Below are 72,089 nucleotides of genomic sequence, written 5' to 3' on the forward strand. Positions count from 1 at the left end.
ATATTTAAGGCCAGTTTATTGTTAATGACCCATTCCAACACTGACTGTAACTCCATGATAAGAGTCTCAGTGAGCTTATGTGTAGAGTGAGTAACCGTCAGCATACAAAGTAATTTTACATTTGCGTAAGACAAGTGGCAAATAATTTGTAAAAATAGAGTTACAGCCTAAGGGAACTGCCCTGAGGGATACCGCACTGTACATATCTGATGTTAGAGAAGATTCCATTGAAGAACACTCTCTGAGTTCTATTGCATAAGTAATTCTTCAACCATGTGATGGCAGGTGATGTAAAGCCATAGCAATAACATCAAAGGCTGCACTGAAATCTGACAATGCAGCTCCAACTATCATCTTATTATCCATTTATTTCAGCCAATCATCAGTCATCTGAGTCAGTGCAGTACAAGTAAAGTGCCCTTCCGTATATGCATGCTGAAAGTCAGTTAACTTGTTCTTTAAAAAATTCTCTATCAGTTTACTTAGAAAAGTAAGATTAACAGCAGTAGCAGCTGCGTATGTGGTGAGTGTGAAAGTATGTGTGTGAGTGTCATCAGTTTGCATGCGCGTGCATATTGTGTGTGTGTGTGTGTGTGTGTGTGTGTGTGTGTGTGTGTGTGTGTGTGTGTGTGTGTGTGTGTGTGTGTGTGTGTGTGTGTGTGTGTGTGTGTGAGAGAGAGAGAGAGAGAGAGAGTTAGTTCAAAAAAGGGTCAATGGAGGTAGTTCGGGTGGCCATTTGATTAGCTATTTAGCTGCCTAGTTTAGCAGTCATATGGCTTGGGGGTAGGAGCTGTTCAGGGTCCTGTTGGATCCATACTTGGTGCACTGGTACCGCTTGCCATGCGGTAGCAGAGAGAACAGTCTATGGATCTTAATTTGATCACTCTTTTTTGTGAGGAAATGCACATTTGTAGTGTATTTGAGTTTTGAAAAGGATCTAAAGTTGGTCATTTCCACTTTGAAATGTCAGACTTTATTTGCCTAATGAAAAATGCATCAAACGTTACAAAAATATCCATGAACTATAATCTACATAATAATGGCCATTTCCTGTTGCTGCATGATTATTTTCCTGCTGTAGCAATCTGGCTACAGTATAACTCGAAAGAATGGCAATGTAGACATGCATTCACTCTAGCCTTTTGGGGGATCCTAGCAACCCTTACGGCACCTCACCCCACCTCATGACACTTGCTTATAAATATTTGTATATATATTCAGTGGGGAGAACAAGTATTTGATACACTGCCGATTTTGCAGGTTTTCCTTACTTACAAAGCATGTAGAGGTCTGTAATTTTTTATCATAGGTACACTTCAACTGTGAGAGACAGAATCTAAAACAAAAATCCAGAAAATCACATTATATGATTTTGAAGTAATTAGCTTTCATTTTATTGCATGACATAAGTATTTGATCACCTACGAACCAGTAAGAATTCTGGCTCTCACAGACCTGTTAGTTTTTCTTTAAGAAGCCCTCCTGTTCTCCACTCATTACCTGTATTAACTGCACCTGTTTGAACTCATTACCTGTATAAAAGACACCTGTCCACACACTCAATCAAACAGACTCCAACCTCTCCACAATGGCCAAGACCAGAGAGCTGTGTAAGGACATCAGGGATAAAATTGTAGACCTGCACAAGGGTGGGATGGGCTACAGGACAATAGGCAAGCAGCTTGGTGAGAAGGCAACAACTGTTGGCTCAATTATTAGAAAATGGAAGAAGTTCAAGATGACTGTCAATCACCCTCGGTCTGGGGCTCCATGCAAGATCTCACCTCGTAGGGCATCAATGATCATGAGGAAGGTGAGGGATCAGCCCAGAACTACATGGCAGGACCTGGTCAATGACCTGAATAGAGCTGGGACCACAGTCTCAAAGAAAACCATTAGTAACACATAACGCCATCATGGATTAAAATCCTGCAGTGCACGCAAGGTCCCTCTGCTCAAGCCGGCGCATGTCCAGGCCCATCTGAAGTTTACCAATGACCATCTGGATGATCCAGAGGAGGAATGGGAGAAGTTCATGTGGTCTGATGAGACAAAAAATAGAGCTTTTTGGTCTACACTCCACTCGCCGTGTTTGGAGGAAGAAGAAGGATCAGTACAACCCCAAGAACACCATCCCAACCGTGAAGCATGGAGGTGGAAACATCATTCTTTGGGGATGCTTTTATGCAAAGGGGACAGGACGACTGCACCGTATTGAGGGGAGGATGGATGGGGCCATGTATCGCGAGATCTTGGCCAACAACCTCCTTCCCTCAGTAAGAGTATTGGAGATGGGTCATGGCTGGGTCTTCCAGCATGACAACGACCCGAAACACACAGCCAGGGCAACTAAGGAGTGGCTCCGTAAGAATCATTTCAAGGTCCTGGAGTGGCCTAGCCAGTCTCCAGACCTCAACCCAATAGAAAATCTTTGGAGGGAGCTGAAAGTCCGTATTGCCCAGCGACAGCCCCGAAACCTGAAGGATCTGGAGAAGGTCTGTATGGAGGAGTCGGCCAAAATCCCTGCTGCAGTGTGTGCAAACCTGGTCAAGAACTACAGGAAACGTATGATCTCTGTAATTGCAAAGAAAGGTTTCTGTACCAAATATTAAGTTCTGCTTTTCTGATGTATCAAATACTTATGTCATGTAATAAAATGCAAATTAATTACTTAAAAATCATACAATGTGATTTTCTGCATTTTTGTTTTAGAGTCCGTCTCTCACAGTTGAAGTGTACCTATGATAAAAATTACAGACATCTACATGCTTTGTAAGTAGGAAAACCTGCAAAATCGGCAGTGTATCAAATACTTGTTCTCCCCACTGTATATGGACACCATTTGGAGGTGGACATCAGTGGACACCATTTGGAAGTTCTGGTTTCTCACTTTGGCTCTGAGTCCTGTACTGATGTTTTTGTGAACAGGCCCACTGAGATTCTGAACCCTAGCCTACATCAGAGATTAATTGCTGAAATTCTGACTAAGATTCTGGTGTAGTTATTTAGGCACTAAACCTGCCATCACTGACCACTGGTCAGTGATGTTTTATTGTTTTCTCATTTCTCAGACTGGGTGTGGCAAACTAACAAAGAGGGAAAGTTATTTGGTTCAATGCTATTCAGTAATGTAATGTAAACAAATTGGACAAATGGTAGCTGCTGATGTCAGTCTTTCTCACACATATGCGCGTATGCACCTCTGAAGAGAATCTGCACGTTGCTGTTTTCACATGACATCTCCCAGAGGTGAGATGGCAGTTTGTGTATGAAACCACCTGGACATCACCTTGATGGTCTTTATTTTAAGTCTCAAGATTTGGTCAGGAAATTGAAACAGTCAGACACACACAAACACACAAGGTGTGACCCCACCTACTGCATTCCACTGATACACACCACCCGTCCCTCTCCCTCCAGTACAGCTGCTCATCAAAATAATGTTCTCTTCTCCCTATTCTCCCAAATTTGAGACTGTTTTTGTGTTCATTTCTCTCTCTGTCCCTCCCTCCCTCTCTCAGTCTCTCTCACCATGTGGCTTGATTATATAGGTCGCAGTTGTAAATGAGAACTTGTTCTCAACGAGCCTACCTGGTTAAATAAATGTGAAATAAAAAATAAAAAAATCACTGGTCAGTTCTCACGATAGTGTGATTGAGCATAGACTGAATGACTGTATTGAAGTTGAGATGGCTCTTTCCAGTGCTCATGAACTCTGGTGTGAAAGAATTTCCCTGCTGAATATAGCTGCTTGCTTAACACTGATGATGCCAGCTGGACCATCTCTCTCTCCTGTGCAGTCACAGCAGGCAGGTCTTTTAGTATAGAACCCCAATGGAAATGTATTACTATTAATAAAAACAAATGTCTCTGGTTCTCTGGAATGACAACAATAGTGAATTCCCAGACACTGTTGTCACTGGATACGAGTGGCTCTTAAGTGGTTTCTTACGAAACAAAATCATAGGGCAAGCTGTCACAACCTGATCTGTTTCACCTGTCTTGTGCTTGTCTTCACCCCCCACCAGGTGTCTCCCATTTTCCCCCATTATCTCCTGTGGACTTATACCTGCGTTTTCTGTTAGTATGTTGCCAGTTCGTCTTGTCAAGTTTCCCGTATTGCTAGTTTCTGTTTCTAGTCCCCCCGGTTCTGACCATTCTGCCTGCCGTTCTGTCCCTGATTGATGCTGCCTTGGATTACTGACCTCTACCTGCCCTTGACCTGCCATTTGACTGCCCCCTGTTTTGTAATAAACATCTGAGATTTTTTATGATGGAAGTAATTACAACAAATGTGCAATTGAGAGCATTTAGGGTAAATATGAGCACATTAAAGGCATTCACTCCAATGCAGTATGGTCTGCAGATTTGTTTGAGTTATACAAACCATTGACAGTTGAGTTTACTAATTATTAAAATTGCTTCTTTCTACTAGGTGGAATTAGACTGGAGTGGCACTACAATAAACAGTGCAGTCCTCTGGCTGCTAAGCCGGCACCATCCACCCCTAAACAAACAACCTGGCCCACCTCAGTAATAGCTGAAGTGTGCCATGAGCTTAGTAAGCAGCTTCAGTAGACTCAGTAGGCCTTTTTACCCCACAGAAACAGACAGGAAGTGACAGTAGGGGTGACGCAGGTGGAAAAATAGAACATGGTCAAATCCTAGACCCATCCCTTGCTGCTATCCCTTGGCAGGCTGTTCTTATATTGCTGACCTACCCCGTCCAAAATATAACTTTTTTGAGATAAGGCATTAAAGGAAGCCAAATAATATTAATCATGAGGTAGTTCTGACTAATTAAACAAACACCACCTTCAATCTCCCAAATCCTACCGCAATGGCATTCCTGGCCCATAACTGTCCCTCTCCTAGCCGGATTTTAACTCCCTATCCTTGAACCATCTACTGCTTACTATCTCTAACTTACCATCTCTAGCAACCCCCATAAACAATACATCTCTGTCTCTATCCCACTTCCTTCAGTCCAGACACTCTAAAGGACAGGTCGCTATGGAGAGGGGCCAAATTAGATGAATCAGGGCACTGGACCAGACAATATGGATCCACACCCAGCATTCCTCACATATTGGCTGACCCTCCAGGAGTGAGGCTCGCCACAGCCTTTTCCAGCTTTCTCAGAGGCATTCCACCTGGAGCCATGTGAGCGAGTGATTGAGAGCAAGTGAATAATAGTGACTGATGACACTGTTCTACCTAACATTATAAAAGTGACCAAAAAAGGACAAAACATAATGGTCGTCATGCCAGTCTGCTGGTAGTTCATCCAACAAACAGTAAACTGTGTTACTAGGGCTTGTATAATTCAGTTCAGCGTGTAATGAGAGCAGTCATTACAGAGTAGCTGCTTCTTCTCTTCAGACAATCAGCCATGACCATTGTGGTCTAATTTAGTCTCAATTATAGCTTTAGGTCTGAGGTCTCAAAAACAAAATTCTCTTCAGTTTGGAATCCCATGTTGCCTTTCAAGAGAAAGTAACCGCCATTAAATAATTTAGGTAAATGGAAAATCATATTCACTTGTGTCACTGAAGATCCAGGTAGAAACGTTTTCACAAGACTTTCAACTGTATAGGTTGAAACAACTGTTTCAGGTTCAGGCTGCTCCTGTGAACTCCTACAGAAGGGAAAGCAGCATATTGCTGCTTGTCTCGCTCCTAGCTGCTTGAAAGGGCCCTGAAACAACTTAATTCAGGTCTGATGAAGATCACATTCTGAAGGACAATGAGAGCACTGATCTTGGTCCAGCTGAAAAGAGAAGATTGTTTCTCTGACCCACAGACTGCGAAACACTTCAACTTAATTTAATAATTGTAGGCAAAACGGAAGACATGACACTTTCTATAGCCTATCCTTATCCAGGACACACATACTAACCCCATCTGACATACACACAGTCTAGAATAGGCTACCTCAAACATTCCTCTTATTCTCGATCACCCTTTTTCTTAACATATAAGAGATATTTTATGGGACGAGACCTTAATATCACTTATGAAATGATTATCACTGTAAACCATGCCATTATTGCTCTCCGCTCACTGAGATGAGTCAAACAACTGCTTGTTATTTGTTGTTTATGCTGTAAGGGGCTCCCAGCAGCAAGAGACACATATCTGGTCTCCACAGGTCTAAGCTACGGCCTACTGGACAATTGAACTCCCGTAGTCTAAATTGTAAACACATTTAAACATGGCTCTGTATTTAGGGGCCAGTCGCTGACCTGTCTGCCTGTGCTCCATGTGTCGTACAGCCTCAGTGACGGGAGAGTGCATCTCTGCTTGATTTTCTGGAGGTGTCGACGCAGCCAGGCCTTTCCTGGAGGTGCTGAGTGAAGGCTCTTAATAAGACATCACAAAACTCCAGTGGTGGTAGAAGTTGCGCTTAGGTACAGACCTAATATCAGTTTACGATCCCCAATTCCTAACTTTACTGTTGAGGGGGATGCAAAACTGACCTTAGATCAGTGTCTTGTGGAAGCTCCTTTCTTGAGGGAAACTGGAAGTACTTATGTAGGGCTCCTGAAACGAAACATTTTAATGAGATCAGTTAATGGACAACCTTGCTTTGTAATTACTGGCAGATTTTTTTCTCTCCAGCAGTTTTCTATTTGTATCTCTGCTGGACTCCCCACCTTCCCTAGCCAACTGAATTGATTAAAGGACAGTGGTTACAGTCACTCCCTCTGTACTGGGATAGCTACACATCAAATCAAATAAATGCAAATCGTTTGGGTGGCCGTTTTGATTAATTGTTCAGCCTTCTCATGACTTGGGGGTAGAAGCTGTTAAGGAGCATTTTGGACCTAGGCTTGGTGCTCCGGTACACTTGCTGTGGTAGAGAGCAGTCTATTGACTTGGGTGACAGTCTATTGACTTGGCTATTTTTTTGCCTTCCTCTGACACCGCTTCGTGTAGAGGTCCTGGATGGCAGGAAGCTTGGCCCCAGTGATGTACTGGGCTGTACGCACTACCATCTGTAGTGCCTTAAGGTTGGATGCCGGAGCAGTTGCCACACTAGGCAGTGATGCCTGTACAGGGAGTACAGGAGGGGACTGAGCACACACCCCTAAGAGAACCCCGTGTTGAGGATAAGTGTGGCAGATGTGTTGTTGCCTACCCTTGCAACCTAGGAGCGGTCTGTTAGACAGAACAGGATCCAGTTGCAGAGGGAGGTATTTAGTCCCAGGGTCTTTAGCTTAGTGATGAGCTTTGTGGGCACTATGGTGTTGAACACAGAGCTGTAGTCAATGAACAGCATTCACACATAGGTGTTCCTTTTGTCCAAGTGGGAAAGGGCAGAGTGGAGTGCAATGTGAGATTGCGTCATCTGTGGATCTGTTGGGGAAGTATGTGAATTGGAGTGGGTCAAGGGTTTCCAGAATGATGGTGTTGATGTGAGCCATGACCAGCCTTTCAAAGCACTTCATGGCTACCGAGGTGAATGCTGTGGGGTGGTAGTCATTTAGGCAGGTTACCTTTGCGTTCTTGGGCACAGGGACTATGGTGGTCTGCTTGAAACATAGGTATTACAGACTCGGTCAGGGATAGGTTGAAAATGTCAGTGAAGGCAATTAACAGTTGGTACACATACTGGTAATCCGTCTGAACCCGCGGCCTTGTGAATGTTGACCTGTTTAAAGGTCTTGCTGGCTACGGAGAGCATATGGTGACACAGTTGTCTGGAACAGCTGGTGCTCTTGTGCATGCTTCAGTGTTGCTTGCCACGAAGCAAGCATAAATTATATTTAGCCCGTCTGGTAGAATTGTGTCACTGGGCAGCTTGCAGCTAGGTTTCCCTTTGTAGTCTGTAATAGTTTGCAAGCCCTGCCACATCCTACAAGCTTCAGGGCCTGTGTAGTAGGATTAAATCTGTCCTGTATTGATGCTTTGCCTGTTTGATGGTTAATCTGAGGCCATAGCTGCATTTCTTATAAACGTCCGGATTAGTGTCTCACTCCTTGAAAGCGGCGGCTCTAGCCTTTATCTCGGTGCAGATGTTGTCTGTAATCCATGGCTTCTGGTTTGGATATGTACGTATGGTCACTGTGGGGATGATGTCATCGATGCACTTATTGATAAAGCCGGTGACTGAGGTGGTATAGTCCTCAATGCCATCGGATGAGTAACGGGAACATATTCCAGTCGGTGCTAACAAAACTGTCCTGTAGCATAGCATCCGTGTCATCTGACCACTTCCGTATTGAGTGAGTCACTGATACTTTCTGCTTTATTTTTTGCTTGTAAGCAGGAATCAGGAGGATAATATTATGGTCAGATTTGCCAAATGCAGGGTGAGCTTGTACAGGTCTCTGTGTTAAGTAAAGGTAGTCTAGAGGTTTTTTTTCCCTCTGGTTGGACATGTGACATGCTGGTAGAAATGAGGTCAAACGGATTTAAGTTTGCCTGCATTTTCGTCAACATCCGCTGAATTGCAGAGCGCCAAATTCAAATTAAATTACTACAAATATTTAATTTTCATGAAATCACAAGTGCAATATAGCAAAACACAGCTTAGCTTGTTGTTAATCCACCTGGCATGTCAGATTTCAAAAAAGCTTTAAAGAAAAAGCTATCCAAGCGTTTATGTTAGGACATCTCTCTCAGCAGACAAAACATTACAAACAGCTAGCAGCAAAGTAGATTGGTCACAAAAGTCAGAAAAGCAATAAAATGAATTGCATACATTTGATGATCTTCGGATGTTTGCACTCACGAGACTCCCAGTTACACAATAAATGTTCCTTTTGTTCCATAAAGATTATTTTTATATCCAAAATACCTCCATTTGGTTGGCGTGTTTTGTTCAGAAATCCACAGGCTCGAGCGGTCACGACAGGGCAAACGAAAATTCCAAATAGTATCCGTAAAGTTCGTTGAAACATATCAAACGTTTTTTATAATCAATCCTCAGGTTGTTTTTACAATAAATAATCGATAATATTTCAACCGGACCGTAGCTTTTTCAATAGGAGAGATAGAGAAATGTCTTCTCCAAGCTCATTTTTCAGAATAAAAGGCTGAAACTATGTCTAAAGACTGTTCACACCATGTGGAAGCCATCTGGTTGATATCGCTTTTAATGGAGGGAAGGCATGCAATGGAACAGGGAGCTTTCAAAATAAGAGGCTTTTCGCCTGCAATATCAGTTCTGTTATACTCACAGACAATATTATGACAGTTTTGGAAACTTGAGTGTTTTCTACTGCTTTTCATGAGGTACTCTACCTCAGTCGAGCAATACCTCGAGACTTACTTAATATTAGACATCGCTCATCAGCTGTTGACAAATAGACACACACCACCACCCCTCGTCTAACCGGAGGAAGCTGTTCTGTCTTGTCGATGCACGGGAAAACCCTGTCTGTTATCCACGTTGTTTTTCAGCCACGACTCGGTGAAACATAAGATATTTAAAAAAAATCCCCCCGTTGGTACAATAGTCTCAAACGGAGCTCATACAGTTTATTCTCTAGTGATTGCACATTGGTCAATAGAACAGATGGTAGAGGCGGGTTACCCACTCGCCGACCAATAATCACAAGGCATCCCATGCATCTCCATCTTTTCTTCATGCGAATGGCAGGGATTTGGGCCTGGTCCGGGAGCAACATGATATATTCTTCTCATCTGAATCATTAAATAAAACATCTTTGTCCAGTTCGAGTTGAGTAATCGCTGTTATGATATCCAGCAGCTATTTTCGCTCATGAGAGAGGGTAGCAGAAGCATTATGTACAAAATAAGTTACAAACAATGCGAGAACACACAAGATAACACAATTGTTTAAGAGCACATAAAATGGCAGCCATCCCCTCCTGGCGCCATTCTCAGTTGTTCATTAACCTGGTGACTAATATGGACACCGTTTGTATTTCTAGCATATAAAACACTTCCACCTGACAGTGACAGAGATGACGCATCAAACATAAAATGACTCTGCTAGTGTTATTTAGAGCATTATTGAACCCTCCCTCTTAGAATTAGAATGCAACTGTTCTCATAGCATCAGACATGTTAAAGACAGTCACTTTAGTCAGAGCCCTGTAACTGTACTGATTGATGAGCACAGTGAGCCAGACCTCAGTGCTACAATAACAGTGGGAACCCAATCCATAGTGAGTAAGTGTTCAACGGCCAAAGTCATGATGTGATAAATGGGCTTTCTAATGTTCAAACCTTGGTACAACTCAAAAAATAGGCAGCCACATGTTAACTGGGCAGAGCCGAGAGAGGTGCACAACCAGCTGTCGCATCATCTTCCGTCTGAGTTGTGGAAACATGGAACCAAACAGAAACAGATTACCATTTAAAATGTGTGATATAAAGGTTATAACTAAAATATAAGTCAATGGCCCCAAAGCCATGCTACTGGGGAACAAGATATAAATCCTCTTAGACGTTAAGTTCCCTAGATAGAGTAATCGCTGTTATGACAGCAGACAAGTAATTCTCTTCCTCACCACTCTAATAATGGAGGATTATTCTTCTTGGATACTCTTTTCTGCTTCTTAATGGTTACAGACCTTTTTCTCTTTTTTAATTATTAGTACAAGTTACATTTAGAACAGCAGAGAACTGGATCGACTGACATTTTGGTGTATAAAGTGCTCCGTGAATGCCGCAGGCTCCTGTGCCTTATTAAAACCCAATCCGTCCTGCTCTCCCTTTTCACTCTCTTAACTGAACTGAAGTGTCGGGTTTCACACCCCACATTTGCAAAGGGAGTGATGTGTCACATTTCCTGGACTATCTAGACAAGTTAATCAGTTTGCTTTTCCTCTGAGTGAGTCCAGCCTGTGAGATGGCATACAGTATGAACGGTGTCAGTCTAGCGAGTCCAGTTTCATCTTGCTGTGATATTCTCAGCCGGATTTAGAGCTCTCAACATGAAAAAGTACTAAATTATTTCATATAATTGAACCCATACGACTTTCTCTTGGTCACAGACTGACCAAATCCATTCGTGCTTAAAGGTGAAGTTGTAACGAGTCTGCACATATTTGAATACTGTCTCTAAATTATTTGTCAGCAGTTATATGAAATAGTGCCAATATTGTACTGTCACTAAGTATGATACTATTTTACAGTTATAAGAAATGTGAAATCTTAAGTAATTTACAATTGGATTATATATTTAGAAAGCATTTCAGTCATTTCAAGCCCTATTGCCCCACTTTTGAATAATTGGAAAACATTCATATGGTTTTTCATATTTTCATAATGTTTGTACTATGTATTTGAGCTTGTGTCCTCAAAAGTGAGTACACCTCAGCATTTCTTTATTACCAGAAAGGTGAGTTCCACACCTTTCTAAAACAATGCAACATTACCAATTATTGTTTATGGCTGACTCATGAAAAATAATTACGTTTGGGAATGTCTATTTAGGCGGAGATCAAAATGTTACCCTATGATTCATTTGAATGGAAACCAAGCAAAGATATTTGTAAGTTAGAAAACAAATACATTTAATAACACTTTTACACTGTTCAAACACTTTAACTCACAGATACTTAGCTTGGGTTCATTTGAGGGTAAGAGGTCCTATAAGAGGTAGTGCTGATTTAAAATGATAAACAAATGGTTTTGTTTTTCGAGAAGAGAACCTGCAGCAATCATTTTTGTTTTTTGCGGTCAGATAAATGTCTGATGGTCATTTAACATTCTGATATAATGGAGAACAGGCGTCTCATTCAGGTAGCCTAGTGGTTAGAGCGTTGGACTAGTAACCGTAAAGGTTGCAAGATCAAATCCTCAAGCTGACAAGGTAAAAAGCTGTTGTTCTGCCCCTGAACAACGCAGTTAACCCACTGTTCCTAGGCCGTCATTGAAAATAAGAATTTGTTTTTAACTGACTTGCCTAGTTAAATAAAGGTAATACAGAAATAAAAAATCAGGTCAAATACTCACATGGTGGTGTTTATGGGGGCAACAGTACCTTTATCTGCAGCAAAACATAAGTTTCAAAATGTGTAGAATTGCAGGAAATTGGCTTTAATGTGTAGAATACACAGTAGGGTGCAATGGTATAAAGTACTATTTCAGTAGTTTTTGGGGTATCTGCACTTTATTATTTATATATTTGTCAACTTTTACTTTTACTCCACTACATTCCTTAAGAAAATAATGTACTTTTTACTCCATGCATTTCCCCTGACTTCCAAATGTACAAGTTACATTTAGAATTTTTAGCCGGACAGAACATTTTTCCAATTCACCCACTTATCAAGAGAACATCCCTCGTCATCCCTACTGCCTCTGATCTCGCGGACTCACTAAACACAAGTGATTCATTTGTAAACTATGTCTGAGTGTTGGAGTGTGGCCCTAGCTATCCGTAAAATAATAAAACAAGAAATTGTGCTGTTCGGTTTGCTTAATATAAGGAATGTGAAATGATTCATACTTTTTAAGCATATTGTTTTGGATTTTATATATATATATATATATATATAATATATAATCATATATATAATGTATATATTGTTTACTTTTGATACTTAAGTATATTTAAAACCAAATACTTTTAGACATTTACTCAAGCAGTATTTTACTGGGTGACTTTCACTTTTATTTTGACAACTGGGTACTTTTTCCATCACTGGCAGTGTGTAATTGATATTCAGACTAGTTGGCCAAATGTTTACTTTTACACAGTAGACATGCATTTACATTTCATGGAAACTTCCAAACCTAATAGATTTTAAAAGCTTCTGTGCACACACAGTAAAGACAGCCAAAATCTATAGAATAAACCATCAACATAGAAATAATCTGCAGGTACTGTTTGAGCTGGATTGCTTAAAATAAATGTTTAACATGGTAACCAAATTACAAATGAAAGACTAATGAGTTTGTAAAAAAGGAAAAATTAAAACCACAGTTGTCATCAAGAAGAGATGGGTTTACTTCTGAGGTTACTTCCTGTACTTAAGGGGGCAGGAGGGCCAAATGAATACTGAGCTTCAGCTCCACCTCCCTGGGAACTTATAGAGAACACTTACGCACACAGCCCACAATGAACCCCTCAACAAGATGAAGACCACAGAAAAGAACAGCTCTAATCAGTCCAGTCATTGATTGCCACTGGCGCTGCCCCAAATCACAGGCTATTCAGCCCCATCGTCCCTGTCGGCAGAGCAAACAGAGCCTAAATAAAACGGTGTTTGTCTTGTTTTGATGTGCCGTCCCTCTCTCTCTGCACACATGCAGCTCTCTGAGTGGAGTCATTCATTAGAGACCCTGAGCTCTGCACCAACAACATTCAGTTTACTGACTCCTAGACCTCACATTAACAAGCCCAGCAGGCGGTGAGGGTCTTGGGGCCTACAGGTTTTCCTCTAATCCCTTCTCTCTCTCTGCTTTCTCTTGGAAAATCCAACCATCTTTTAAAAAAAAAAAAATATTTCACCTTTATTTAACCAGGTAAGCTAGTTGAGAACAAGTTCTCATTTGCAACTGCAACCTGACCAAGATAAAACATAACAGTTTGACACATACAACAACACAGAGTTACACATGGAATGAACCAAACATACAGTAGAAAAAAAGAAAACAAAGTCTATATACAGTGAGTGCAAATAAAGTCAAATAAGGGAGTTAAGGCAATAAATAGGCCATGGTGGCGAAGTAATTACAATATGGCAATTAAACACTAGAATGGTAGATGTGCAAAAGATGGATGTGCATGTAGAGATACTGTGGTGCAAAAGGAGCTAAATAAATAAATACAGTATGGGAATGAGGTAGATAGATAGGCTGTATACAGATGGGCTATGAACAGGTGCAGTGATCTGTGAGCTGCTCTGACAGCTGGTTCTTAAAGCTAGTGAGGGAGATGGGAATCTCCAGCTTCAGTGATTTTTGCAGTTCGTTCCAGTCGGTGGCAGCAGAGAACTGGAAGGAAAGGCGACCAAAGGAGGAATTGGATTTGGGGGTGACCAGTGAGATATACCTGCTGGAGCGTGTGCTACGAGTGGGTGTTGCTATGGTGACCAGCGAGCTGAGATAGGGCGGGGCTTTACCTAGCAGAGACTTGTAGATAACCTGTAGCCAGTGGGTTTGGCGACGAGTATGAAGCGAGGGCCATCCAACGAGAGCGTATAGGTCGCAGTGGTGGGTAGTATATGGGGCTTTGGTGACAAAACGGATGGCACTGTGATAGACTACATCCAGTTTGCTGAGTAAAGTGTTGGAGGCTATTTTATAGATGACATCGCCAAAGTCAAGGATCGGTAGGATAGTCAGTTTTACGAGGGTATGTTTGGTAGCATGAGTGAAGGAAGCTTGACAGGCGCATGCACAGTGAACCGTTTCTTAACTGACCCCTCTACACACATTGCTCCGACTGGGAGGAAGGTGGTGACATCGGTGTGTGTGTGTGTGTGTGTGTGTGTGTGTGTGTGTGTGTGTGTGTGTGTGTGTGTGTGTGTGTGTGTGTGTTGTATGGGGTGCACAGGAGGAATGGGATGTTGGATCAGGGGGGATGCTGCTCCAAATCAGAGGGATGTTCCGGACTGCCTGAAATTAGAGTCCTCTGCTCCAGAACAGGGCCGAATACATTTTTGCTAACTTCCACAGCTCTCTCTAAATGTGTTCAAAGAGCCTGACATGTCCTGAAAGTCATTCCATATGAAATAAATTACTGGTTCACCGTACCCCTTTAGGTTTAAACAAACAAATATACAATAACTTTGTAATATTTGAAACAGCTATTTTGGTATAAATCTGCTATAATTTGACCAGACAGACCCATTTATAATGATGACCTATAGGATCTGGTGGAAACTCTGCTACTTTGCTGAGCCATGGGAATAAAACAGATCTTTCAAAGCTTTCACTGAAGTGATCAATGTTCTAAGACTCCTACACCATACAGTAAGGCAGTGAAATTCAGGTTATTCTAGTCACGTAATCATTCTTCGCTCTGGCATCAACTCCATGGTTTGGTTGGTATCCATAGCAAAAACTTTGCTAGACCACGGGATGAGAACCAAGCCTGCTTCGCACCCTGTTTGCTGAGTTGTTGACAGACTTCCTAGGTGGCTTCTCCTTAGTGGAAAATATGTGAGCCCAACAGCCAAATAGAGTCTGCAAATGTAAACTGCTGTTCATGGAGAGGGATCCTCAGTACCTCTGCTGCAACGGTAGGTGTTCAGCGCTTGTTTCTCCCTGCAATTCATGTCATATATCGGCTAGTGAGGACACACATACACCTGGTTAGAAAGCAAGGACAATAACTGGCAGACACTTCTCCCCTTGAGGATCAAAAGTTGTGCACCCCTGATGATTATCTACTCTATCTGCACTTGACGACTGTGGGGGCCAGTTTGAGCCTGAAACTTTACATCTCATCACATTGAGTGAGAAAACTGTTATAACATGACATTGACCTAATGCTGAAGTTCCAGTCGAGTTGGTCTGGACTGCTGCGGACGAGGGGCTGAAGAGTGCGTGGTGTCAAGGCCACGAATGAGGGGTGTTAATCCAAATTAGGCCAAATTAATCCTAGGGAATGATCCGAGTGCACACTGATAGCATGCCAGCCACATTTTTGGGATAATTGGTCAGGGGCCAGGATGTATAGGCACGCACAACCCTTGTATTCTGCGTAACCAGTATTGATATGGGGAGACAGGCAAAAGGGGCAGGCTTTACCCACGTGCTGGGCTGGGGTCAAGAGGGCATTTAATGACAACTATGACAGAATCTCTGGCAGAGAAGCAAGCAAGAAGAAAGGGAATGATATTTGTTTAAGCAGATCTTGGTTGAATCAACGTTGTTTCTACGTTATTTCAATGAAATGACGTTGAACCAACGCAGAATAGACGTTGAATTGATGTCTGTGCCCAGTGGGTAGTGTCAACATGTGTTTTTGCCAAGTATATTCTATATATATTCTATATATATTCTATATTATCTATATTCAGAATGTTTTTGTGCTGGTCGAGGGCAGTCAGGTCGCGAGTGAACCAAGGGCTATATCTGTTCTTAGTTCTACATTTTTTGAAAGGGGCATGCTTATTTAAGATGGTAAGGAAAATACTTTTAAAGAACAATGAGGCATCCTCTACTGACGGGATGAGGTCAATATCCTTCCAGGATACCCAGGCCAGGTCGATTAGAAAGGCCTGCTCGCAGAAGTGTTTTAGGGAGCGTTTTACAGTGATGAGGGGTGGTCGTTTGACCGCGGACCAATAACGGATGCAGGAAATGAGGCAGTGATCGCTGAGATCCTGATTGAAAACAGCAGAGGTGTATTTGCATTATGCATGTAATGCTTTTATTATAAAGGTGCATTGTTATGATGAAAATCATTTCCACCAAACTTGAAACTCACGCACTGCTTATGTATGCCAGTTAGGCTCTACACCTCTTGTAAAGCGGATTAATATGCTTAATTTATTAGTTATTTGGCAACTTGAGTTGTGATACTAACCTCATCAAAACATAGAGACATACAGTATGGGCTAGGCTACATTAGGTGTACGACTATGATTTGAAAAAGTCATTCAATAAAAGGCAAAAGGTTTCTTGTCATAAACTTGGCAACTTTCACACGTCGGAGGGGCTGTTGTCCGGACCTCTGGCAGTCTCTATGGGGGTACCACAGGGTTCAATTCTCGGCAAACTCTTTTCTCTGTATATATCAACGATGTCGCTCTTGCTGCGGGTGATTCCCTGATCCACCTCTACGCAGACGACAGCATTCTGTATACTTCTGACCCTTCTCTGGACACTGTGTTAACTAACCTCCAAACGAGCTTCAATGCCATACAACACTCCTTCCGTTGCCTCCAACTGCTCTTAAATGCAAGTAAAACTAAATGCATGCTCTTCAACCAATCGATGCCCACATCCGCCCACCCGACTAGCATCACTACTCTGGATGGTTCTGACTTAGAATATGTGGACAACTACAAATACCTAGGGGTCTGGTTAGACTGCAAACTCTCCTTCCAGACTCATATTAAGCATCTCCAATCCAAAATTAAATCTAGAATCACCTTCCTATTTCGCAACAAAGCCTCCTTCACTCGCTGCCAAACATACCCTCGTAAAACTGACTATCCTACCGATCCTCGACTTCGGCGATTTCATTTACAAAATAGCCTCCAACACTCTACTTAGCAAACTGGATGCAGTCTATCACATTGCCATCCATTTTGTCAAAAATGCCCCATATACCATCCACCACTGCGACCTGTATGCTCTCGACAGCCGGCCCCTTGCTACATATTCGTCGCCAAACCCACTGGCTCCAGGTCATCTATAAGTCTTTGCTAGGTAAAGCTCCGCCTTATCTCAGCTCACTGGTCACTATAGCAACACCCACCCGTAGCACGCGCTCCAGCAGTTATATCTCACTGGTCATCCCCAAAGCCAACACTTCCTTTGGCCACCATTCCTTCCAGTTCTCTGCTGCCAATGACTGGAACGAATTGCAAAAATTGCAGAAGTTGGAGACATATTTTCCTCACTAACTTTAAAAGCATCAGCTATCTGAGCAGCTTACCGATCTCTGCAGCTCTACACAGCCCATTGTAAATAGCCCATCCCACTACCTACCTCGTCCCCATATTGTTTTTATTTACTCTTTTTTTTGCTTTTTTCCACACCAGTATTTCTACTTGCACATCATCATCTGCTGTAACGCTTGTCGTCTGTTGAAAGAGAGGAGGACCAATGCGCAACGTGGTAAGTATCCATTATTTTAATAAGACAACTGAACACTGAACAAAACAACAAAAATGACAAACGAACAGTCCTGTAAGGTGACGAAAAACACTAAACAGAAAATAATCAACCACAAAACACAGGTGGGAAAAGGCTACCTAAGTTTGATTCTCAATCAGAGACAACGATCGACAGCTGCCTCTGATTGAGAACCATACCAGGCCAAACACAGAAATACAACAAAGAAAAAAGAACATAGACTACCCACCCCAACTCACGCCCTGACCAAACTAACACAAAGACATAATACAGGAACTAAGGTCAGAACGTGACATCTGCACATCTATCACTCCAGTGTTAATTTTCTAAATTGTAATTACTTCGCTACTATGGCCTATTTATTTAGTTACCTCCTTACTCCATTTGCACACACTCTATATAGCTTTTTCTATTATGTTATTGACTGTACTTTGTTTTATCCAAAGTGTAACTCTGTCATGTTGTTTTTTGTAGCACTGCTTGCTTTATCTTGGCCAGGTCGCAGTTGTAAATGAGAACTTGTTCTCAACTGGCCTACCTGGGTTAAATAAAGGTGAAAAAAAATCTTGAAAAAAAATCATCACATTTGCGATGGCTTTTGATAATAGTGTTTTCCTGCTAATGGAACATTTGCCGCAAAAGGCATGGATTTCTTTAGGGTGCATTACGGCCACTCAAGGGGATGCCATCGGGAAATTGTGAATGAGTACACTGATGTAGTGTGTACAGCCTGCGCAAAAAAAACAAAGCAGAGCTCATGCCTTTCAAGCAACTTTTTTCAAATCATCATTAGAGTGTCATGTTCTGACCTTAGTTCCTTTGTTTTGTCTTTGTTTTAGTATGGTCAGGGCGTGAGTTGGGGTGGGCAGTCTATGTTATTTTTCTATGATTTGGGATTTCTGTGTTTGGCCTGGTATGGTTCTCAATCTGAGGCAGCTGTCAATCGTTGTCCCTGATTGAGAACCATACTTAGGTAGTCTGTTTTCACCCTTGAGTTGTGGGTGATTATTTTCTGTTGTGTGTCTTCACCAGACAGGACTGTTTCGTTGTTGTTTCGTTCTTTCACTTTGTTGTTTTGTATTTCAGTGTTCAGTTTGATTCATTAAATATTAACATCATGAACACATACGATGCTGCGCTTTGGTCCTCACCTTCTTCCACCAACAACGGCCGTGACCTCATGCAGCCTTAAAATGTATTAAAAATCAAAACACACAGCCCAACGTTTGTAGAACAACTTAAGTTACATTAATAACTCTAAATTAAGCATATTGGAGTACCTATTTATTTTTTAACTGCTCAACACAGAATAGCCCCATGTGTGCACTCTCAAATCATTTGGAAAAATATCCTTTCTATATTATTCAGCTTTGTTCAATTGCATTATTTATACTATAAAATAATATAAAATGCCATGGAATTCTCAGCAAATCTTGACTGCTAAATTAACTATTGTAGCCCACAAACATTTGGCATAGCCAGATCAGGGCCTAATATAAGGACCACTCAGAGTATGCGATTCTGTTCTGAAATAGAATCGATTTTCTTCATATCATGTTTCTTTAGACCTGTCTAAAATAAATAATGGATTTATTGTGAAGGTGTAGGCTATATTACATGGATGTATTCAACTTGTTTTAATATACAGTGGGGAGAACAAGTATTTGATACACTGCCGATTTTGCAGGTTTTCCTACTTACAAAGCATGTAGAGGTGTGTAATTTTTATCATAGGTACACTTCAACTGTGAGAGACAGAATCTAAAACACAAATCCTGAAAATCATATGATTTTTAAGTAATTAATTTGCATTTTAATTGCATGACATAAGTATTTGATACATCAGAAAAGCAGAACTTAATATTTGGTACAGAAACCTGTGTTTGCAATTACAGAGATCATACTTTCCTGTAGTTCTTGACCAGGTTTGCACACACTGCAGCAGGGATTTTGGCCCACTACTCCATACAAACCTTCTCCAGATCCTTCAGATTTCGGGGCTGTCGCTGGGCAATACGAACTTTCAGCTCCCTCCAAAGATTTTCTATTGGGTTCAGGTCTGGAGACTGGCTAGGCCACTCCAGGACCTTGAGATGCTTCTTACGGAGCTGTTGCCCTGGCTGTGTGTTTCGGGTCGTTGTCATGCTGGAAGACCCAGCCACGACCCATCTTCAATGCTCTTACTGAGGGAAGGAGGTTGTTGGCCAAGATCTCGAGATACATGGCCCCATCCATCCTCCCCTCAATACGGTGCAGTCGTCCTGTCCCCTTTGCATAAAAGCATCCCCAAAGAATGATGTTTCCACCTCCACGGTTGTGATGGTGTTCTTGGGGTTGTACTCATCCTTGGGGTTGTACTCATCCTTCTTCTTCCTCCAAATACAGCGAGTGGAGTTTAGACCAAAAAGCTCTATTTTTGTCTCATCAGACCACATGACCTTCTCCCATTCCTCCTCTGGATCCGATTCCTCACCTTCCTCATGATCATTGATGCCCCACGAGGTGAGATCTTGCATGGATACCCAGACTGGGGGTGATTGACCGTCATCTTGAACTTCTTCCATTTTCTAATAATTGCGCCAACAGTTGTTGCCTTCTCACCAAGCTGCTTGCCTATTGTCCTGTAGCCCATCCCAGCCTTGTGCAGGTCTACAATTTATCCCTGATGTCTTATACAGCTCTCTGGTCTTGGCCATTGTGGAGAGGTTGGAGTCTGTTTGATTGAGTGTGTGGACAGGTGTCTTTTATACAGGTAACGAGTTCAAACAGGTGCAGTTAATACAGGTAATGAGTGGAGAACAGGAGGGCTTCTTAAAGAAAAACTAACAGGTCTGTGAGAGCCGGAATTCTTACTGGTTGGTAGGTGATCACAAACTTATGCAATAAAATGCAAATTAATTACTTAAAATTCATACAATGTGATTTTCTGGATTTTTGTTTGAAAATCCAATAAATGTCATTCCACTTCATGATTGTGTCCCACTTGTTGTTGATTCTTCACAGTTTTATATCTTTATGTTTGAAGCCTGAAATGTGGCAAAAGGTCGCAAAGTTCAAGGGGGCCGAATACTTTCGCAAGGCACTGTATTTGCTTCACAATCACCGACTGATAAAATTTTGTGACCGCCACATCCCTATGTGATGTTTTGAGAAGTGTTTTGAGAAGTTGAGATGGATGAAGCAGAAGTGTTGTTTGAAGATGAAAGCGCGGCGAATACAGTTAGATATTACTGCATGGTCGGAACTAGAAGCACAAGCATTTCGCTACACTCACATTAACACCTGCTAACCATGTGTATGTGACAAATACAATTTGATTTAGTAAGAAAGATGAGTGGACAACAAGAATGGAACAAAAGGGGATAAAATTGTTGTGGAAAATGAGTCTGATGAATCGTTTCTTGTTGGAGTACGTTTTTGGATAAGGATGTTCATTTGGGAAAACCTTTTGAAGTCACAAGGATGGCGAAGAAAGCGTTGGGAAAAGTGGGCGCAGTCAAAGTAACCTGGAGTGGTATGTTGATGATATGTGTATCCAAAAAGTTAAATGAGCATGAATTGTGGCTCATGAAATGATGGAAGCATGAAGTAGACAGCTTTGATTTTCAGAGCAGGGTTAAAATGTGTTAAGTATGGCATCCCGTTGGACATTGATAATCAATATCTTAGGAAAAAAATATACAGGAGTAGTTAATGCACGTGGCTTGACCCGTACCGAGAATTGGAGAGTGTATTTGTATTATTGATGTTTGATGACGAGTATACACCACCCTATGTAAAGCTGGGATATATAAGATATGCCATAAGAGCGTTCGTGCAAAACCCAATGTAATGAAAGAAGTGTAAAAAGTTTGGCCACGTGTCAAGTGTTTGCAGACAGAAGGAATATGTTATGAAGGAGTCTGTGAATGTAAAATGTTGTAACTGTGGTAGGGAAATTTCCTATCTGGTTGTGGTGAAGAGAGTTGAAGAGGCAAGAGGCCACAGTTCTGAAGAAGATATGGCGCTGGATGCACAGCAACCAGTTGCAGTGTTATACGTCAATCAAGTGATCTGGATACACTTATTGTGAAGAAAGTGGATTTTGTAGCATTTATAGCCACAGTTATTAATTGTACAGCACAAGTGTCCAAGAAGCCCACGTAGCTGGACATCATTATATCTGCAGCCGATAAGTTTTTTGGGCTTCCAGGCCTTAACGGCAGTAGCACTGCACGGACTACTGTCATCAGAAAATGTCCCGACCTCATAGGATCTTTCTGAATGTGTTTAGGGACCTGATTAGAACAGAAAAGCAGGCTAATTTAGTAAAATGTAAACTTCGTTATTGATAGTTTGCATGATTTAATTTTATAAACTGTATATATGTATTATTTTTACTGCATTTTTTCTATTTGGTTATTTGTATTATTCACCTGTACAGTAGGTGGCGGAATGCACACATAATTGTTGCGAACGCCATTATAACAAAGAGGAAGAAGGTTGCAAGAGCAAAATGGCAGCCTCAATTGAGAGTTTGTTCGTTGAAATAGCAAGCCTTGAAGAGCCTATTGAAGAGCTGCAAACTTTAAAAACGGCCGTTTTATCAATACCTGTAAGCGCCCTTAGGGATACAGTGAGTGGACTCCGGCTTGAAGTGATTTTCTCTCTTTTGAACACAAATGACAGGTCTGTAACCGCTGCACTGCTGAGTCAAGCCTTAATACTAACATTAGCTAGCTATTTAGCATGGCAACAAACTCAAACTGTTAGTTAGCGAACGTTAGCTTGGACAGCTTCCTTGTAAAATAGACAGCACGTTCATGCAATTTAACTTAGCTAGATAAGTATAGCTACATACCTAAACCACTGTCTCCCGACTTGCTCGCTGACTTGGGTATGAATGCTAACGTTACTCTTGACTAGCTGGCCTTTTCTTAGCTAGCGCCTTGCAAAGATACACAGCGCCTTCATTAATGCAATGTAACTAGCTAGATAAGCTAACGTTACTGGCCCTTTCCTATGTAGCTAGCTGTGTTGTCAATGGTTTAAAGCTGCAATCCTAGTTGCTACATCCATTTTATGACTTATATATGAATTTATATATATATATATATTCTTGAAGAATATATTGTAACGACACTGAAGCTTGAGCATGCTTTTGCAGCACAGTCGATAGCACGCTGGACTTCGGGCTAGAAGGTCGAGGGTTCGAGACTTGCTCCCTGCCAGTTTCATTACAATATCTTTTAAATGCTTCATGAGCTTTGTTCAATTATCGTAGTTACCCCATCAGATCCTAGAAAATACAAGCTTGTTTTACTCCAATGTTTGTAAAAGTAAACAAACACTGTATAGCCTCCAAATATAGTGTGCATTCAGGAGGATGCAACGTTTAGGTAGAAATATGCTATGTAGAACAAATATGCCCCAGTCTCCGACATGTAGAATAATGAATCACGTCGGCTCTATTCTCTGCATTTCTATCTGGAACCGTAAGAACATTTTGCAACTGAATGTGGCCCAGGTTAAAACTATAATTTTGATGTCATGGATGGTAAGTTCTTGCATCCATAGCTCTCTGTGAATGTGAGTGGTTACATTTCTCCAAGCCCTTCCCTCAGCTTTTTACCAAAACACAGGCTTTGTTTCAATTAAGGATTCTAGCTTCAATGCAAAGTGCGTTCATGTAGCTGACAGGTGAGATGTATGAGTCGTGCATGAACGATTTTCAATGACGAAGTCTCATTAAATTCACAGAGAGAAAATTGAGCTATGCGTGGACATCCTTGGTCGAATCCTGCTCGCCCTCAGCCCTGTCCACCTTGCCCAAAACTGCAGAGTGGAACTTCAGGCTGGACTGAAACATCCTGATGACACAGTCAAAATACTGGCATTGACACAAGTATGTTACAGCTGTCATGAATTATTTTTATTTATTTCACCTTTATTTAACCAGGTAGGCTAGTTGAGAACAAGTTCTCATTTACAACTGCAACCTGGCCAAGATAAAGCATAGCAGTGTGAACAGACAACAACAGTTACACATGGAGTAAACAATAAACAAGACAATAACACAGTAGAAAAGAGTCTATATTCCCTGTGTGCAAAAGGCATGAGGAGGTAGGCAAATAATTACAATTTAGCAGATTAACACTGGAGTGATAAATTAACAGATGGTCATGTGCAGGTGGTGTGCAAAAGAGCAGAAAAGTAAATCAATAAAAAACAGTATGGAGATGAGGTAGGTAAATTGGGTGGGCTATTTACAGATGGACTATGTACAGCTGCAGCGATCGGTTAGCTGCTCAGATAGCAGATATTTGATGGCGCACCATAGGATACGGTTGATTCAAACACTGCAGCTTAAAAGCTGAGTTCTGTTTTGTTATTAAATAGGCGTGTCTCTGCTGCCCTGGGTCAAAATAATAAACTACAACTTCCATATAAAGGTCGTTCCACCAATTCGGTGCCCTTTGAGAAGTGTAATTTGGTAATAAAAAAAAAACATGCTTTCCCACAAAGAGGTTAAATAAAAAACAATGCCTATAATTGTCTTAGTGCCAAATATAGTAACAGGATTGACTTAAGTCAGCCATAAATTTCCTCCAGGGGGAATGTAAGCTTGTTTTTTGCAACAGGGAGTGGCAATTGAATGCAAGCTTCAACCAAAAAATGAAATTGTTAAACAAATTATGGGTAACGGGGTTGATGTGTTATGATCGAGCCGCTCAGTGTCCCACCACAAAACCCCAGAACATTGCCAATAACAGTAGAACCAGCCCAGTTGAAACTACTAGCACTATGCATACCCCACAAGACATTCCACCAAAGATCTCTTCACAATCCCCAAGTCAAGATCAGACTGGGAGGCGCACAGTACTACAGAGCCATGACTACATGGAACTCTATTCCACATCAGGTAACTGATGCAGCAGTAGAATCAGATAAAATGTTTTAAAAAAAGATAAAAAATACACCTCAGAACAGTCGGGACTGTGAAGTAACATAAATGTAGGCACAGACTAGAGGTCGACCGATGAATCTGAATGGCCGATTAATTAGGGCCGATTTCAAGTTTATATAACAATCAGAAATCTGTATTTTTGGGTGCCGATTTGCCTTTAAAAATATATATTGTCTTTTATTATTATTATAAAAATGTTTTAAATACCTTTTAACTAGGCAAGTCAGTTTAAGAACACATTCTTATTTTCAATGGCGGCCTAGGAACGATGGGGTAACTGCCTCGTTCAGGGGCAGATAAAACAAACATTCAGATAGGATGATGGGGACAATTTCAGTGAAAAATATAACAGGGAAACAGTACTTGTGCAAAATGAGTGTGCATTTATCATGAAGTCACCCAGGTGTCCCACACAAGTAGCCCAAATGTACCCAAGTGGCCAAATTGGTGAAGGTATACATTTTGAAACAAATAACTATATACAAAATACCAAAATGGTATTCTAAAAAATATGAAGAAAAAAATATATACATTTACAATATACATTTACAAAATAACATGGGTACCTATTTACACACTTTCAATATTTGGAAGACCCTCAGTCCACTATCAAATCAAATGTATTTATATAGCCCTTCGTACATCAGCTGATATCTCGAAGTGCTGTACAGAAACCCAGCCTAAAACCCCAAACGGCAAGCAATGCAGGTGTAGAAGCACGGTGGCTAGGAAAAACGTCCTAGAAAGGCCAAAACCTAGGAAGAAACCTAGAGAGGAACCAGGCTATGAGGGGTGGCCAGTCCTCTTCTGGCTGTGCCGGGTGGAGATTTATAACAGAACATGGCCGAGATTTTCAAACGTTCATAGATGACCAGCAGGGTCAAATAATAATAATCACAGTAGTTGTAGAGGATGCAACAGGACAGCACCTCAAGAGTAAATATGAACAGTTTAGGGTTCCATAGCCGCAGGCAGAACAGTTGAAACTGGAACAGCAGCAAGGACAGCAAGGAGTCATCATGCCAGGTAGTCCTGACGCATGGTCCTAGGGCTCAGGTCCTCCGAGAGAGAGAGAATTAGAGAGCATACTTAAATTCACACAGGACACCGGGTAAGACAGAAGAAGTACTCCAGATATAACAAACTGACCCTAGCCCCCCGACACAAACTACTACAGCATTAATACTGGAGGCTGAGACAGGAGGGGTCAGGAGACACTGGCCCCATCCGATGAGACCCCCAGACATGGCCAAACAGGAAGGATATAACATCACCCACTTTGCCAAAGCTCTACACAATATTGTGCTGCTGAGGTATAATAAACAGATATATATAGAGTACAGGGAACATAAGGTTGAATATATTATTATAGACCTGCTAGATCTACTGTCTCTTATATTATGACAGACCAGCTGTATCTATTGTCTCCATTTCACTTTGGCCATTGTTGTGGGCCTGCCCTCCCCTCAACAGCCTCAAATAGGCTATTTCATGTGGGTTGGGGTGGGGCGGCAGACACATTTCATCACTTTTCATTACATTTCATCACATTACATTTTTATATATTGCTTCTAAAATTTAAAAAAATCACAAATAATATTTTATATGATTAATTTCAAACAAGGGCATTAGCATGAGAATAACTTACCAGTCCAAAACGGTGACATTGTTCCTCTTCTGCAGGCACCGTTACAGATTATACACTTTGGCTACAACGGTGTCCTCTCCGTTCAAAAATATTCCTCCACTTGGGAATCGCTAAATGAATCGTCCTACAACAATCTGTCTCACTTTTCCGATCAATTTCTTCTAAAATTCTGTGTACATCTGTATATCTAGACTTAGATTTAGCTTTCCCTGACTTAGTCGCCATACTGATGTATAAACAGCTGAATCTGCGCGTTTACCAAAACAACGCTGTGCGTAAAATGCGTAGCTCCTTCCGGAATAAAACTTCAATAGCGAATGACTCTCTTTACGCCGGAGTTTACGACATGGGTTGGTCTTCCAACACACAACCATTGCATATTGCCGTTTACCCCAGCTCATTGGCTATCTACCCAGCTAGATTTCAAGACGATCAGTGGTCATTGGGTTAAAATACAGTCAATCAACGAAACAGTGGTCATATCATTGGTGCACAGTGATGTCATTACTTGTTGTCTTCAAATCGGTTTCCTTCAGTCAATACGTCCCACGAAATGGCCCATCAGGTTTGGTTGTGTTACAAACAAACCAGTTGATTGCAATGAAACCAAACATGACTGGAAAAGTCACGTTTTGTGTGGGTTATTTACCTGGAATGTGTCGTCAAATGGAATGAGACGGAATTCACGACACAAGCGGTTCACAAAATGTTTTGTGTTAGGCTATAAAAAATTTGATTTTATCAAACAAAAGATCATTCATTGTGTAACAATGAGCATTGGGATTGCAAACAGACGAAGATGTATGTGATTTTGTTACGCCTGTGCTGGTTGAAATTTTTTAATTTTTATGGGGCTCTATGCTCAGATAATCGCATCGTATTCTTTCGCAGTAAATCCTTTTTTAAATCTGACAACGCAGTTGGATTAGCAAGATTCTAGGCTTTCGATACACGTGAGACACTTGTATTTTCATGAATGTTTAATATGACTATTTATGTAGCGATCACCGTATATTGTGGAATTTCAGCCCGCTACCGGGTTCCGTGCTCAGAGAGGTTAACTACACATGGTTGATATTCTCTAGCGGAAGCTATACTGTTACACTGGCAATACTAAAGTGCCTATAAGATCATCCAATAGTCAAAGGTTAATGAAATACAAATGGTATAGAGGGAAATAGTCCTATAATTCCTATAATAACTACTACAACCTAAAACCTCTTACCTTGGAATATTGAAGACTCATGTTAAAAGGAACCACCAGCTTTCATATGTTCTCATGTTCTGAGCAAGGAACTTAAATGTTAGCTTTTTTACATGGCACATATTGCACTCTTACTTTCTTCTCCAACACTTTGTTTTTGCATTATTTAAACCAAATTGAACATGTTTCATTATTTGAGACTAAATTGAATTTATTGATGTATTATATTAAGTTAAAATAAGTGTTCATTGTTCATTCAGTATTGTTGTAATTGTCATTATTACATATCGGTCGATTAATCTGTATCTGCTTTTTTTGGTCCTCCAATAATCTGTATCTGCTTTTTTTGGTCCTCCAATAATCTGTATCGGCGTTGAAAAATCATAATCGGTCGACCTCTAGTGTTCACAGTAAACGCACACTGGAAGTTCCACAGAATTTTCACAATGTTCAAGTTTGCACTCAGCAGACCTGAAATGTGCTCAATGCCAACACATATTTTTGTTTTAGAGAGAACATTGAGAGGGACCTACCTGAATTTGTTTCAAAATGTTTTGCTATTTTCTGCTATTAATGAATACATCCCTGGTCTGTCTGAGCCTAGAGCTGTTCACTCTAGCTGTCATGGTGGCATAACTTAATAATAATAATAATAATAATAATCGTAATAATAATTACGAAGATCAGGCAGCCATAATCAATAACATTTTCATTTTCTGCAGATTGGTAGAATGGTATTGAACCATGAGGCAGTAACAGAAATTCAGAACAACCAAGACATACTTCGGGAAGTGATCCACTGCATCAAAGGAGAGAAGATGACAGTGGCCAAAGAGGTTGGCATAAAGATGATACATTTTTGTAACCACATGTTACATTTCAAAACCACTTGTTGCTCAAGACCAGTTAATCAATTTCACAGGCAATACGAGCTCTTGCCAAACTTAGCCACTCCAAAGCTGGGTTAGATGCTCTATTCAGGAGCGACTTGCTGAAAGACCTCAAGGATGTGATGGCTACAAGTGACATTGTCAGATACAGAGTATATGAGGTACGCCCATTGCCACACATGTTTGTCTGTTTCCTAATATGTCTAATCTCTTGGAAATATGCTTACCCATATGAGTGTTTGAAAATAGAATTGCATGGTGGAGCATAGTGATAAGCATCAGTTAAACATAAACCTTATCATGAAGTTGCTCATACATCTGAATATTGCAGTAACTACTCTAGTAACAATATTTTAACATGTTTTTACGAAGTGCAAATTCCAATAAGCACAGTAATGGAAAGAAGTGTTTTTCTTAGTATAAATATGGTACAAATAGCACACCAAATATGGCTGCTGGTACCTATGCCTTGAATGGGAATGTCAATTCTTCTGTTGTTCAATATTGACTTGTCTCTCCTGTTGCAGCTGATAGTGGACATATCGTCTGTCTCTCCTGTCTCCCTGGGTTACTGTGCCAACAGCAGCTTTATTTCCCAGCTACTGGGAGAGCTGACAGGAGATGATGTACTGGTCAGGTAAAACATGGATAACCCACACCAAACAGACAGACAATCTCTTGCTCCTACTCTCCGTCACTGGCCACACAGACGAACACACCAACTCCCCCTCCCATTTCCCTTTTATGATATGTAGTGACCTCTGTCTGTTTCAGGGCTACAGCCATTGAGATGGTGACCACACTTTCCCACAGTCAGCATGGGCGCCAGTACCTGGCACAGCAAGGCATCATGGATAAGATATCCAACATGATCACTGGAGCAAAATCAGACCCCTTCTCTAGTTTCTACCTGCCAGGTGAGGAAGTTGTGAGTTCATCTCACATTTGCATTTTAGTAATTTAGCGGACGCTCTTATCCAGAGTATAGACAGTATACATGTTCATACTGGGCCCCAATGGGAATCAAACCCACAACCCTGGCATTGCAATCACCACGCTCTATCAACTGAGCCAGATGGGACCATGATGTCTCCCACACAGGGCTGGTGAAATTCTTTGGGAACCTGGCCATCATGGACAGTCCCCAGCACGTGTGTGAGACCTACCCAGCTTTCCAGAACAAGGTGTTTGAGATGGCCATCGACCCAGACCCTGTTATGACTGGAGTGGCTCTGGACACACTGGGGGTCCTGGGCTCCACTGTGGAGGGGAAACAAGTCCTGCAGAAAACAGGTTTTTATTTTGTATGTTGGTTTGTTTGTGTTTTGTGTCACTGCATTAATTCCTTATTACATAAACAATTTAGTAACTGCAGTAGATAACAATTACTCACTTTCTGTTTTGGTTTGTGTGTGTGTTCAGGTGAGAAGTTCAATGCTGTGCTGAAAAGAATGAGCAAGCTGGCCAGCGGTGGAGCCACCGAGCTGCGAGTGCGCTGTCTGGAGGCCATCTCACTCCTAATCACTCTGCAGGTCTGTCTGTATCTCAGTGGTGTGTGTGTGTTACCAGAAAAAAAATGGGGGACACGTTCCATTTAAAAAATATATATTTATTTTTTTACAATTTTCTACATTGTAGAATACTAGTGAAGACATCAAAACTATGTAATAACCATAAAATATTAAACAAATCTATAGTACCTGCAAAACAAGAGGCGACTCCGGGATGCTGGCCTTCTAGGCAGAGTTGCAAAGAAAAAGCCATATCTCAGACTGGCCAGATAAGCAAAAGAACACAGACACTGGACAGAGGAACTCGGCCTAGAAGGCCAGCATCCCGGAGTCACCTCTTCACTGCTAACATTGAGACTGGTGTTTTGCCGGTACTATTTAATGAAGCTGCCAGTTGAGGACATGTGAGGTGTCGTTTTCTCAAACTAGACACTAATGTACTTGTCCTCTTGCTCAGTTGTGCACCAGGGCCTCCCACTCCTCTTTCTATTCTGGTTAGAGCCAGTTTGCGCTGTTTTGTGAAGGGAGTAGTACACAGCATTGTAGAAGCTCTTCAGTTTCTTGCATGGGATAGCCTTCATTTCTCATAACAAGAATAGACGGATGAGTTTCAGAAGAAAGGTCTGTTTCTGGCCATTTTGAGCCTGTAATCGAACCCACAAATGCTGATGCTCCAGATGCTCAACTAGTCTAAAGAAGGCCAGTTTTATTGCTTCTTTAATGAGCACACGTTTTCAGCTGTGCTAACATAATTGCAAAAGGGTTTTCTAATGATCAATGACTTTTAAAATTATAAACTTGGATTAGCTAACACAACGTGCATTGGAACACAGGAGTGATGGTTGCTGATAATGACCATCTGTATGCCTATGTAGATATTCCATTAAATTAGCTGTTCCCAGCTACAATAGTCATTTACAACATTAACCATGTCTACACTGTATTTCTGATCAATTTGATGTTATTTTAATGGACAGAATGTGCTTTTCTTTAAAAATGTCTAAGTGACCCCAAACTTTTGAACATTAGTGTTTATGACTTGTTTTCAATGAGAGTGACAGATCTACAAGTTGCGTTTGTATCTGAAATGAGTCCGGTCATACATAAAACGACATAATGGACCTTGTGTAAAGAATGCTGTGTCTGTGTGCGTACCAGGCTGAACAGCAGACAGAGGACCTGCTGGTTCTAACAGAGTCCTGGTTCCATCTGCTGTCTAACCAGCCTATGGAGATGATCCGGAACATCAGCACCCAGCCCTTCCCTGAGCTCCACTGTAGTGCTCTACGCATATTCACTGTGAGTGGATGGTCAGGAATTAGTGTACACATTACTGAACTTTTTTTTCCTTAAAAACGGAACAAAGTAACTGCGGATATGTTTCAGCACCATACTACATATTTTTTTGTATAGAATCTGATGTAAGAATTCATGTAAGAACCCTTTGGGATTTTGGCCCACTGTTGTAAAAGACCAAGTGTCGTTGAGTCGGAGGTGATTTCATGAAAACATAGGAATTATTTGTTCATCAATTATTGCCTCACTGGCTAAAACTCAGTCATTTTGTCTATGGTGTCTTTGTTGTGTTGCAGGCCATCGCTCCCCAGCCATGGGGTCAAAGGTTAATGATTGGCACGCCAGGGTTCGTGGAGTTCATTGTCGACCGTTCGACTGGTCCGACCAAGGAAGCGAAGGATGCTAAGTTTGAGCTTGTGGGTGCGCTGGTGAGCTCTTCCACAGCAGCGGACATCTTGGGTAGCCAGCACTACTTACGCCTGCGGTCCTACCTCCGAGAGGGAGCGTACTATGTGACTGCTGTAGCAACAGTGACCACTGAGGGAGCAGACTGAGAGAAATGGGGAAATTTCAAATGACACGCTATTCCCAATATAGTACACTACCTTAGGCCCTACTCAAAAGTAGTGAGCTGTATGGATAGTAGGTTTAACTTGAGACTGCTACCAGACCAGGACCAACGAGACTCAATTCTTGTTATTTTATTAGATTGCCTGAGATGCATTTACTGTTACTTTTTCTAAGTGGAATATTTGCCCTTATTAAAGAGGAAGCATATTGAAAATGACAATCCAATAGTTTTATGATTTTTATATCACACACTTGCATAAGACAGACTTTCTAAAACATTAGGAACACCTTTTGGACTCCTTTTTGGCTGGATCTCTTTTGGGTGGTGGGCCATTCTTGATACGCACAGCAGCATTGCAGTTCTTGACACTCAAACTGGTGTGCCTGACACCTACTACCATACACCATTCAAAGGCACATATTTTTCCTTGCCCATTTACTCTCTGAATGGCACAGAAACACAATCCATGTCTCTGGCTCCAGACTTAAATCCTTTAACCGCCTGTATACTCTTTCATCTACACTGATTTGAAGTGCATTTAACAATAAGGGTTCATAGCTTTCACCTGGTCAGTCTGTTGTTGAAAGAGCAGGTGTTCCTAATGTTTTGTATACTCAGTGTACCTACAGGCCTTTTCTCAGCTCCTCTTCTGTATCCCAGAAACCGATGTGGTCACCATATGTATGTGTGAATTAATAGGTGAACGGAGGCATTTCCTCTCCTCGATTGCCGCCTCCAGCGGAGGATGCTCAGGTGTATCCTAACGCGGAAGAATTTTCAAAATCAGCCTGTGACGTGTATTTGTATTTCTTAGAGATCCCCATTAGCTGCTGCCATGGACAGACCAGACTTCTCCCTATCTTAGCTACTATTGATTCGACATGTTTTGACCATAAGTTTACAGTCCAGCGTTACTCCAAGCAGTTTAGTCACCTCATATTACTCAATTTCCACAGTCTTACAATATTTGGTTGAGGTTTAGTGAATGTTTTTCCAATATGTAGGACTAACTTATTCCTTGCCATGGATTCTGAAACTATCTGCAGCTCTTAAGTGCTCTAGTTGCTGTAGTAGCTGATGTGTATAGTGTTGATTCATCCGCATACATACATTTTCTCAAAGCCAGTTATTTATATATATATTTTATTTATTTAAAAAAAGGGGGCCTAGACAGCTGCCCTGGGGAATTTCTGATTCTACCTGGATTATGTTGGAGAGGCTTCCATTCAAGAACCCCCTCTGTGTTCTGTTACAAGTAATTATTTTACATTACATTTTTTTCAATGGCAGACTATGATCGATAATGTCAAAAGCTGCAATGATACCCCTTTTAAATAGCTGTTGGAAATTGCATTGGAGAAAAAGTAACTATACGCTACTTATCATTTTCTCTCTACAAATGCATAGCACAACTATACTGAACAGAAATATAAATGCAACATGTAAAGTGTTTGCTTCATGAGCTGAAATATTCCATACTCACAATTTCTCAATTTGGTGAACGCATTTGTTTCCATCCCTGTTAGTGAGCATTTCTCCTTTGCCAATAATCTTTCCATCTGACAGGTGTGGCATATCAAGAAGCTGTTTAAACAGCATGGTCATTATACAGGTGAACCTTGTGCTGGGGACAATAAAAGGCCACTCTAAATTGTGCAGTTTTGTTGCCACAGATTTCTCAAGTTTTGAGGGAGTGTGTAATTGGCACGCTGAATGCAGGAATGCCCACCAGAGAATTAGTTATTTAATTTATCCTCTAAACTGCCTCCAACATCGTTTTAGAGAATTTGGCAGTACGTCCAACCAGCCTCAACTGCAGACCACACGTAACCACGGCAACCCAGGATGTCCACATCTGGCTTCTTCAGCTGCGGGATTGTCTGAGACCAGCCACCTGGACAGCTGATGAAACGGGAGTATTTCTGTATGTAGTAAAGCCCTTTTGTGGGGAAAAACTAATTCTGATTGGCTGGGCCTGGCTCCCCAGTTGTGAAATCCATACATTAGGGCCAAGTATTTTTTTCAATTGACTTATTTCCTTATGAACTGTAATGCCGTAAAATTGTTGCATACATATTTTTGTTTGTGAGGTATTGATTGGAGTCCACCTGTGGTAAATTCAATTGATTGGACATGATTTGGAAAGGGGCACACCTGTCTATATAAGGTCCCACAGTTGACCGAGCAAAAACCAAGCCATGTGGTCGAAGGAATTGTCTAAAGCTCATAAACAAGATTGTGTTGAGGCACAGATCTGGGGAAGGGTCCCAAAAAATGTCTGCAGCATTTAAGTTCCCCAAGAACGCAGTGGCCTCCAATTTTAAATTGAAGAAGTTTGGAACCACCAAGACTTCCTAGAGCTGGCCGCCCGGCCAAACTGAGCAATTGGGGGAGAAGGGCCTTGGTCAGGGAGGTGACCAAGAACCCGATGGTCGCTCTGACAGAGCTCCAGAGTTCCTCTGGAGATGGGAGAACCTTCCAGAAGGACAACCATCTCTGCAGCAATCAGGCTTCGATGGTAGTGTGGCCAGACGGAAACCACTCCTCAGTATAAAAATCATGTCCAATCAATTGAATTTACCACAGGTGGACTCCAACCAAGTTCTACAAACATCTCAAGGAAGATCAATGGAAACAGGATGAACCCGAGCTCAATTTTGTCTCAGAACAAAGGGTCTGAATACTTAAGTAAATAAGAAATCTGTTTTAAAAAAATTGTTATATAATATATTTACAAAAATGTCCAAAAACCTGTTTTTGCTTTGTCATTATGGGGTATTGTGTGTATATTGTGAAGGATGATTTTTTAATTCAATTTTAGAATAAGGCTGTAACGCAACAATATTTTCTGAAATAACTTTTTTTTTTTTTAATGGGAAAAGTGAGGAGACTATCAAAATGTGTTGTTTCTTTTATACCTGGAAAAAAAACTAAACTGTTCATGTTCGATATTATTATTAGGTTTGTTTTGTTAGTGAATTGACAGCTCCTGTCAAGATGTTATGGGTGTAAGATGGGACGTTGCTGCCATCTGTTGGGAAATGTTAATTGCTGCATCAGTGTTTTTGCAAGCATGCTTGATATACCCGGATGCATTGCAATTTGCTCAACAAGCATCAATGACTCTCTGCTTGCGTCCAAACACTTAAAAGACACACCCTCGTCCACTTTCCCTCACCTTATGCCCTTGGGGGAATCCCCGTCACCATTTTGGCGGGTGGTCCAAATGATTAGCCAAGCAAGGGAAGTTTGCAACGTAAGCCCTTAAGCCATCATTTATAGTCAGCTTTGCGAGTGTACAATTATGTTCACTCAAGGGCCTGAAACTCCCCCATAATTCAGTTCGCTACGATATTTACTTTTTACGTAGTAGAAAAATGTATAACTTATTTGCATTTGTTTTTACTTACACTTGTATGTTGACTACTCCATTGATGTTGTCTTTACGTTTTTGTGGACTTTTCTTAGTGATGTACAGTTTTTGTTTTGGAAATTGTAGTAATAAAACATTTTCCTTCAGAAGTCCCAGCTAGGCAGGCTAACATTAGTTAGCTAATTAATTTACTATCTATCATACAGTAGGTGTATATTAATATATTCATAATTATATATTTAATATAAGTAGACATGCACTGATAATTGAATGAGGCGCAAATAAAGCACCCACAATCCACCCGTGGCTGAAAACAATCATCGCGGGATTAACGAGTGATGAATTTCCAGCCAATCGTGGTTCCTTTAAAAATCAACCCTTCCTCACATCCCTTTTTTTTGTTTTTGTTAACAACAAATCAATACATAATGCACATAGGGAACACAAGAATACATAGATTACAAACAATGGACAATCGAGCTAGGGGGTACAATATCACATTACAATTACACAAGGACGTTAAGGGTCATCCCTTGCCCTTGCCCTGCAAGTGTATACTCGTCAAACGTCATGAAACGTCATCAGAAGTGTCCACTTAATTTGAGGGCTGAGGGGACAGGGTGTGTCTTTTAAGTATTTGGACCGTATTTGTGTCTCGTCATTTAACATCCAAACAGGAACTGCACCCGCTGCTTTGGGCTAGTATTTTGGCTTGCTCATCAATAAATGCTGGTGGTGTGTATCTGGTGTGGTGGTTGTGTTGTGTTGTTTTTTTTGTTTGTGTTTATAAATAAAATGGGGAAAAAAAGAAATATACATTCTGGCGGCCATGACAGAAGCCAAATGTGAGTTGGCTTGGGGGTGTGGTTTAATGTGGGTGTTTCTTGGGTGTGTCCTTGCCACCACCAAGACACACTCGTCTGTCAGAACTTTCATAGTTTTGATTGTCTTGCTATTATTATGCAGTATAGAAAATAGTAAAAATAAAGAAAAACCTTGGAATGTTTAGGTGTGTCCAAATGTTTGACTGGTACTGTATGTATCAATTCTTGAAGAATATGACTTAGAAATGGCTCATGATGCCTCCAAAATATTGTTTTTCTCCAATGTTTGTAAACATTGTAAATGTAAACAAACACTGTATAGCCTCATAACATGGTTAAAACAATAATTCTGATATAATGGAAGGTCGGTCCTTTTATCCATAGCTCTGTCTAATAATCTGAGTGGTTACATTTCAGAGGCTGGGCAAAGATTTTGTTATTGTTTCATTAAAGGATTTTCCTTTTAAACAGCTGCATATTATCAAGATATCAAAGTGTCATCAACAAAAAGGTAAACAATAGGTCTATAGCAAATTAAGCATATGGCATTCATTTTTCACATGAAAATAGCACTTTTCAGTAGTGCTCAAAGCATGCAAGAGCGCAGCATTTATTTTTCAACTTGAATCAATGAGCCAAATCAGTCCTCCATATGACAACAAAATCATAAACAACAGAGTAGGGCTGGCTTATAAGTAATTTGTTTTGTGGTTATGCTCAGGTAAAACAATTTGGCTAATCTACACTTCCATATTTCCAAGTCCTAGTCTTGAAAATCAAGGGGCATAACATTATTTGAAATGACTGGAATTCTGATAGACTTGGGTTTTTAACGTAAAGATATGTAGTAGAAAGTGATGGGTTAGAAGAAGCCTACATAACCAACCCATAAAGCAACATTTTACATCCATATATGGCCAGCTATGTAAACTTTAACATTTATTTATCCTGCAATAGATGTTGTTCAATTGGTAACATACATCTTTGTCTTCTTCTAATTTATCTTAAGGGGAAAGTAATCTAAAAGTAACTGAATGTAACCAGATTCCGTTACTAATTGCAATTTTGGTAACTAGTAACTAATGGATTACATTTGGTAACCCGGTCAGTAGTTGTGTGATTCAGCTGTTGTGTGGTTGTGGTCAGCTAGTGGACATTATACATCTTCTCTGTATTGTTCCAGAGGTGTGTTCATCCAGACTTCCATTACGAACGCTCCCCGTTTGTTTTCAACAGAGTTTGTTGAATTTTTTTCAACACGAACATTCCATTCCCTTCCATTAGTTTTAGCTACTCTTTCTGGTAAAACGATCGATAGACCACCTAAAATGTAATAATCTATGACTTTTTAGAACCTGGTACTGATTTTAGTGTGTGTATTGACAAGAAAAAGTGAACAGCCGATTGGAAGACTGAAGGGTTCTGTGGAGGAAGTCATGCCTCGGTACAACGACTTTGACTTTTAGAATGAGCCGAGAAACTTTTCAGGTAATTTGCATTTTTTATGGTCTCAGTGTTTTGATTAAGGAGCATTTTGCTCTGAGAATGTCTTTGGTCTGCAGTTGGGGCATCCTGGAGGGTTGTGCGTGTCGGTGAACTGGTTTTCAGGATGTGGTGTTGTCAACAGGGAGCCAGTGGTCTCAAGATGTTGCAGAATGCTGATGCATCGTGGGGCTTATGAATTTTTGGTTTGGGACTGGGTTGCTGGCTGCATTCTGGCGTTGTACCGGCAGTGGATTCGGTGGGGAGGGTGCCATTTGAGGATGGTTTTCAAGGCAAATGCCGTGCCTCATGCACCAACACAGCAACTCCCTCATAACTCTCTCCTCCAATTTCCCCATTTAACTCCTTCACGGTCTCTGCTTCGCTCACCTCCAACTCCGGCTCTGGTCAAGTTTCCTCCTTATGATAAACAGGGGGAGTTGGCTCAGGTCTGACTCCTTACTCTGCCACACTCTTCCTGTGCCCCCCCAATAAATTTTTGGGGCTGACTCTCGGGCTTCCATCCGCGCCGCCGTGCTGCCTCCTCATACCAGCACCTCTCCGCCTTCGCCGCCTCCAGCTCTTCCTTGGGGCGGCAATATTCTCCTGGCTGTGCCCAGGGTCCTTTACCGTCCAATTCGTCCTCCCATGTCCATTCCTCTTTGCGCAGCTCCTGCTGCCGCTGCCTGTCACCACGCCGCTTGGTCCTGTTGTGGTGGGTGATTCTGTAACGGTTTTCTTCCTGTGAAGGAGAGGAGGACCAAAATGCAGCGTGGTTATGGTTGAAGATATTTAATAAAGATGATAACGTGAACAATATACATATACAAAACTAAGAAACCGTGGAAAAAATAAAAAAAATAACAAAACGAAACAGTCCTAACTGGTGCAAAACACAGAGACATAAAACAATCACCAACGAAATACCCAAAGAATATAGCTGCCTAAATATGGTTCCCAATCAGAGACAACGATAAACACCTGCCTCTGATTGAGAACCACTCTAGGCAACCATAGACTTACCTAGAATACTACACTGAACACAACCCCATCAATCTACAAAACCCCTAGACAAGACAAACACATAATCACCCATGTCACACCCTGGCCTAACCAAAATAATAAAGAAAACACAGAATACTAAGGCCAGGGCATGACAGAGGGATACTACAGTGTGTAGTATAGTATTCTACAGTATACTATAGTAAACTGTAGTATTTCTTCATGTGGGCAAGTTTACGGGTCACCGATTTGACAGTGACAACGCAGTTACACATCTGACATCTCCTTATCAAAAGCAATGATATGCTATGGGTTTGCCGGTTATTGCGAGTTAACTCTGATCTGATTGAAACCTGGCCTAAATGGGACCCTTTACACTCATACCCGTATACCATTTAAAATGGCAGATTTGGGCACTGATAAATGGCTAAATTGGAATACAGTAGCTCTACAGTAACATGCTACAGTATACATGATGTCAGAGCTCTGGCGCAGCGATTCACAGTGCTGTAATGGGGTTTTGACTAATAGCTGTAATGAACTTGAGCACCTTGAGTGACAAGAAGTTAGTCCCAACCCTCCTGCTAATTGGGCAACTTTTGCAAAAAGGTTGTTGTCTGAGTGAGGGAAATGCTGTAAATTAAGAAGACTCTATGTATTTTGAAAGATGAGACATTGAGGATTATAATAAATACCTCTTTGATGTCATATAAGCAAGCCAAACACCCTTGAGACCAAAAGTGCACTTCACATTTCCATATTATGTCATATACATTTTCAACATTTATTATACCTATGTTTTATGTACAGCTACAAGATGACTTGGTATCATACCCAGTGTTATTCTGAACAGAATGAGCCTGTTTGTCTATTGTGAAGAAAATTTGCATTGTGAAAGCCTAACCTTGTAATATCATATTTTATAACTTAGCTGGTCATGTTGGCAATAGAACAAGCTTTCAAATGATGCCCACTTGACCCAGATTGCGATTTATAATGGACCGTTTTGAGATTGTGCAAAGAATAACAGTAATTGTGTGATTGCGGAGATACAGGTTCGTGTTCTAAACAAAACAACTACAAGTGTGCTTGTGCGAGTTCCTCAATGACACAGCTAAGACAGCTCAAAAAGCAACTTGTATTTGAAGACTTCTTTGAGTCATAAAAGTGTGTGCACACTTTGGAGAGGTGTGTAGCCTCTAGGAAACACCAGTCAGTCCTCTCTTCAAACCCTGTCTTATGTTGCACCTACCCCACATTTTCAAGAATATACTTATCATGTTACTGAATGTATCCAGACTACATTTTCAAGGAATATTCTTATCATGTTACTGAATGTATCCAGAGTATTTTAAAATATTGTGGCAAATGTGGCAAAAAGTACAGTAAATGTAAAATGCACATAAAATCAACAGTGTAATGTTGGATTCAGTCTTGTGTCAGGTGAGCTCACCCCAAAATCTCCAAACTGTTCCCTTTCAATTACCACCATGGCTATGCATATGCTTTTCATATTTCTTCTGTAAGAAACATTTCAATTTAGCCCTATCCATATAGGCCAATTACCACAAGTGTAAAGGGTTAAAGGACAGTAAACAATTGGTTTACTTGGTTTGTTTACCTGGGTTGTTGTTTCTCATACAGTGCATTAATCCAGTCTCTCTGCAGGCCATTACTATATGTATGATGGAGGATACTTTCCTTGTGAATAGCCAGCCATCTGACCCTGTGGAAGAGTGTAGTGTTACTGTTACCCGGTGGTAGAGTTACCAGGTGGTGGAAATACCTCTACAAACTAGATTCATACTAGTCTATTCAGTGACCAAGTTACTCAGGGTTTTTCTGTTTCAGAGGAGCAGTTCCTTATGAGCAGACACCATGCAGGTAAGCATATTTAGTTCCCTCAAAGACATTAGCATGAAACTTACCTTTTTTATTTCTAACTGGAAACTCCCAACCATGTCTGTGGATTTTCTAAATGAAGATTAGGAACAGCTGAGCATTGTGATCAGGGTTGTTTTGTGTGTTGATGTGTTACATCAGTAAGTTTGAATCTCTCTCTCTCTGCAGTTCTCTCTGTGCAGGTTGCGTACCCACCAGTGGTGTTTCCTGCTCTTCAATGTGCTTCTGTTCCATGCCCTGTTGTTTGGGGCTGACTTTGTAGAGGAGTACATTCTCCAGCCAACCCCAGGGGTATACACAGATGGAACAGTCCTGGACGTGAGGGAGAGGGCCCGTAAACTAGACCTGAGTGGGACCAGGGGAAATGAGTCCCAGTATTACCCCATTACAAATCCAAATGCCTGCCTAAACAGTGACCTCTTCCTCCTCACCATCGTCTTCAGTTCCCCAAGCAATCACACCCAGAGGAACGCGGTAAGGGCCACTTGGGCCAACCAAACAAGGGTCCAGAGTTTCGCCGTGAGAACACTCTTCTTCCTGGGATTGTCTCCCTCCACCGCCACCCAGGAGACTGTTATGACTGAGTCCGGTCGCCATGGCGACATGGTCCAAGGATACGTGAATGACTCTCCTCATGGTCAGGCCGAGAGGGAGGTGTTGGCGTTACGGTGGGTGGTGGCTTTCTGCCCAGTAGCCAGGTTCGTCCTGATCACAGAGGACTCTGTGTTTGTCAACCTCCCTGCATTAGGGGGTTACCTACTGGGGCTAAGAAGGCACCCTGAGGACCTCTACTTGGGGAGGGTGATGCACAAAGACACCCCCGACCGAGACCCCTCCAGTCCCAGCTACTTATCTCCAGCCCTCTATCCAGACAGGTATTTTACCTGGATATACATAGGAGAGTTATTCATCCACTCTTGGAGGGCATTGTAAACCGTAGGAACATACTTATGGAAACAGTAGGAAACTACACATGGAAACAGTAGGACAATACTTTATATTATTAAGAAACAATGTGTTAATTGTACTGAATTTAAAACGTTTAGTTTTAGTTTAGAAATAAATAATAATCAGCTTCCATTGTCCTTCAAAAGGCTGAATAACTCCAATGTATCCTGTTTGCTCCTTAATATGCACCCAGGTAGGACCCAAGGTATACTGACAGTGTACATTTTACTGTGCCCTAACAGGTATCTCCCAGACTACTGTGCCAGAACTGCCTCTGTCCTCTCCCAGGATGTGGTCAGGAAGGTGTATGTGGCGTCAGCTGGGGTGCGTGCCGCCCTTCCCGCTGATGTGTTTGTGGGCCTGTGTGCCTGGAAGGCCGGGGTGGTACCCACCCACAGTGCACGCTTCTCCGGGGAGAAACACATTCATTATAATGACTGCTGTTATCGCTACCTGTTCAACACCCCAGGGATGGGGAGTGAGGAGCTTGGGACAGTGTGGGCAGATCTGGGCCAGGAGGATGGAGGATGTTCCCTTCTAGAGACCTACTATGGCCTGGTGGCTTGCAAGGCTCTCACTTACCTGGACAAACTGTCCTTCTTCAACTCAAAGGGACAGGAAGACTGAATCCAAATCCACATACACATGATTATCAGATGTTATTATGAGTGTAGTGAAATGCTTATGCTTCTAGATCTGACAGTGCAGCAGTATCTAACGGGTAATATCTAACAATTCCACAACTAAACCGAATATCTAACTAATTCCACAACAAAACTTAATACACACAATCTAGTAAAGGAATGGGATAAGTACAGTGCCTTGCGAAAGTATTCGGCCCCCTTGAACTTTGCGACCTTTTGCCACATTTCAGGCTTCAAACATAAAGATATAAAACTGTATTTTTTTGTGAAGAATCAACAACAAGTGGGACACAATCATGAAGTGGAACGACATTTATTGGATATTTCAAACTTTTTTAACAAATCAAAAACTGAAAAATTGGGCGTGCAAAATTATTCAGCCCCTTTACTTTCAGTGCAGCAAACTCTCTCCATAAGTTCAGTGAGGATCTCTGAATGATCCAATGTTGACCTAAATGACTAATGATGATAAATACAATCCACCTGTGTGTAATCAAGTCTCCGTATAAATGCACCTGCACTGTGATAGTCTCAGAGGTCCGTTAAAAGCGCAGAGAGCATCATGAAGAACAAGGAACACACCAGGCAGGTCCGAGATACTGTTGTGAAGAAGTTTAAAGCCGGATTTGGATACAAAAAGATTTCCCAAGCTTTAAACATCCCAAGGAGCACTGTGCAAGCGATAATATTGAAATGGAAGGAGTATCAGACCACTGCAAATCTACCAAGACCTGGCCGTCCCTCTAAACTTTCAGCTCATACAAGGAGAAGACTGATCAGAGATGCAGCCAAGAGGCCCATGATCACTCTGGATGAACTGCAGAGATCTACAGCTGAGGTGGGAGACTCTGTCCATAGGACAACAATCAGTCATATTTTGCACAAATCTGGCCTTTATGGAAGAGTGGCAAGAAGAAAGCCATTTCTTAAAGATATCCATAAAAAGTGTTGTTTAAAGTTTGCCACAAGCCACCTGGGAGACACACCAAACATGTGGAAGAAGGTGCTCTGGTCAGATGAAACCAACAATGCAAAACGTTATGTTTGGCGTAAAAGCAACACAGCTCATCACCCTGAACACACCATCCCCACTGTCAAACATGGTGGTGGCAGCATCATGGTTTGGGCCTGCTTTTCTTCAGCAGGGACAGGGAAGATGGTTAAAATGGATGGGAAGATGGATGGAGCCAAATACAGGACCATTCTGGAAGAAAACCTTATGGAGTCTGCAAAAGACCTGAGACTGGGACGGAGATTTGTCTTCCAACAAGACAATGATCCAAAACATAAAGCAAAATCTACAATGGAATGGTTCAAAAATAAACATATCCAGGTGTTAGAATGGCCAAGTCAAAGTCCAGACCTGAATCCAATCGAGAATCTATGGAAAGAACTGAAAACTGCTGTTCACAAATGCTCTCCATCCAACCTCACTGAGCTCGAGCTGTTTTGCAAGGAGGAATGAGAACATATCTCTCGATATGCAAAACTGATAGAGACATACCCCAAGCTACTTACAGCTGTAATCGCAGCAAAAGGTGGCGCTACAAAGTATTAACTTAAGGGGGCTGAATAATTTTGCACGCCCAATTTTTCAGATTTTGATTTGTTAAAAAAGTTAGAAATATCCAATAAATGTCGTTCCACTTCATGATTGTGTCCCACTTGTTGTTGATTCTTCACAAAAAAATACAGTTTTAGATCTTTATGTTTGAAGCCTGAAATGTGGCAAAAGGTCGCAAAGTTCAAGGGGGTCGAATACTTTCGCAAGGCACTGTATATATAAATATTAAATGAGGAACGCTTATCTCTACCTAAAGCCTGCCTTGGTTAAGAGACAATGGATGAGCAGTGAGAGCGGCTAAGATGCAATAGATACTGTATCCTACACTATATACATATAAGTGTGTCCGTACCTGTGTGTGTATAAGTTTGAATATGAGTCTCAGTATTGCATTTGTTTTTATTTCAGGAAACAATTCTCTACTTTATTTGATCATGTAAGTAAGAAGCGGATTCAATATTTATTGAAGTGTTGCAGTTAAAGGGATCTGATTGCAAAAAGACAGATTGTTTTGCAGAAGAAGCCAGATATTGTTGCTGTGGGGAGAGGTGCTGATCTTGGAATGTAACCATACTTTATAAATTATATATCATCAATGATACTATTTAGGCCTGTATAGCATTTGTGAAGTCATCATCAGCTGTTGTTTCAATCCAACCCAGGGCTCACATATTGTGAATGGATCAGCTTGCCCGAAGCGCCCTAACACAGGCGGGAGGCGTAACATGAACAGACCAGAGGCAGTGGCTGTGGTTCCTTTTACTGTGGCTGTGGTTCCGTTTACTAAACGAGTATTCCTTCACCCAACAAAATAACTCCAGTACAGGGAACAGCCAACGCTGAAACACCAGCGTAGCAAAACAAATACGCATAATCTAAGCCGTTGACCAAATGCCGTGGCCAAAAAGGGAAAGCAAAACAACAAACAGCTACTCCTGTCTTAGACTATCATCTACACATAAGTAACAGGAGGAACGTTTCTCTCTACCTAAAGCCTGCCTTGATTAAGCGACAAGGTGCCCAGTCACAGACGCTTTCTCTGAGGTAGGAAAACCCGACATCCTCACAGGTCCCCATCTCTACTCCCAATCTTTCTCTAGCTCCTCTCCTGGCACACCTATATAGAGGAAGACACAAAGCAATTAGTGGCCCCAGCTGTGTACTAATTGGCTTTGCAGTGAGTACCTATCCCCTGAGGAGGGTGTTGTTGTGCCGTCTACCTCCGGCTGGTCACTGAACTCTCACAATATGGTTTTAAGCTTTGGTTGATTATAATTTTAATCTTCAATTTAGATATTCATATGTCAGATTAACGTATCCATCTCAGGCCAAATTTTATCTTGAGCGGATGGACAAGGGGCCAGAAAAGAATTACAAATCATTTGTAGACTGCAAATTGACTGCAAGAAGCCCAAACAGATATAACTTCACTTTATCACAGGTGACAGTTTTAATACTTATCACTGGATCCTGTGTCAAAAGTCTCGTAGATCACGTTTTGCTTAATAAAAAGCTCTATACAAGCCTCTGATCTACCTCACGGTTAAAATGTTAAAATATGAGACACCAAACATGTTCACAGGGATGGTTGATCTATGTTAATCCATCTTCAGTTTTACTGCCCCCATTTTTGGAATAGCCTACAAAACACCCTACATCTTGACTCTCTGGTGCCTCTAGCGCAGTTTAGAACTTTAATTGTTGAATAAATTTAATGAGAATTGCAACTGCTTGGATTTATGGTGTTTGAATATGTAGTGTTAATTCTGTAACTGTAGTTTATTTAAAAAAAAGTTCAGTCAGTACCTCAGGGTACCATTGTAAATGAGTCCCTGGTCTCAATGGTTTCCCTTGAATAAATACAAGTTAAATAAAAAAGAACATTGACTAAAATATAATAATTTCAAACTTTGCGTCACGAGATACTAGGAGTGGTGGGTGGAATCAGGCGCAGAGAGCAGGGTTCAGTTGAGTGTCAGTTTATTCCCCGGCGCACAAAGCGGTCACGCCAACACACGCATACAATTAACCAGCCCAAAACACAGGACAAAAATAGTCCGGAGAATACATACACGAAAAACCACCATACAACAGAGTAACAAAAACAATCCCGCACAAAACAAAGGCGGGACAACCTACTATATATAAGGACGCTAATTAAACTAAAATACACACAGGTGAAACTAATAAGACAAAACCAACGTACAAACGAAAAAGGGATCGGTAGTGGCTAGTAGGACGGTGACGACGACCGCCGAGCACCGCCCGAACAGGCAGGGGAGCCAACTTCGGCGGAAGTCGTGACACTTTGCTTACATTTGTATACGATTACATACAGTACCAGTCAAACATTTAGACACACTGACTTATTCAAGGTTTCTTCTTTATTTTTAATATTTTCTACGATGTAGAATAATAGTGAAGACATCACAAATATGAAATAACACATATGGAATCATGCAGTAACCAAAAAAGTGTTAAACAAATCAAAATATATTAGCTATTTTAGATTCTTCAAAGTAGCCACCAAAAGTAGCTGTCATTTGCATTGATGAAGCTTTGCACACTCTTGGCATTCTCTCAACCAGCTTCACCTGGAATGCTTTTTTTTAAAACAGTCTTGAAGGAGTTCCCACATTATTTTTTATTTATTTTTTATTTCACATTTATTTAACCAGGTAGGCTAGTTGAGAACAAGTTCTCATTTGCAACTCCGACCTGGCCAAGATAAAGCAAAGCAGTGTGACACAGACAACAACACAGAGTTACAGATCAAATCAAATCAAATCAAATGTATTTATATAGCCCTTCGTACATCAGCTGATATCTCAAAGTGCTGTACAGAAACCCAGCCTTAAACCCCAAACAGCAAGCAATGCAGGTGTAGAAGCACGGTGGCTAGGAAAAACTCCCTAGAAAGGCCAAAACCTAGGAAGAAACCTAGAGAGGAACCAGGCTATGTGGGGTGGCCAGTCCTCTTCTGGCTGTGCCGGGTGGAGATTATAACAGAACATGGCCAAGATGTTCAAATGTTCATAAATGACCAGCATGGTCCAATAATAATAAGGCAGAACAGTTGAAACTGGAGCAGCAGCAAGGCCAGGTGGACTGGGGACAGCAAGGAGTCATCATGTCAGGTAGTCCTGAGGCATGGTCCTAGGGCTCAGGTCCTCCGAGAGAGAGAAAGAAAGGGAGAATTAGAGAGAGCACACTTAAATTCACACAGGACACCGAATAGGACAGGACAAGTACTCCAGATATAACAAACTGACCCTAGCCCCCCGACACATAAACTACTGCAGCATAAATACTGGAGGCTGAGACAGGAGGGGTCAGGAGACACTGTGGCCCCATCCGAGGACACCCCCGGACCGGGCCAAACAGGAAGGATATAACCCCACCCACTTTGCCAAAGCACAGCCCCCACACCACTAGAGGGATATCTTCAACCACCAACTTACCATCCTGAGACAAGGCTGGGTATAGCCCACAAAGATCTCCGCCACGGCACAACCCAAGGGGGGGCGCCAACCCAACCCAGACAGGATGATCACATCAGTGACTCAACCCACTCAGGTGACGCACCCCTCCCAGGGACGGTATGAGAGAGCCCCAGTAAGCCAGTGACTTAGCCCCTGTAATAGGGTTAGAGGCAGATAATCCCAGTGGAAAGAGGGGAACCGGCCAGGCAGAGACAGCAAGGGCGGTTCGTTGCTCCAGAGCCTTTCCGTTCACCTTCCCACTCCTGGGCCAGACTACACTCAATCATATGACCCACTGAAGAGATGAGTCTTCAGTAAAGACTTAAAGGTTGAGACCGAGTTTGCGTCTCTGACATGGGTAGGCAGACCGTTCCATAAAAATGGAGCTCTACAGGAGAAAGCCCTGCCTCCAGCTGTTTGCTTAGAAATTCTAGGGACAATTAGGAGGCCTGCGTCTTGTGACCGTAGCATACGTGTAGGTATGTACGGCAGGACCAAATCAGAGAGATAGGTAGGAGCAAGGCCATGTAATGCTTTGTAGGTTAGCAGTAAAACCTTGAAATCAGCCCTTGCCTTGACAGGAAGCCAGTGTAGGGAGGCTAGCACTGGAGTAATATGATCCAATGTTTTGGTTCTAGTCAGGATTCTAGCAGCCGTATTTCCCACTAAGTGAAGTTTATTTAGTGCTTTATCCGGGTAGCCGGAAAGTAGAGCATTGCAGTAGTCTAACCTAGAAGTGACAAAAGCATGGATTAATTTTTCTGCATAATTTTTGGACAGAAAGTTTCTGATTTTTGCAATGTTACGTAGATGGGAAAAAAGCTGTCCTTGAAATGGTCTTGATATGTTCTTCAAAAGAGAGATCAGGTTCCAGAGTAACGCAGAGGTCCTTCACAGTTTTATTTGAGACGACTGTACAACCATTAAGATTAATTGTCAGATTCAACAGAAGATCTCTTTGTTTCTTGGGACCTAGAACAAGCATCTCTGTTTTGTCCGAGTTTAAAAGTAGAAAGTTTGCAGCCATCCACTTCCTTATGTCTGAAACACATGCTTCTAGCGAGGGCAATTTTGGGGCTTCACCATGTTTCATTGAAATGTAGCATAGCAGTGAAAGTTAACATTATGTTTTCGAATGACATCCCCAAGAGGTAAAAAGTATAGTGAAAACAATAGTGGTCCTAAAACGGAACCTTGAGGAACACCTAAATGTACAGTTGATTTGTCAGAGGACAAACCATTCACAGAGACAAACTGATGTCTTTCCGACAGATAAGATCTAAACCAGGCCAGAACTTGTCCGTGTAGACCAATTTGGGTTTCCAATCTCTCCAAAAGAATGTGGTGATCGATGGTATCAAAAGCAGCACTAAGATCTAGGAGCACGAGGACAGATGCAGAGCCTCGGTCTGATGCCATTAAAAGGTAATTTACCACCTTCACAAGTGCAGTCTCAGTGCTATGATGGGGTCTAAAACCAGACTGAAGCATTTCGTATACATTGTTTGTCTTCAGAAAGGCAGTGAGTTGCTGCGCAACAGCCTTTTCTAAAAATTTTGAGAGGAATGGAAGATTCGATATAGGCCGATAGTTTTTTTATATTTTCTGGGTCAAGGTTTGGCTTTTTCAAGAGAGGCTTTATTACTGCCACTTTTAGTGAGTTTGGTACACATCCTGTGGATAGAGAGCCGTTTATTATGTTCAACATAGGAGGGCCAAGCACAGGAAGCAGCTCTTTCAGTAGTTTAGTTGGAATAGGGTCCAGTATGCAGCTTGAAGGTTTAGAGGCCATGATTATTTTCATCGTTGTGTCAAGAGATATAGTACTAAAACACTTGAGCATCTCTCTTGATCCTAGGTTCTGGCAGAGTTGTGCAGACTCAGGACAACTGAGCTTTGAAGGAATACGCAGATTTAAAGAGGAGTCCGTAATTTGCTTTCTAATAATCATGATCTTTTCCTCAAAGAAGTTCATGAATTTATCACTGCTAAAGTGAAAGCCATCCTCTCTTGGGGAATGCTGCTTTTTAGTTAGATTTGCGACAGTATCAAAAAAGGAATTTCGGATTGTTCTTGTTTTCCTCAATTAAGTTATAAAAATAGGATGATCGAGCAGCAGTAAGGGCTCTTCGGTACTGCACGGTACTGTCTTTCCAAGCTAGTCGGAAGACTTCCAGTTTGGTGTGGCGCCATTTCCGTTCCAATTTTCTGGAAGCTTGCTTCAGAGCTCGGGTATTTTCTGTGTACCAGGGAGCTAGTTTCTTATGAGAAATGTTTTTAGTTTTTAGGGGTGCAACTGCATCTAGGGTATTGCGCAAGGTTAAATTGAGTTCCTCAGTTAGGTGGTTAACTGATTTTTGTCCTCTGGCGTCCTTGATGTCCTTCCAGAGGGAATCTGGAAGGACATCAAGGAATCTTTGTGTTGTCTGTGAATTTATAGCACGACTTTTGATGTTCTGAGCAGATTATTTGTTGCAATTGCAAACATAATAAAATGGTGGTCCGATAGTCCAGAATTATGAGGAAAAACATTAAGATCCACAACATTTATTCCATGGGACAAAACTAGGTCCAGAGTATGACTGTGACAGTGAGTGGGTCCAGAGACATGTTGGACAAAACCCACTGAGTCGATGATGGCTCCGAAAGCCTTTTGGAGTGGGTCTGTGGACTTTTCCATGTGAATATTAAAGTCACCAAAGATTAGAATATTATCTGCTATGACTACAAGGTCCGATAGGAATTCAGGGAACTCAATGAGGAACGCTGTATATGGCCCAGGAGGCCTGTAAACAGTAGCTATAAAAAGTGATTGAGTAGGGTGCATAGATTTCATGACTAGAAGCTCAAAATACGAAAACGTCATTTTTTTTTGTAAATTGAAATTTGCTATCGTAAATGTTAGCAACACCTCCACCTTTGCGGGATGCACGGGGGATATGGTCACTAGTGTAGCCAGGAGGTGAGGCCTCATTTAACACAGTAAATTCATCAGGTTTAAGCCATGTTTCAGTCAGGCCAATCACATCAGATGGAATAAACAACACACAAGCCAGTAACACAATAAACAAGTCAATGACACAGTAGAAAAAATAAAGTCTATATACAGTGTGCGCAAAAGGTCTGAGGAGGTAGGCAGTAAATAGGCCATAGGAGCGAATAATTACAATTTAGCAGATTAACACTGGAGTGATAAATGAGCAGATGATGATGTGCAAGTAGAGATACTGGTGTGCAAAAGAGCAGAAAAGTAAATAAAATAACAACAGTATGGGGATGAGGTAGGTAGATTGGGTGGGCTATTTACAGATGGACTATGAACAGCTGCAGAGAAATTCCTTGTGCAGGCAAATCAGCCGTTTCCAAATTCCCTACAGCTCTTTCTTTTAATCATTCCAGCATGAATGTAGCAGATGCACACAGCAAGAAGTTCTCGTTTAGATTGATCTTTATATTCATCTGCTAGTATGGCAAAATACGTGGAAGGTGCAGAATGAACTTCATCTTTTATCCTCCACAGTAGCAATGATGCTGCACACTCCAGAAGCCCGTTCTGAATTTCGGGGCTCACAAGCATGGCATTGCGAGGTAGCTCATGAAGCCTGTTTTGCATTTCTGAGTCATACTTTGAGATGAAATTGAAGATTTCTAAAAAGTTACCTTTGTTGATTTCCTCTTCGGTTTCTCTATGCCTTCTGAGTGGAATATCTTGCTTTGCTCACATTAGAACAATATCTATGACCACTTTAACATATGCATGGTTTCTTTCTATAAAATCCATGAATTTGGTTCAACACAGTCCCACGACTTCCGAATTGGAGGATTCAAATTTAGCAAGGGCACTATCATGTAATTTGCTATTCTCGTGTTTGCAGCATTTCTTGTGAGTTTCCAGTTTTTAAATCCATCTCTTATAAATCTGAATTCGACATTTGCCCTATTGCCTACAAAACTTACAATAAATTGCATCGTTTGCTTTACTATACTGTTCATACCACCTTGAAGAGAAGCAGTGTGATTTGCTATTTATCATACTTGAAGGGAACTTTGCTAGCTTTGATTGAAAGGCTGGTTCATCAACGGCAGACAACTCTGTCGGTGGACCTACTGCAGGTTCACCCCCACCCGAAGCATCAAGAATGAGAGGAGACGGTGGGGTAGGCAAGCATGCCTGACTCAACGTGGCATTGGCAGTTCTAATGGCAATTGTGGTTGTTTCTATCCTGGCGCCACCTGTAACGTCTCATTATTGAAGATATCGGTAGCTTGATCAAAATTATTTTCTGGTCCACACTCCTTTTCCTCCAGATATATTTTTTTCAAAAACCTAGCGATCAACATTTGGTTTGCCATTGCTAGAACTACTAAATTACCTTAGCTGGTGAGTCAATTTGAGTAAACTAGCGTGGTAGAGCTTGCTAGCTTATGCGCTACAAAGTTTAGTCATGTGACGTTGCCAGGTTGTTGAGGTAAACCACGGTATGATTTTTTAATTTAAATTAACCAGTAGTCGGAAGCCAGCTTGATTGTTGCAGACTATTTCTTTGTTACATTATAATAAAATGACCCATAGAAAACAAATCTCACATCTTTTAAAAATGTAATAAAATAAAACACCAATTTTATATTTCATAATTTTTGGGAAATGATGACATGAGTACCCTGATATCGGGGAATTTGTGCCATTCTGAAAAAAAAATTCAAAGCTACACCGCTGCTGTATGCCAATGAGACCTGGGTGTGTGAGGTGAAATACATGTGTCAAATACTCTCAAATATTTGAGGTGCACTTGATTTAGGCTAGCTTAATAAACAGTGTGTAGTGTGGGCAGGTTTTTCACCTTTATGACTTTCATTTATTTGATTGTACCAGTCAAGCTAAGCCAATTCAATTCAAGATGTGTAACGATGCTCGTCTTCCTCTGAGTATGACAGATCGGACCCATGTGCAGCGTGGTAAGTGTTCGTCATTTTTAATGAAAAGACACTGAACACGAAAATACAAAATAACAAAGTGAAAGAACAAAGTGAAAGAACGAAACGAAAACTAAACAGTTCTGTATGGTGAAGACATAGAAAACAATCACCCACAACTCACCCACAACTCAAGTAGGAAAAACAGGCTGCCTAAGTATGGTTCTCAATCAGAGACAACGAACGACACCTGCCTCTGATTGAGAACCATACCAGGCCAAATACATAAATACTACATAGAAAAAGGAACATAGACTACCCACCTCAACTCACGCCCTGACCAAACTAACACAAAGACATAATAAAGGAACTAAGGTCAGAACGTGACAAGATGGCTCGTAGTTTTTCACAAAATACAATAATGCCTAGGTAAGGTGATATTTAGCAGGACAAAGGTTTTTCTCCTGACTGTCCAGTGTCTCTCTCTGTGACTGTATCTTTGAGCGCTCTTTCCTCCTGTGCCTGTGTGTTTCTCAGGGATGGGAGGTGAACGACTCGGCCGACCCTAGCGTCCAGAGGTCCCAGGCGGTCCAGCCGCCGTTGCCAGGGTGGGAGGAGAAGGTGGACAACCTAGGCAGAACCTACTACATCAACCACAAGAATAGATCTACACAGTGGAAATGACCCAGCAATGTATACGTACATAATGCTATCAGAGCTGCTCTAGGGTCAGGGTTAAGGTTATGGTTAAGGTCAGGGTTGGGGTGAAAGTCAGGGTCAGGGTTAAGATCGGGTTAAGATTGTGGTTAGGGTTAGAATGGGAGGATAAGGTAGATAACCTTTGCAGAACTTACTAGCCAACCACATAAACGTTATCTCCTGCTTTCATACACCGTTATCTTTGACACTGTGAACCACCAGATCCTCTCTATCCTCTCAGGGCTGAGTGTTTCAGGCTCTGCATTGTTCACGATTGCATCCTACCTGACAAGTCGCTCCTACCAGGTGACGTGGAGAGGATCTGTGTCTACACCATGTGGTCTCACAACTGATGCTACCCAGGGCTCTATTCTAGGTCCTCTAGTGTCCCCCTTGGCTCAGTACCATGTCCTCTGGCGTCCCTCAGGGCTCAGTAGTAGGTCTTCTGGTGTCCCCCATGGCTCGGTACTAGGTCGTCTCTTGTTTTCTCTAACATGTGTGTAAATGTAATTTCTTCTACTCCAGGGATGTTGTTTCAGAGGTGGAGAATTACAATCAACAGCATGCGAACAACATCCAGGCCCACAGAGGGTTCTGCTCCAGACGACACATCTCTGAGGACCTCGAGAACGAACACGTCGAACCCAGGGACATGGATGACATGAGTGTTACCTTTGATTTCCGGATGCAGGGTCTGTCTGGACTCAGGGAAGACTGTAGAACACCCTGGAATACTATATAATTAAATCCTTATGTGAAAAGTTAGCGCTTCTTGGAACCTGCAAAATACAGGAAATTAAAATGAGCTAGATAGCCAGCTATCTATAGTGTCCAAATTTGCCAGTGTTGACCATGTCATTAGCCTGACCATTACCAGAGGTCCCAGTACTTTGAGAATCTTGCCTCTCTGTCTACAGTCATGGGATCCAATCACAGAAGAGAGTCCAGACAACCTGCTTCCAGGCCCCTCCATCATGTTGATACCCACCCCCCATCAGCCGCTCCCCCGCTCCACAAGGAGTTTTCAGAGAAGATCAACCTGAACCTGTCCCTCACCTTGACTCCTGGCCCCAGCCTCCACGTAACCCTGCCTGACATCAACGGAGAGGTGGCCGGACCCAGCCATACCTCTGATGTGGTGAGAACAGTTTGAATCTAGTGTTAATATAAGGTAATATAAGGCAGCTGCTGAATATGGAAAATGTGTGGAAACTGAGGTTTCACTTTGCTAACTCCCTAACTTTTATTCTTCCATGTCTTCCATGTCCTCTCCCCCTCCTTTCCTCCCCCTGTCTCCCTTTTCTCCCTCTCCTCAGCAGTGTCATCTCTCTTCCAGACTGCGTTCCTCCAGTATGACAGATGGGGTCAGTATTCCTCCTCTCCTCTACCTGACTCCTAATCTTTTCTTCCTCTCGTCTTCCTGACTCTTTTTTTCTTCTGCCTCCTTACTTCCTTTTTCAAATCAAATCACATTTTATTTGTCACGTGCTTCGTGAACAACTGGTGTAGACTAACAGTGAAATGCTTACAGGTCCTTCTCAAACAATGCAGAGCTAAAGATAAAGATAAAAAATATGAAATAATGACCTGAGGAATAAATACACAGTGAATAACAATAATGAGGAAAAATAACATGGTTATATACAGGGAGTACCAGTACCGAGTCGATGTGCAGGAGTACGAGGTAATTGAGGTAGCTATGTACATACACGTAGGTATATATATATATCAAGTGGTTAGGCAACAGGAGAGATAAGACTGAGCTCTAGCAGCAGAGTATGTGGAGCAGTAGCAGCAGTGTATGTGATGAAAGGGTGTTTGTGTGAGTGTGTGTGGCATCAGTGTACATGTGTGCATATATTATGTGTGTGTGTGTTGAGGTGTCAGTGTGAGGGGATGGGAAGAGTCCAATGTGTGTGCATAGTCAGTGCAAGAGAGTTAGTAAAAAAGGTCACTGCAGGGAGTCCAGGTAGCCATTTAATGAGATATTTAGAAGCCTTGTTTGCATCTTATGGCTTGGGGGTAGAAGCTGTTCAGGATCCTTGGTGCACAGGTACAACTTGCTGTGCAATGGCAGAGAACAGTCTATGACTTGGCTGGGTGGCTGGAGTCTTTGACCATTTTTTGGGCCTTCCTCTGACACCACCTGGTATGGAGTTCCTGGAGGGCAGGGAGCTCGGCCCCAGTGTGGTACACTGGGGCCCTCTGTAGCGTCTTGCAGTCGGGTGCCTTGCAGTTGCTATGCCAAGCGGTGATGCAGCCAGTCAATATGATCTCAATGGTGCAGCTGTGGAATCTGAGGGCCCATGACAAATGTTTGCATCCTTGTGAATGGGAAGAGGCGCTGTCATGCACTCTTCACATCTCTGTGGGTTTGTGTGGACCATGTTAATTCCTTAGTGATGTGGATACTGAGGAACTTGATGCTCTCGACCAGCTCCAGTACAGCCCCATCGATGTGGATGGGGGCGTACTAGCCTCTCCATTTCTTGTAGTATACAATCAGCTCCTTTGTCTTGCTGATGTTGATGGAGAGGTTGTTGTACTGGCACCACACTGCCAGGTCTATGACCTCCTCCCTATAGGCTGCCTCATCGTCAGTGATCAGTCCTACCATCGTCGTGTGGTCAGCAAACCTGATGATCGTGTTGGAGTCGTGCGAGGCAACGCAGTCATGGGTGAACAAGGAGTACAGGACGGAACTAAGCACACACCCCTGTGGGACCCCTGTATTGATGGTCAGCATGGTGGATGTGTTGTTGCCTACCCTTACCGCCTGGGGGCAGTCAGTCAGAAAGTCCAGGATCCAGTTGCAGAGGGAAGTCCTTAGATTGATGATGAGCTTGGGGGGATTATGGTGTTGAATGCTGAGCTGTAGTCAATGAACAGCATTCTTACATAGGTATTCCTTTTGTCCAGGTGGGTGAGGGCAGTGTGGAGTGCAATAGAGATTGCGTAATCTGTGGATCTGTTGGGGCAGTACGCAAATTGGAGTGGATCCAGGGTGTATGGGATGATGATGTTGATGTGCGCCATGACCAGCCTTTCAAAGCATTTCATAGCTATAGATGTAGGTGCTACGGGTACGGGAACTATGGTGGTCTGCTTGAAACAAGTTGGTATTACAGACCGGGTCAGGGATAGGTTGAAAATATCAGTGAAGTAATTTGCCAGCTGGTCAGTGCATGCTCCGAGTAGACGTCCTGGTATTCCGTCTGGCCTGCGGCATCATTAATAAATGCATCGACAACATTGTCCCCACAGTGACAGTAAGTACATACTCAAACCAGAACCCATGGATTATAGGCAGCATCTCTTCGCATTATGTTTCCTTACAGAAAGCTGTACCAACCTATCCCTGTACCATTCAAACGTGTTCTGTTTTTTGTATAGTTCGTTATCGGGGAATTCATGAAACAAACATCTAAAATGGAAATTTATATAAGGTACATATCGTCTCCGCCGTCTTTTAAATTACTTTGCAAGAATATATTTTTGCAAAGTCATTTAAATGATGGCCGATTCATAATGTACAAAAATTGTGCTTAAAAAAAAAAGGCACGCAAGGCAGGCTGCTATCCACTGCAGCACAAACCATCTACCTTCTATTGATCCTCCTCGGGCCTCTTTTACTGCACACGCATTTATGAAGCTAGTGACGGATGTGGTAAACTTCAATGTTATTGGATAAATCTCGGAACATATTTCAATCTGTGCTAGCGAAACAATCCTGTAGCTTAGCATCAGCTTCGTCGGACCACTTCTGTATTGAGCACGGCACTGGTAAGCAGGAAGCAGGAGAATAGAGTTGTGGCCTGATTTTCCAATGGAAGGACGAGGGAGGGCCTTGAATGCATTTCTGTGAGAGGAATAAAGGTGATCTACAGTTTTGTCACCGTTTTGTCTCGTTGCATGGGTGACATGCTGGTAAAAAATGATGTAAAACGGATTTCAGTTTCCCTGCGTTAAAATCACCGGCTATGAGAAACGGCACCTCTGAATGTGCATAGTGCCAGCACTAGTTTTGTGGTGGTAAATAGACAGCTAAGTAAACAAATAGATGAAAGACGGCTGCTATCCACTGCATATACTTTCCTTCCCTCCTTCCTTCCTCCTCAGTCCTCTTATCTCACACGCAGGCAGTACCTCGTCTCCTCCTCTCCTCTCACTTTTTCCTCCTCATGCTGCCTTTACTGCACTGCCTTTAGTGCCTTCTTACCACTTCTCCTCCTCCTCTCCTCTATATGCTCACTGATTCTTGCCTTGTGGTGATTCCTTCTGCTGTGTCAGCCCTTTGCTCTGTCCACTGCGTTTCTCTAACAGTGGCAGTAACTCCTAATCAAACATCCCAGACCTGAGTCACAGTAGCCCAGTAGAGCAGGGAGCCAGGGCTTCTAAAGAGACAAGTATAGGTGCTGATGTCAGCCTTTTCTCTGCTGACTTGAATGAGTGGATAAGTTAAATGTGTGGGTTGCAGGGGTAACAGTAGGATAATTAGACATTTACTGAACTGGAAGTGTTCCATCCAGAAGAGAAATCCAATAACCACGTTGCTGCTTTAGCTGCAGTTTGAAACACTTTACTGGGAAGCTGTAGGTTGCAGATCAGGGTTCAAATTGTATTTTTACTTTGAGTGTTTGTTCTTTTCTGCCTGGAGTGCCAGATGTGCAGGGTTTGCCCTTTTGGCATAACTCCATTGTTTACATTGGGCCAGGCAAGCTCAATTACTGTAAATGCAATTTAAGTTCTTGGATTAAATACTTTTTCAACCCAGGTCTGGTGTCAGATGAAAGATTCAGTCCCCACATTGTGCATATAATGGTTTTGGTTTGACACATTTTCTTTCTCAGTATGTGTAGGTTGATCGTGGTTAGTTATGCAATTATCCCCCTGACTGTGCCCTCTCTCGCTGTGGAGTGCACTTTACCTCAGACGACTATCAATCTACACATATCTTACAATAACGCTCTTGTCCTTTGGATGGTCCTCCACATGGACAGTGTGTGAGACTTCCTAAGTTATTGCAGAGGGAGAGAAGCCAAATGTTATAAGTCATCATGAATGGCTGGCTCAGCTGTAGGCCTAATGTTGTACTATTCTCTGTTTTGCCTGGGTGTAAACATAGTTGTCGGTGGATTACGTGGCAGCAAAATCTTAAATTTTACCGTAAAGGGGGTGTTGTACAATAGCTCCATAGAAAATAATGCTTAAGGATCAAATATAGACTGCTGTTTGTGTTGATGTTAGTAATGACAAAGGAGTGAAAGTCAGTCAGTCAGTCCCATTGTCCCAAAGTTATGTGGTGGGACTGTGCCTTTACCAAGTGGTCCTGGGAACAACACAGCTAGATTTGTCACAGTCACACGATTTCTCCTGGATATTTAGCTGTACTAATGTTCTCACACTGAAAATGTGACATGGTAAGGTTGGACCCAGGTGCAGAGAAGAGACCAGATGAGGAATCAGTGGTTAAGGATGAGCATAATATTTACTGAGAAACGGTAGCCACAGAATCACAGTACACTTGAAAAAACAACAAACACGACATTAAAAACACACACACACACACACACACACACACACACACACACACACACACACACACACACACACACACACACACACACACACACACACACACACACACACACACACACACACACACACACACAGTAAATAATTCAAGCTTCTGCAAAAGACCACAGAAAAACCACCTCTATTAACAGGGACACAATCATGAAATAATAAGACACACCTGAGTTCAATTAAAGTCTCTACGCCCACTGGTGCCAGGAGGAACCATGACAGAAAATGTGCTGTCACTGAAATAAAGCAAAACTGATTCAGGGATTCAATCCAGCAATCTTTCAGGTACTGGCCCAACGATCTAACCACTAGGCTACCTGCCACCCCAAATTATTACTGATATTATTATTATTACTGAAAATATTTGTATTTTTCAATATTTTTTTCTTTTTGTTAAGTAGCTAGCTGAAACTAAAGAAAATAGTTGAGATTGTAATCAGGGGTTGTGATAATTGTTTTTGTTTACAATGTTTTTGCAGGATTTTTACATAAACACTCTGGGTACTTTGCCCGTGTCAATTGTCCATATCTCAGTTTAATTAATGTGAGTTACACTTGGTAACTTTTCTGAATGAAGTTGTGTTTATCATGCCTTATTTTTCTTTGCAGCCTTTTGCTGGAACTCCTGGTAACCAAATAACTTATATACACCATATTATAGCAATGTCTTTGACATGGTGTAAAAAATGCTCTATTGGAGAGGAACTGTCATTATCGCAAAATATATGCACATTTATTTGTCACACCCTGACTTGTTTCACCTGTCTTGTGCTTGTCTCCACTCCCCACCAGGTGTCTCCTATTTGTCCCCATTATCGCCTGTGTATTTATACCTGTATTTTTTGTTTGTCTGTTGCCAGTTCGTCTTGTCCCATCAAGTTTTACCAGCTCGTTTTTCCCCATTTTCATGTTTCAATAATTGTTTGTTTCTATTCCTCCCGGTTGTGACCATTCTGCCTGCCCTGACCCTGAACCTGCCTTTTTTTTCTGTACCTTACAAACACTGCCCTGGATTACTGACCTCTGCCTGCCCCCTGTTTTGTAATAAATATCTGTGATTCGAACTGTCTGCATCTGGGTCTAATCCGGAGTCCTGATATTATCGTGATAATATCGTGCCCGCCATGTCTCATACACCGACGCCTCTCACCTGTACAAGCTATACACCTTCGCCCGCTTCAAGGAAAACAACATTGAGCCGCCGACGTGGGCCTCCACTGCTCACGAGGACTGTGTGCTCTTGTACTCTGTGGCCGACGTGATTTAGTCATTTAAGCATGTTAACCCTCGACTGTCGGCCCAGACGGCATCCCAAGCCATCTCCTCAGAGCATGTTTACCGACATCAATCTCTCTATATCCCAGTCTGTTGTCTCCACTTACTTCAAAATGCCCACCATTGTTTCTGTACCCAAGAAAGTGGCACTCTCTTCTGTCTTTGAGAGGCACATATCACCTCCACCTTTACCCAACACCCAAGACCCACTACAATTCACACACCGCACCAACAGATCCACGGACAACGCAATCACCATTGCACTGCTCTATCCACCTGGACAGGAAAAATACCTGTAAGAATGCTCCAGGACATCTATAGCACCCGGTGTCACAGGAAGGTCAAGAAGATGATCAAGAATCCCAGCCACTCGAGCCATGGCCTGTTCACCCCGCTGCCATCTAGAATGCTAAGACAGTACAGGTGCATCAAAGCTGGGACTGAAAGACTGTTAAACAGCTTCTATCTCCAGGCCATCAGACTGTTAAACAGTCATCACTAGCCGGCCTCCACCCGGTACGATGCACCAACCTTAGTCACTGTTACTAGCTGGCTACCACCTGGTACTCTACACTGCACCTTAGAGACTGCTGCCCTATGTAAAGAGTCATTGAACACTGGTTTCTTAAATAATGTTTAAATACTGTTTACCAACTTGATAGTGTCTTCAGAATTCAAAATGTATTATTGAAAAAAAGAATCGAACCCATTAACCCACAATACCCCATAATGACAAATTGAAAACATGTTTATAGAATTTTTGAATGAATTTGAAAATGAAATATCTAATTTACATAATTATTCACACCCCTAATTCAATACTTTGTAGAAGCACATTTGGCAGCGATTACATCTGTGACACTTTCTGGGTAAGGCTCTACGAGCTTTCCACACCTGGATTGTGCAAGCTCTGTTTAATTGGTTGTTGATCATTGGTAGACAACCTTTGCTATAGATTTTCTAGTAGATTTAAGTCAAAACTGTAACTCGGCCACTCACATTCTTCGTGGTAAAAAACTCCAGTGTAGATTTGGCCTTGTGTTTTATGTTATTTTTCTGCTTAAAGGTAAATTTATCTCCCAGTGTCTGGTGGAAAGCAGACTTAACCAGGTTTTGCCTGTGCTTTTCTCCATTCCGTTTCTTTTCTATCCTGAAAAACTCCCCAGTCCTTAATGATTACAAGCTTACCTGTAACATGATACAGCCACCACCATGCTTGAACGTATGAGGAGTAGTACACACTGATGTGTTGGATTTGCCCCAAACATAACACTTTGAATTTAGGACAAAAAGTTTATTACTTTGCCACATGTTCTGCAGTGTTACTTTAGTGCCTTGTTGCAATCAGGTGCAATCAATGTGTTGGAATATTTGTATTCTGTACAGGCTTTCTTCTTTTCACTCTGTCAATTAGGTTAGTATTGTAGAATAACTCCAATGTTGTAGATCCATCCTCAGTATTCTCCTGTCACAGCCATTTAACTCTATAACTATTTGAAAGTTACCATTGGCCTCAGCTGTTTCCTTCCTCTCCCAAAATGGAGTTATGCCTCTTTCTTTTAGTGAATGGTGTATTGACAAACCATCCAAAGTGTAATTAATAACTTCACCATTCTAAAAGGGTGCTTTTTTCTGCTCTTTTTTATTTTGACCCATCTACCAATAGCTGCCCTTCGTTGCAAGGCATGGAAAACCTCCCTGGTCTTTGTGGTTGAATCTGTGTTTGAAATGAGCTGCTCGACTGAAGGAGCTTACAGATACAGTTGAAGTCGGAGGTTTACATACACTTAGGTTGGAGTCATTAAAACTCAAATTTTCCCAGCTGTTTAAAGGCACAGTCAACTTAGTGTATGTAAACATCTGACCCACTGGAATTGTGATACAGTGAATTAGAAGTGAAATAATCTGTCTGTAAACAATTGTTGGAAAAATTACTTGTGTCATGCACAAAGTGGATGTCCTAACCCGAATTGCCAAAACTACAGTTTGTTAACAAGACATTTGTGGAGTGGTTGAAAATCATTGGAGTTTTAATGACTCCAATGACACCCCCCACACAGGTCAGTTGAGGTATCATGAGGTTGTAAGTAACAAAAAAAATTCTCGGGGCATAGACATATTATATTTGATTACATTCTTAGTGGAACACAACATAAGATGATCTGTGTGAGCATTTGTTAAGGGACAATGTATACATTTACAGGGTTATGCAGTACCAGTCAAAAGTTTGGACACACCTACTCGTTGCAGGGTTTTTCTTTATATTTTACTATTTTCTACATTGTAAAAAAAAGTGAAGACATCCAAACGACGAAATAACAGATATGGACTCATGTTGTAACCAAAAAAGTGTTAAATAAATCAACATATATTTGAGATTCGGTTGATGACCGCTTTGCTATTTATTTATTTTGCGCAACTTGTTTTAAAATCCTTCACTATTTCAGCAGGGCTCTCTACTCGATAGGTTTTGTGTTCCCCACTACAAGCACATAATGTGTGGATATTTTTGCATGGGGATTAGCGGTTACCTAGTTCTATTAAGTGACTAGGGTGGGGGTTTTTCATACCAGAGTTAAGAGTATTGTTGGTTTATGTTCTTTATTCTTCAAATAGTTTTTTCAATTTATTTGCCATTTCTGTAAAAACGTTTTATTTATCCGTTGTTATTGTAATCTGGCTTCTATATTTTTCCCACCTGACTTCACATGGCAAGGCCTAATATCATGAGAGGGGCAGCTGATTGCTCGTTCACTTTTGCTAGCTGGAAGTGCCTCATGTTTTGAAAGCGCTGCGTTCCATGCGTCCCTATTGAGCAGTGAATGGGCTATCAACCAGATTACTTGTTCTCCTTATTCCCCAAATGGTCTACAGCATTGTGACGTAGTTTCACGTCTTTATGTTGAAGAATAAGCGTAAGCGGCTACATGCGCAAGTGGTCACCTGATGGCTCTCAGAGAGATTCTCGCGTAAAATACAGAGGTAGCCATTATTCCAATCGGTCCTACTGAAAAACTAATTGTCCCGATGGATATATTATCTAATAGATATTTGAAAAACACCTTGAGGATTGATTATAAACAACGTTTGCCATGTTTCTGTTGATATTATGGAGCTAATTTGGAATATTTTTCTGCGTTTTCGTGACTGCAATTTCCGGGCGATTTCTCAGCCAAACGTGAAGAATAAACGGAGCTATTTCGCCTACAAAAATGTATATTTTTGGAAAAAAGGAACATTGGCTATCTAACTGGGAGTCTCGTGAGTGAAAACATCCGAAGCTCATCAAAGGCAAACAATTGAATTTGATTGCTTTTCTGACTTCCGTGACCAAGTTACATGCTGCTAGCTGGACAAAATGCTATGCTAGGCTATCGATAAACTTACACAAATGCTTGTCTACCTTTGGCTCTAAAGCAAATTTAGAAAATCTGAGATGACAGGGTGATTAACAAAAGGCTAAGCTGTGTCTCAATATATTTCACTTGTGATTTTCATGAATATGAATATTTTCTAGGAATATTTATGTCCATTGCGTTATGCTAATTAGTGTCAGTCGATGATTGCGCTCCCTCATGTGGGATGGGGAGTCACTAGAGGTTTTAACAAAGTTTAGCGGTAACTTTTTGGATTCCTTTCTCTGCATGTTAAACGAGTGGTTACTCAAATCGATGGCACCAACTAAACTGACTTTTTGGGATATAAAGGAGGATTTTATCTAACAAAACAACACTACAAGATGTAGCTGGGAACCTTTGGATGACAAATCAGAGGAAGATTTTCAAAAAGTATGTGAATATCTAATCGCAATTTGTGAATTTATGAAACCTGTGTCGGTGGAAAAATATTTTGATATGGGGCACCGTCCTCAAACAATCACATGGCGTGCTTTTGCTGTAAAGCCTACTGTAAATCGGACAGTGCAGTTAGATTAACAAGAATTTAAGCTTTTATCCTCTTGAAACTAGGGGGCACTATTTTCATTTTTGGAAAAATAACGTTCCCAAAGTAAACAGGATATTTTGTCAGGACAAGATGCTAGAATATGCATATAATTGACGGCTTAGGATAGAAAACACTCTAAAGTTTCCAAAACTGTCAAAATATTGACTGTGAGTATAACAGAGCTGATATTGCAGGCGAAAGCCTGAGAAAAATCCAATCCGGAAGTGACTCATGTTTTGAATGCTTTGCATTCCGATGCGTCCCTATTGAGCAGTGAATGGGCTATCAACCAGATTACTTTTTCTATGTAATCCCCAAGGTGTCTACAGCATTGTGACGTAGTTTCACGCCTTTATGTTGAAGAATAAGCGCAAGCGGCTACATTGCGCAAGTGGCTCTCAGAGTGATTCATGCGTAGAGGTAGCCATTTTTCCTCTCGCTCCTACTGAAAAACCAATTGTCCCGGTGGATATATTATCGAATAGATATTTGAAAAACACCTTGAGGATTGATTATAAACAACGTTTGCCATGTTTCTGTCGATATTATGAAGCTATTTCGGCTACAAAAATAATATTTTTGGAAAAAAAGGAACATTTGCTATCTAACTGGGAGTCTTGTGAGTGAAAACATCCGAAGCTCATCAAAGGTAAACAATTTAATTGCTTTTCTGATTTTCGTGACCAGGTTGCCTGCTGCTAGCTAGGCATAATGCTATGCTAGGCTATCGATAAACTTACACAAATGCTCCCTCCAGTTTCACCGGAAGTTGTCCCGCTAGCAGGACCCCTAGCCTTAAAATAAGTATTAAATGTGACGCCCTATAATTTAGTTACATCCCTTGGGGTATTGCAATAATCTGGTTCAAGACTTAATATTCTAGTGTATTTGTAATTTGTTGGTATAACAAATACATGCTTTTGAATTCTTTGTAGATAATGGCTATGTTATGATATGATAATACTCCATTGGTACAGTATGTCATCTATTATATAGGTTTGCACTAATTATATGTTCTGCTTCTTAACAGCCTTGTCATCCAGTGGCGGTTTGTGAACCGGGTTCAGAAACAGTTGAACGCCTTCTTGGAGGTCATTGTGTGGTATCATAGAGATGGGCTCCCTAGTGACATCGCAGTGCTAGAGGCGTCACTACAGACCCTGGTTCCCGGTATGTATCACAACCGTCCGTGATCGGAAGTCCCATAGGGCGGCGTACAATTGGCCCAGCATCGTCTGGGTTAGGGGAGGGTTTGGCCGGGGTAGGCCGTAATTGTAAATAATAATTTGATCTTAACTGACTTGCCTAGTTAAATAAAGGTTAAAAAAAATCAATTTAAAAAAGATACATCGTATTTGTTTTATTTTATGGCAGTAACAACCATGGCCATTTGGGGGCAGTAAAGCACGAGTGTTCAGCCCATCTTAGAAAGACTTTCATTTGTTTTTGGGGTTTATATACCCATCTTACTGTAGATAACTTCTAGACACCATTTTTTTGTTCAACAGAAATTTAGCAGCTGAGAAGTTGAGAAAATCTTGCCTATAATGACTCAAATAGTTGATCAACATTGGGTAGTACAGGTAACTGCCAAAATAATAGAAACACTTGAGTAAATGAGGGCTACAACATATATTGAAAGCAAGTGATTTCATACAGGTGTGGTTCCTGAGTTAATTAGCACTTAACATCCCGTCATGCTTAGAGTCATGTACAAAACTGATGGCAGGACATTATTTTGTCTACCATGGTTATGCCTCTATAGGATGACAATGACCCAATCCACAGGGCATGAGTGGTCACTGAATGGTTGCGCATGAAAATTATATAAACCACATGACATGGCCTACTCAGTCACAGGATCTCAATCCCAATTGAACAATTATGGGAGATTCTGGAGTGACGCCTGAGACAGCTTTTTCCAACACCCTTTTTTGTAGAGTTCCAGACACTTGTAGAAATGATCACAAAGTGCATTCAAGCTGTTCTGGCTCATAGTGGCCCAACGCCCTAGACACTTCATGTTAGTGTTTCCTTTATTTTGGCAGTTACCTGCATGTGATTACTGATTTTATTTCCCCCTCTTTTGTTCAACAGGGATTCACTGAACTCATTCTCATCGACCTCATCAAGATATTTGATGAAAACAAGCTAGAGGTACAGTATTGTTCTTAAAAATGTTCACTGTTAACTGGTAGATCTGAAAACACATGTTCTAATATTTTCACACCAATGAATAGATTGGGAGTGACTGTAGGAAATATAGTATTGCTGTAACAAAAAAAATGAAGGTGGCAATACTACATGGTTGAGTTTAACCTACACATTGCTGCTCTAATCTGTGTCTATGGCATATAAAGCACACACTTGTTTCAGTGTGTCTGTAGGCAACGTTTCTGTCTGTCTGTGTCTAAGGCTAAGGGAGCCATGGGTTTCGTTTTCTCTGTCTGTTGTCTAAGGGCATTGTTTTTGGATGTTAAGGATGTTGATTATTAATACTTAACCAACACTACCTGTCAATAGTTTTACAATATTATTATTTTCTATATTGTAGAATAATAGTGAAGACATCAAAACTATGAAGTAACACATGGAATTATGTAGTAACCAAAAAAGTGTTAAACAAATCAAAATATATTTTTTATTCGAGATTCTTCAGCCACCCTTTGCCTTGATGACAACTTTGCACACTCTTGGCATTCTCTCAACCAGCTTAACCTGCAATGCTTTTCCAAAAGTCTTGAAGGAGTTCCCACATATGCTGAGCACTTGTTGGCTGCTTTTCCTTCACTCTGCGGTCCGACTCATCCCAAACCATCTCATTTGGTTGAGGTCGGGGGATTGTGGAGACCAGATCATCTGATGCAGCACTCCATCACTCTCCTTCTTGATAAAATAGCCCTTACACTGCCTGGAGGTGTGTTGGTCATTGTCCTATTGAAAAACAAATGATAGTCCCACTAAGCCCAAACCTGATCGAATGGCGTATTGTTGCAGAATGCCGTGGTAGCCAGGCTGGTTAAGTGAATTCTAAATAAATCCCAGACTGTGTCACCAGGAAAGCACCCCCACACCATAACACATCCCCCTCCATGTTTACAATGGGAAATACACATACACACCGCATCTCACAAAGACACGCCGATTGGAACCAAAAATCTCAAATTTGGACTCCAGACCAAAGGACATATTTCCACCGGTCTAAGGTCCATTGCTCGTGTTTCTTGGCCCAAGCAAGTCTCTTCTTCTTATTGGTGTCCATTAGTAGTAGTTTCTTTGCAGCAATTCGACCATGAAGGCCTGATTCACGCAGTCTCCTCTAAACAGTTGATGTTGAGATGTGTCTGTTACTTGAACTCTGTAAAGCCTTTGAGACAACCTGGATTCGGTCTTATGTAGTAACATTTTAAATTGTGTTTCTTTACATTAGATAAAAGTAGAGACCCGGAGCTAAAAATTGGTATATCAAATACTTTCATTTCAGGAACAATGGGAAACTAATTCTGCTTTGAAAGTTGATCAACTTGTAAACTCACCTTTGAGAAAATCGCATTTGAATGTTTTGCTATCTAGTGAAGAGCTCTTCTTTGTCTAAACCCATTCAGCATAGTTTACACCCTATAAGCCTTAGCCCCACCCATCTCGTTTCGCTCTCGATGCACACACTTGATGCTCTGGCCGATGATTTGTTTACCTCTTGATAACATGAAAACAGCCTAACCAGCTCTTCTGGCAAAAATTTCATCAAACTTTTTTGCAGATGTTTACTGACCCTGGCCATATTCAATTGGTGTTGTACACACGTCACGTAACGTTAGCTAACAAGACAGCCAGCCAACATTAGCTAGTTAAACAACAATGAACAGTGCCAGCTAACGTTAGCTAGCTAGCTATCAGTACACTTTAGCTTGAAATGAAACCACTTTCTGTCAAAATTTGAAAACGTGTAATGAACCACAGGAAACTAAGGCTAGTATCCCGGAGTCCCCTCTTCACTGCTGACGTTGAGCCTGGTGTTTTGCGGGTACTATTTAATGAATCTGCCAGTTGAGGACTTGTCTGTTTCTCAAACACTCTAATGTACTTGCTAAGTTGTGCACCGGGACCTCCCACTCCTCTTTCTATTCTGGTTAGAGACAGTTTGCTCTGTTCTGTGAAGGGAGTAGAACACAGCTTTGTATGAGATCTTCAGTTGTTTGGCAATTTCTCGCATGGAATAGCCTTAATTTCTCAGAACAAGAATAGACTGACGACTTTAAGAAGAAATATCTTTGTTTCTGGCCATTTTGAGCCTGTAATCGAACCCACAAATGCTGATGCTCCAGATACTCAACTAGTCTAAAGGCCAGTTTTATTGCTTCTTTAACCAGCACAACTGTTTTCAGCTGTGCTAACATAATTGCAAAAGGGTTTTCTAATGACCAGTTAGCCTTTTTAAAATGATAAACTTGGATTAGCTAACACAACGTGCCATTGGAACACAGGAGTGATGGTTGCTGATAACAGGCTTCTATACGCCTATGTAGATATTCCAAGTAAAATCAGCCGATTCCAGCTACAATGGTCATTTACAACATTATTTTATGTTATTTTTTGTTATTTTTTTTTGTTGTTGTGAATTTTACCCCTTTTTCTCCCCAATTTCGTGGTATCCAATTGTTGTAGTATCTTGTCTCATCGCTACAACTCCCGTACGGGCTCGGGAGAGACGAATGTTGAAAGTCATGCGTCCTCCGATACACAACCCAACCAAGCCGCACTGCTTCTTAACACAGCGCACATCCAACCCGGAAGCCAGCCGCACCAATGCGCCGGAGGAAACACTGTGCACCTGGCCACCTTGGTTAGCGTACACTGCGCCCAGCCCGCCACAGGAGTCGCTGGCGCGCGATGAGACAAGGACACCCCTACCGACCAAGCCCTCCCTAACCCGGGCGACGCTAGGCCAATTGTGCGTCGCCCCACGGACCTCCCGGTCGCGGCCGGTTACGACAGAGCCTGGGCGCGAACCCAGGGACTCTGATGGCACAGCTGGCGCTGCAGTACAGCGCCCTTAACCACTGTATTTGATGTTATTTTAATGGACAAACATTTGATTTTCTTTCAAAAACAAGGACATTTCTAACTACCTTTGCAGATCCTCTCAAGCTCTGTCAGGTTGGATGGGGAGCATTGCTGCACAGCTATTTTTCAGGTCTCTCCAGAGATGTTCGATCGGGTTCAAGTCCAGGCTCTGGCTGGGCCACTCAAGAACATTCAAAGACTCGTCCCGAAGACATTCATTCCTGTGTTGTCTTGGCTGTGTACTTCAAATCAAATCAAATTGTATTTGTCATCAGCGCTGAATACAACTGTAAAATGCGTACTTACAAGCCCTTAACCAACAATGCAGTTAAAGAAATATTGTTAATAAAATATTTACTAAATAAACTAAAGTAAAAAAAATGTAGTAATAAATGTAAAAGGTAACAAAAAAAGTTTACATAACAATAACAAGACTAAATAGAGGGGGTACCGGTGCCGAGTCAATGTGCTGGGGCACTGGATAGTCGAGGTAATTTGTAAAGTGACTATGCATAGATAATAAACAGTGAGTAGCAGCAGTGTAAAAACAAAGGGGAGGGGGTGGTTTTAATGTAAATAGTCCGGGTGGCCAATTAATTAGTTGTTCAGCCAGTCTTGGCTTGGGGGTAGAAGCTGTTGAGGAGCCTTTTGGTCCTAGACTTGGTGCACTCGTACCGCTTGCCGTGTGGTAGCAGAGAAAACAGCCTACTACTGGTGACTGGAGTCTTTTTGACAATTTTTTGGACCTTCCACTGACACCCTCTATTATATAGGTCCTGAGTGGCAGGAAGCTTGGCCCCAGTTATGTACTGGGCTGTACACACCAGCCTCTGTGGTGCCTTACTGTCAAATGCCGAGCAGTTCACGGCTGGGTTTCTCTTTGTAGTCCGTAATAGTTTTCAAGCTCTGCCGCATCTGACAAGCATCAACACCGATGTAGTAGGATTCAATCTTAGTTCTGTATTTACACTTTGCCTGTTTGATGGTTAATCTGAGGTTATAGTGGGCTATTTTATAAGCATACAGATTAGTGTCCCACTCCTTGAAAGTGGCAGCTCTAGCATTTAGCTTGGTGCGGATGTTGCCTGTAATCCATGGCTTCTGGTTGGGAAATCTTGTTTCTCACGGTTTGAGAGTCTTTAGATGCCTTTTGGCAAACTCCAAGCGGGCTGTCATTTGCCTTTTACTGAGGAGTGGCTTCTGTCTGGCCACTCTACCATAAAGGCCTGATTGGTGTTGTAAAGATAGTTTTCCTTCTGGAAGGTTCTCCCATCTCCCCAGAGGAACTCTTGAACTCTGTCAGAATGACCATCGGGTTCTTGGTCACCTCCCTTACTAATGCCCTTCTCCCCCGATTGCTCAGTTTGAGTCTTGGTGGTTCCAAACTTCTTTCATTTAAGACTGATGGATGCCACTGTATTTTTGGGGCCCTTCAATGCTGCAGACATTTTTTGGTACACTCCCCTCAGATCTGTGCCACGACACAATCCTGTCTTGGAGCTCTACGGACAATTCCTTTGACCTCATCGCTTGGTTTTTGCTCTGACATGCACTGTCAACTGTGGGACCTTATAGACAGGTGTGTGCCTTTCCCAATCATGTCCAATCAATTGAATTTACCTCAGGTGAACTCAAATCAAGTTGCAGAAACATATCAAGGATGATCAATGGAAACAGGATGCACCAGAGCTCAATTTCGTGTCTCATAGCAAAGGGTCTGAATACTTACACTATGAAAGTAAGGTATTTGTTTTTATTTTTAAGACATTTACTATAAATTCTAAAAACCTTTTTTTGCTTTTTTGTTATGGTGTATTGTGTGTAGATTGATGAGGGAAAACAAGGCTGTGTTTTAACAAAATGTGGAAAAAATCATGGGGTCTGAATACTTTCTGAATGCATCGCATATATTATCACTTGTAAATGATGCACAGCATGAGAAACTGCCTTTTTTTGCTGACTTTTTCTAATCAGTCGCACATGTTATGTATCCTAGTCCATGGGCCTATATGTTTGTAATCACAACTAAAGTGGCCAAATAAAAATGAAGCACATTAATCCACTTTACAAGGGGTTTAGAGCCTAACTGGCATCCTTAAGCAGTGAGTGAGTTTCAAGTTTGGAGAAGATAATTTTCACCATAAAAATGCACCTTTATAATAAAAACATTACATGCATGATCGCATTTGCTTTTGATAATGGTGCTTTCCCGCTAATGGAACATTTGCGCTTATAGCCCAATGCCATGTGCGCATTGCTGCACATATAATGTGAAGAAATGGCCTAATAGTTTATAAGCATTTTAAGCTGAACTTCCTGATCTGTTCTGTCAGCCACATTCTGTCCGCCACATTTTTTTTATGCTAGTGGCTGTAATAATTTGGGATCTATTGCACCTCACATCTGTCCCAGTCTATGATTGGAATATTTATTTCTCGCATAGAATAGGTCGGCTTTTGTACGATGGGGGATAGTAGATTGACATAAGCTAGTGCTTTTGCTGTTCTTTAGTTCATCTTGTTGGCTGACAAAGTAAATGTGGACAGTTTTTCCAATATCTTCAATATGCCCCTCGGAATTGAAAGGACGAGTTATCACGTTTCAGGTTAGACCCAGATGCAGACAACTTCGAAGTATCAATAGTTTATTAATCAAACAGGGGCAGGCAAAAAGCAGGTCAAGGGCAGGCCAAGATCGGTGATCCAGATAGGTGGGGCAAAGGTACAGGACGGCAGGCAGGCTCAGGGTCAGGGCAGGCAGAATGGTCAACACCAAGAAAACTAGGAAACAGGAACAATCGAGAGACAGGAGCAGAGGGGAAAATGCTGGTAGGCTTGACGAAACAAAACAAACTGGCAACAGACAAACAGAGAACACAAGAATAAATACACAGGGGATAATGGGGAAGATGAGCGACAACTGGAAGGGGGTGGAGATCATCACAAAGACAGATGAAACAGATCAGGGAGTGACACACGCGCTGTTGCATCTCCGATGTGTCTTTCTTCACATGTAGCCTGTGATGGAGAGCCATGTGAGTGAGAGGCGCTTCGGATTGAGTAGCACTCAGCGAGAAGTGCACAAGCCAGCACTCTGTGCCTCAAAATGCATGGATTTCTTTAGTGTGCATTACGACCACAAAGGGGGTGCTGCCGTTAAATTCAATGGATTATCAACTGCTTGTCAAATTGTGAATGAGAGACTATTGGAGTGTGTACAGCCTGCTCAGAAAAATAAGCAGTGCTCATGGCTTTCAAATGTCTTTCTTCAAATCATTTTTAGAGTCTCATCATGCAGCCTTACATGGAATCCAAACCGGCTGCGTGCATGCGCTATCGGGCATAAAATTATTTTGTCCCTCCACAACAAACGCGATCATGACATGCAGGTTAAAATATCAAAAAAACTAATTACATGAATTTGGGGACACGTCGAAAAGCATTAAACATTTATGGAAATTTAGCTAGCTAATTTGTCCTATTTAGCTAGCTTGCTGTTGCTAGCTAATTTGTCCTGTGATTTAAACATTGAGTTGTTATTTTACCTGAAATCAAATAAAATAAAATTTTATTTGTCACATA

General features: G+C 41.6%; 2 protein-coding genes across 2 annotated transcripts; both read left to right on the forward strand.

Moving 5' to 3' along the window:
* Positions 1-22,204: 22,204 nt before the first annotated feature.
* Positions 22,205-32,017, forward strand: LOC139408958 (proteasome 26S subunit, non-ATPase 5). Its single transcript, XM_071153488.1, has 10 exons — positions 22,205-22,406; positions 23,478-23,622; positions 28,259-28,372; positions 28,459-28,587; positions 28,954-29,063; positions 29,201-29,343; positions 29,528-29,719; positions 29,849-29,958; positions 31,096-31,236; positions 31,530-32,017. Exons 1-10 carry the CDS (start codon positions 22,234-22,236, stop codon positions 31,785-31,787), a joined length of 1,515 nt encoding a protein of 504 aa, XP_071009589.1. The 5' UTR covers positions 22,205-22,233; the 3' UTR covers positions 31,788-32,017.
* Positions 32,018-40,363: 8,346 nt separating this feature from the next.
* On the forward strand, positions 40,364-41,962 carry LOC139409705 (beta-1,3-galactosyltransferase 9). The gene is made up of 3 exons (XM_071155106.1): positions 40,364-40,369; positions 40,556-41,262; positions 41,578-41,962. Exons 1-3 carry the CDS (start codon positions 40,364-40,366, stop codon positions 41,960-41,962), a joined length of 1,098 nt encoding a protein of 365 aa, XP_071011207.1.
* Positions 41,963-72,089: the final 30,127 nt, after the last annotated feature.

This window comes from Oncorhynchus clarkii, chromosome 5 (genome assembly GCF_045791955.1).
Source record: "Oncorhynchus clarkii lewisi isolate Uvic-CL-2024 chromosome 5, UVic_Ocla_1.0, whole genome shotgun sequence".
Classification (NCBI taxonomy): domain Eukaryota; kingdom Metazoa; phylum Chordata; class Actinopteri; order Salmoniformes; family Salmonidae; genus Oncorhynchus; species Oncorhynchus clarkii.

What these genes read in the sequence shown, in the direction of transcription:
- LOC139408958 (XM_071153488.1), top strand. Translation starts at nt 22,234, where the DNA reads ATGGCAGCCTCAATTGAGAGTTTGTTCGTTGAAATAGCAAGCCTTGAA. An exon ending in CTTTTGAACACAAATGACAG is followed by an intron (nt 22,407 to 23,477) that starts GTCTGTAACCGC and finishes TTAAATTCACAG; the next exon opens with AGAGAAAATTGAGCTATGCG. An exon ending in AAATACTGGCATTGACACAA is followed by an intron (nt 23,623 to 28,258) that starts GTATGTTACAGC and finishes CATTTTCTGCAG; the next exon opens with ATTGGTAGAATGGTATTGAA.
- LOC139409705 (XM_071155106.1), top strand. An exon ending in CCAGCCCTCTATCCAGACAG is followed by an intron (nt 41,263 to 41,577) that starts GTATTTTACCTG and finishes GTGCCCTAACAG; the next exon opens with GTATCTCCCAGACTACTGTG.